Source organism: Mesoplodon mirus (assembly GCF_964341445.2).
Source record: "Mesoplodon mirus genome assembly, chromosome: 10".
Taxonomy (NCBI): domain Eukaryota; kingdom Metazoa; phylum Chordata; class Mammalia; order Artiodactyla; family Ziphiidae; genus Mesoplodon; species Mesoplodon mirus.
Window position 1 is genome coordinate 27884488 of NC_138986.1, and position 72089 is coordinate 27956576.

Genomic DNA, 72089 nt, shown 5'->3' on the forward strand with positions numbered 1-72089 from the left:
GAATTCTATACATTCCACACAACCTGATTTCTGCAGTTTTTCTCAAAAGTGCTCTGTTCATCTCCCTACCCTCCAAGTAGATGAATGGCTAAACTGGGAATTGAGAAATCTAAAGGGGATATTCCAAAGAAGGGTAAATTTTTAACAGTTTTAAAACAGGAACAGTTTTTAGTTGACAAACACTGCTGCTTCCTCTTCTCTTCTGTCTACTGTTTAAAAATCAGTGTATTCAAAGACTGGACTCCATTCCTGGCTTTAAAAGTTCTTTCTGACCAATCATATCCCTTCACATGATTCCAACAACTCCTTATGTGCTACCAGTGACCCCCAGACCCTGCCTTCACACCACACTGCCAAAACCACTACAACTTTATTTTTTTTATATCTTTACTGGAGTATAATTGCTTTACAATGTTGTGTTAGTTTCTGCTGTACAACAAAGTGAATCAGCTGTATGTATACATATATTTCCATATCCCCTCCCTCTTGAGCCTCCCTCCCACCCTCCCTATCCCAGCCCTCTTGGTCGTCACAAAGCATCAAGCTGATCTCCCTGTGCTATGCAGCAGCTTCCCACTAGCCATCCATTTGACATTTGGTAATGTATATATGTCAATGCTACTCTCTCACTTCATCCCAGCTTCCCCTTCCACCCCTGTGTCCTCAAGTCCATTCTCTACATCTGCGTCTTTACTCCTTCCCTGCCATTCGGTTTATCAGTACCGTTTTTTGAGATTCCATATATGTGCGTTAGCATATGGTATTTGTTTTTCTCTTTCTGACTTACTTCACTCTAACTCTAGGTCCATCCACCTCATTGCAAATAACTCAACTTCGGTCCTTTTTATGGCTGAGTAATATTCCATTGTATACGTATGCCACATCTTCTTTATCCATTCGTCTGTTGATGGGCATTTAAGTTGCTTCCATGCCCTGGCTATTGTAAATAGAGCTGCAATGAACATTGTGGTACATGTCTCTTTCTGAATTATGGTTTTCTCAGTATGTATGCCCAGCAATGGGATTGCTGGCTCATATGGTAGTTCTATTTTTAGTTTTTTAAGGAACCTCCATAATGCTAGGTACCACTCCAACTTTATAAGCCCCAGAGACATGCCCAGAGTTGAACTTGACATCCTCACCCATAAACTGCCACACTCCCTATTTTTCATGCTTTGGCCTATGCGTTGCTGTACAATCAGTCATGAAGCTGAAAACTTTAATAGTTCTTGAGTCTTTTCTATCCTTAAGTTATAATATCCCATCAGCCATCAAGCCCAATTCATTCCACTTCCTAGATATTCCATTTATTCATTCAGAAACATAACATTTATGGAGCCCTCGCTCTGTGTCCAAGATGCTGCCCTGGTCATCTCTATTAGCTGCCCTCTGCTGCATCCCTACTGTCCCGGCCCAGATCAAGGCCTTCACCACCACTTCCTTAAATTTAGAAAATACTGTCCTAGCTTGCGTGCAAGCTTCCAGTTTCCTGACACACCCAATGCATATTTTCTACTGTTACAAAAATTATCTTCCTAAAACACAAATCTAATAAGTTTGGGCTAGAAACCATTCCTCCCTCCCCTGGAGTCCATAAGGTTATGTCTTAGCACAGCATTCAAAGTCCATTACATTTTGGTTCCAACCTTTCTTTCCTGGCTCCTCTTCTGCTCCCACACCCGCCTATGCTCAAGCTTCTCTAGAAGGTCACTGCTTCCTGAACACAACACAAACTCGCCTGCTTGTTTCTTTGCAAATGTTGTAATCTCTGGTAGCAATTTCTTTTCATATTCCCTTTGCCTTAGACTTCAAGATTCATCTCAAATATTGCCTTCACTGTGAAACCTTCTCAGATGTTCCCAGGAGGACTGAATCACTCTTTTCATTATACTCTCAGAATGAAGAGTGTATCACTATATCATTTATTACTAAGGGACTGAATATACAAACAGATGATGGCCAGACCGTATGTGAAAACAGAACTTTGACTTGCAACCTGGCCAGAAAATCAACCCCCTTATTCTCAATAAGTAGTCCAGAAAGCCAGCTTACTATACATCAGACTTGTAGGACATCAGACAGCTACCTCTAGTAACAATCCAGGAAGCTAAACAATTACTTCTCTAGCAACCAGCCCCAGATGTCCAGGACTTGATTAATAACTGACAGTTTCCTTAATTTCTGTCCCCACTTCCAACTTAGGATAAACCAGAGTAAGTCAAACTTTCAACCCTAATTAATCACATAGAATGCTTTGCTTCTAGCTGGTCAGCCTATAGCTTCCCCATGCCAACAGCCTCCAATTAGGATATGCCTGAAGACTTCCTTTTTTTTTTTTTCCATTATAAAGCTTTCCTACTCTTCTGCTTGTCTTAGAGTGTCTGTCAAAATGCAATTGATAGTGACTAACTCTCTTGGTATAGCAGGCTCTGAATATAATAACCTTTGCTTTCCTCATTTGGTTGGTCTTTGTTTGTTTCTACCTTGCCTAGCCAGGACCTGCCACATAAAATTACTCAATAAATGCTTTGTTGTTGTTATTTTGTTTTTTCTTGGTTGGCTACTGCCACTACAGGGTGCTTTCAACAATGATCCAACTTTACTGTCATAAAATTTTTAATAATATTCCCTTATTATCCAGTTAAAGTCTGTAGGGTCTATGGTTATGTTCCTTCTTTAATTCCTGATATTGATAATTTGTGTCTTCCCTCTTTTTCCTTCATCAACTTAGTTAGACATGTTGCCAAAGACCGGGCTTTGGGTTACTTGAGTTTTCTCAATGTTTGTTATTTGTAGTTTGATTTCTGCTTTTACCTTTTTAAATTATTTCCCTTCTACTTAATTTAGGTTTAATTTTTATTCTTTTTCTAGTTTCTTATGATAGAGACTCTAATAAACTTAGACCCTAATAAATTTTATATCCTTTTTTGTTGATAGTTACTCTTTTCCAATATATGTACTTAGATCATTTTGAGGCTTGTTTTTAAGTTTTGTTTGGGCAGCTGTAAAGGAACATTTACTGCAGAAATAATTTAGCCTACTAGTAAAGTAGCCCTTCCAGAGCATTCCCCAAGGGATCAGTGAGGGCTCTCCATCCTATCTGGTAGTATTAGAAATGATACTATATAATAAATATATATTTGATACTAAACAAAAGGCATCTGTATAGATAGTTCTGGGAATAACAGCCACTTTCTCACTGGTGGAAAACTGTCTCTTTTACCCCCGGCCTCTGTTCCCTCCTTGCCCAACAGTTAGACCTCCTTCGTTCTTACCTTCCACTTCTGCTTCATCCCAGTTCCCATGATAGGTCCTAACCTTAGACTCTGGGGATTAACTACCTCCAAACCAGCAGCATAGGGCTCAACATCATTTCACCCTTCTAGCTGGTCTTAGGCTTTAGTACCGATAAACAGATTTTTCCTGTTTAGCAAAACAGGATAAGCTTAGATAGCAATAAGATGCACTGCTATCTTATTTCTGTGCATGACAGTCTTATCTTGGAGATCCGCCTCCTGCCTTATCTTTCCTAGGACCTTCCTTCGCTTGAAACCTACCTTGGTGGCTGAGACCCTGCTTCACGCTTGCAAACATCCCTAACACTAATAGCTTGCCTATGTAAATTTCTTAGCCCCCTTTCTGTGCAATTCAGTTTTTTAGAAAGGTGACCCTTTCACTTCATATTTCACTCTCAACACGTTATTACTTTCTCTGTACCCTTTACCACACTGTATTCTACTAAGCGACGTCCACAGTTTCCACATTCCAAAGCTAGGTCCACCCTCTCCACCACCTTCCCTCTACCTCCTTGCCTTATATGGTTGACCAAGTTCCAGATCCCAGCCTCACAGGCTGTACTCAAGAAGGCTCCTTATGGCCATGTGCTGAGAGAAAAAAATGGTACACCTCTGAAATTCTACACTGAAGACATAATTTCTCTGGGTATCCCATTCAGGACAACTGTCAAATATTACAAAATTACTTTTTCTAATACAAATATAAAGATGTATTCTCCCGACCAGAATGTCCTTTCTGGAATCTATAATTATTTCCGAATAGCTCTTACCTCCACCAAGGAGCCTCACTTCTGCTGCTAGGGCTGGGGAAGATGTATTTTGAGTTTCCTGAGGTCACCCTCAGAGGTACTTTGCCAGAGAAACAGTATTATAAAATATCGTTATGTGTAATTTATAGCAAAGTTCCTCCTATCCAGAATCATATAAAACATAAATCTGTAACTTGTGATAAGTCCCAAGAACCTAACCAAGATTTAAAATATTGTTTCAGTGAAATATCATTTTGATTTCCAAATAACCAACTCAAACTAACATTTTGTCTCTAACATTCATAATATAAGACACTTTCCAATTCTGTTTTATAGGTCGCCAAAATTATTTCCACAGTGATAGCTGTGGATGTGTATTACTGAAAATAATTCAAGTAAACATTATAAATGAAAGCAGGCGCCCCAGTGTAAGCACATATGAAATGGTTAATTTGTATTTGGGTTTGTCTTACTAAAGCAAACTATCTTGTAATCCATGTTAGTCTTAATTCTCCCACTGGGACAGAAAACATAATCATGAAATGAAGGCTTCTAAGTAATGAGGAAGAAAATTCTGGTTTAGTTTTCAGTCCAGAAGGTGGTCTCTTCCCACCAAAAGCCATAGATGGTACTCAGTAATTCTTGCTATCCCTATTTTACAAACGAGAAAACTGAGAATAAAATAGAACTATCTGAACCAGAAATGAAATGGACACAAATTTAGTGTTTTACACAGCATTTACATGTTAGTAGAGTGTAAAGCATTAAAAGAACCAATTCAACCAAAATTAAAATGCAAAAAATTAAGCCATAATAGTACTCAAGGAAACCACAGAATTCTTAATAACCTTAGAGTGGGAAGAATATCTAAGAATGACACAAACCCAGAAGCTGTAAGTGAAAAAAAAAAAAACCGATGAATGTGACCATATAAAAAAATATATTTTGGGGCTTCCCTGGTGGCACAGTGGTTGAGAATCTGCCTGCCAATGCAGGGGACATGGGTTCGGGCCCTGGTCTGGGAGGATCCCACATGCTGCGGAGCAACTAGGTCCGTGAGCCACAACTACTGAGCCTGCGCGTCTGGAGCCTGTGCTCTGCAACAAGAGAGGCCACAATAGTAAGGGGCCCACGCACCGCGATAAAGAGTGGCCCCGCTTGCCACAACTAGAGAAAGCCCTCACACAGAAACGACGACCCAACACAGCAGAAATAAATAAACTCCTACCCCCAACATCTTCTTAAAATATATATATATATATATATTTTAAAGTACTACATGGCCATAAACAAAGAGAGAAAACATTAAAAAGTCAAAAAACACATGATTAGTAAAAAACACATTCCAGGAAAGAGCTAATTTCTTTAATCTCTAAAGAACTTCCAATAATAAATAAAGAGAAAAAAAGACAAGCCCAATATAAAAGTGGGCAAAAATTAAGAATAAGTAGTCCATAGTAAAGTAAATGCAGATGATTTTAAGCATGTATAAAGAGGCCCAACCTCATTTACAATAAGAGAAATAGTACACCTGCAGACCATTTTGTACATACAAAATTGGCAAATATCATAGTGGATAATCTATTGTATTGCAAAGGGTTTGGAGAAACAGGTACTCATATTTTCATAGTGGGAGCAAATTGGCTTCCAGGAAAAAGAGTGAATCTTACTTTTCAACCACATACTTTTGTATCTTTCATATTTTGCACCATGTGTGTATTACCTATTCCAAAACTTGGATAAAATCTGTTCACTTGTTATTGAACAGAGATACCCGAATCATGTAAGACATACAATTTTTAACTATAATCCTGGAGCCTAGAATAAATGGACAAGTGAAGTAACATCCTTGATAAGTTTTCTTCAACAAGCCCTTTTCCTATTTGGCTGTGATGACCCATGAAGTCTAGTCTTTTCTTACAGATGAGGCTGGTGTTCGCAGAATGAGACATTATGTATAAGTTTGTCCCAGCCCCATGGCCTACACCTTGTGAAGCTGGACTATACATATTGTACTAGTTTTATTTTTTTTAGTGAAGTATAGTTGATTTACAATGTTGTGCTAATTTCTGCTACACAGCAAAGTGATTCAGTTATACACATATATATTCTTTTCCATATTCTTTTCCATTATGGTTTATCACAGGATATTGAATATAGTTCCCTGTGCTATATAGTAGTACCTTGTTGTTTATCCATTTTATATTAACCAGTACTTACTAGTTTTAAAACTTGCCCATAAAGTCTTTGATATCCTTTCAAGAGGGGGAGCTTACTTCCCCTCCCTTTGAGTGTGGATGGACTTAGTGACTTGCTGGTGACTTTCAGAATATGGTGGAAGTGATGCTGCATCACTTCCAAGGCTAGGTCATAACAAACAGTGCAGCTTCTGTCTTAGTCTCTCTCTCATGAGTCACCTGCTCTGGGGAAACCAGTTCCATGGCTTGAGGAGAGTTTCACGGGCGAGGAACTGAGGCCTCCAGCCAACAGCTGTATAAGTAAGCCATTTTAGAAGTGGAGCCATCAGTCCCAGCTTCACATGACTGTGGCCTCAGTAGACAACTTAACTGCAATTCCATAAGGGACCCTGAGTCAGAGCCAGCCAACTAAGCCATTCTTGGATTCCTGATTCTCAGGGACTGTGTGAGATAATAAATGCTTGTTGGTTGAAGCTGCTAAATGTTGGTATGATTGTCATGCTGCAACGGATAGCTAATATACATATCTCCTGCCCTCCCTTCTGCTTCCCAGAGAATAGATGTGTCTTTAAACTCACCACACTGCTTGCCCTTCTGTTTGGTCCATCTCCAGGGACAATGAACTCAGGTAGCCTCTAGAACAACAAGTGGGAGAAAAAGAAGAGGTCAGGAGAGGTGATATAATCACTATAGGTTCTGGCAGAAGAGGGAAAAAACATGAGGGAAAAAAACATGTCAGAACATTCCTTACGCGATCTTCAAATTACTACATAATAACTTGTCTTGGAACCTGCTGACTTCAACAAATCTAGGTGGTTTCTTTCAGGATACTTCCAACCATTTACTTCTCTAATTTCATTTCATCTTCCTCCTCCCAACCCAGGTGGTATGCACTCTTAGATAAGAGCTAGAAATGTGGGAAAATTCAGGGCTTATGTAATATTACTACATCAACAAAGAAAACAGATGCTCGCCTATTTAGCTATTTTTTTCTAAACTGCACTTTGTTACAAATATGTAAATTCTGTTCCACTAAATTTCCCTGTACACATTCTGGGCTTCACAGTCAATAGAGTATGCAGCAGTCAATACTTTGCCTTATAAGGCCTTCATATTCTCCCCTCCCCCTCCCCTCCTCTCCTCACCCTCCCTCTCTCCCTCTCCCCATGATCTGGTTATAGTAATTCTGAAAATTTCTTTGTCTCTCAGTGGAACTGCACTTTTAAAAGGTTATAGAAGAAGCCTTTTGGAAGTTCAAAACTGAAAGAAATGCATTTCACACTACTAAGGGCAATTCCTAAACACACAGGAAAGCATGGAACTGTACATTCATTCCCTTCGCACGCACACTTCTATTTCTTCAGTTTGCTTACCACCAGAAAAACAACACTGTCCAGGCATTATTTCTGCTGAGACTCACACATCATAGTTTGTCCTTTGGCCCAGCTGCTATTTTACCTGACAGGGGAAGGAAACCAGCACCCTTGTTCCTACCATCCAGTGAAGTTTGAAATCACACTGTTCTGCTCATAGAGCCCATATCTAGAATGCCAGAGATGAGGCTGTACCCACGTAGGTACCAAACTGCCACCGTGCTTACAGGGCTCTCACCTAGTTTCTGGGTCTAACATATACTATTGACGCATCACTACCAAGACCACCAATCTTGCTTCAAACCCTTACCTGCATGGTTGGGAACTGATTTAATAAACCAAGAAGATCATGCCTACGTCTATACATCTGGCACCCCTCTCCTGGACATTTCTCCCTCCTATCAGGCTGGTTCTAATGTCCGTGCTTATTATGCTCTTGGGACATCCTGCTTTGAGCTGCAAAGTAGCAGAGGCCCAGACTCTGAGAGTAATCCAGCTCTTGAACCCCCAAATCGGGGTTTCTCCCCACCCCCCTCCCCATCTACAACAGTCCTGTGACTGAGTTCCCAGCGTGTTTTGTACTCGACATCACTCCCATTACCTCAATCCCCGCCAAACTGAAACTGGATCTAGTGATCCCTCCACACAGAGGCTGGAAGGATCAAAACTTAGTCATTTTCCCCTATTGAGACAACAGGAAAAAATGCACCAGTGCTTCAGTTTTGTTTGGGAAAAAAAGGTATTTTTGAAAAAGAGGAAGAAGAGGGGAAGGAGAATAAAAGGGAACATGAAGAGTACACATTCTCTTTTAACAAAACGGTTGAACAGCAAAACAAGAGCACGGAATTATGTAAGCTATCACTCCCACCACCTCCCAGAAAAAAGTGTTAGGGAGAAGCCAAAGTGTGTCTACATGTTGGTTGATCATTTCAATGATTTTTTCACATTAGGCATATTTCCAAATATCATCAAGAGGAATAAAAAATAACTATGCATAGCTAGTTAATAAGCACTTCTGCGGTAGTAAGGTCCTATCAGCAGGATAGTGATCTGCATGCATCTGTTCACAAAGTTTCCAGAGCTCACCATTGCTCACGAGCCAAAAAGTCTTAGCCTCTGCGTGTCTCCTCAGGCCTCTGACAGCTTCTGACTCATCTTCTTGACATTCACGCCCTCGCATTCCCACCAGGCCCTATGCTCTTACACACAGAACGGTTTCCAATGCTCGAGGAGCGCCATGTTCTCCTGTCTCTCGGCCTTTACACGCTCTGGACTTTCTGAAATGTTCACCCCTGCCATCATCGCCACCCCTCCCATCCCCCACTTCGTTTAGCTGGGGAACTCTCGCTTATTCCTCAAGGCTCAGCTTCCAAGTCGTGTCCTCAGTTAAGGCTTTCTTGACACTTCACACTCTGGCCTGAAAGGGCCAAACATTATGGGCTTTGTGCCTGGTGCATACCTTCAAATACATACCTGCCTCCATGTTAGACACTGAGACGGCTTCCTAAGGTCAAAGCTCACATCTTACTCTTTTGTTCATAGCTCTGAAACGGAGGGTAAGTCTCAGTCAAATCCATTTCACCTGCCTTCGGTAATCAAGGAGCTCTACAAAACCTGCATGTCCTTCAAGTGGCACGAAGCCTAAACAGTAACACGTTTGCCCGAGTTGTTTTCCAGGAACTTGGGAATCAGCTGTGTCTAGTTTCAGCTGAGCTGGTTAAAACTGTCAAGGACCACCGACCCTCCTCCACCTGGGCGCACGTGAGCTTGAGCTTCGGCTCAGTGACTTCTGATGTCAGAGGGCTGAAAAGTCCACCCTCAAATGGTGCTGAGCGCCGGCACTGTCTTTGCAGAGGCCTATGGTTTTGTTACCTCTGTGCAGGACGCTTTCCCACCTTTCTCCAGTCGCCGCTCCCGCGCCCTGCACCGTGACCACGCCCCACACGCCCCCACGCCCTGCACCGTGACCACGCCCCACACGCCCACACGCCCTGCACCGTGACCACGCCCCACATGCTCCCTATGCCCCCCACACCCCTATGCTTCCCCCCGCTCAGACTGCCCTGCTTCTTTATTTTTTATCTCATATAAACCCTGAGCCCCTTGCCTGTGGGGGCAGATATGAGACTTATTCTCCCCTCTCCTCACTTGGCTGCCCTGCAAATAAACCCTCTCTTTGCTGCAAACCTCGGCATCTTAGCATTTTGGTTTGCAGGGCAAAACAAACCTGGCTCGGTAACAGCGCTTCTGACAGAAACAGTGGCTGGCACTTGAAGTGTTCAGTAGGCATTTAGTAAAAGGATGCATGGATGGATGGTGAAGAGTAAGAATCGGTTTCCCAAAGTAGCAGACACTGAGATACTGTACTAGGTTTTAGAGAAATGCTTTTTACATATATAATCTCAGCAGAAAGGAAACTGAGGCTCAGAGAGGTACAATCACATGTTATGCTCACACATTAGTAAATAGTGGAGTTGGAAAGGTAATGGTAACAATAATACTAAGTAGCAGAGTAGGTCTGTTTGACTACAAAGCCCATGGTCTTTTCACAGCACCATAATTTTTTTTCCTACCGAGTATAGCCATTAACAGGGTATTTCAAAACAGAAATATCCAGAGAAAAAGAATTTAGGGAGCTACCGTCGCTTAAAGAAAATGGTTAATACCTAGGTACCTTTGCTTTGCATCTATTCACACCAATAACTTACGAAACTATAAGGTAGCCTCCTGAAGGACTTACCTGTCAGGAGGTCATACCTGAAAATGACTGGTGTCCAGTTTTCTCTCTCACTACAGAGTAGTATGAATCTTGTCACCAAGCATACATAGGTTACTAGTTTTTAAATCAGGTTTGTTTGTCTTAACACAAACTGATGGTCTATAGGCTCATCAGTATATGAACTGTGGACAGGAAGAGGCTAGGCAACAGAGTTGCCTAGTTTGCAAGTGTGTAGGGCTAAGGACTTGATGGACAGTATACCAGCTGAAGCCTGGTCTGCAATGTAAGCCAGTGGGCACCATTCTCTTCCAGCTGCAAAGGTCTTTTAGCTATGACAAGCTGGAGGGCCCTGAAGCAGTGGTCAGCTGCACTACAATTTGTTCCTAAGATGACAAAGAGCAGAAAGTACAAACAGGGCAAGGTTGGAGATTTCGGTCAGAGGCCCTGGGTGATCCCAGTGTTGCCAAGAGCCTGAACTTGGTAGTGTGACTTCTTTGCTTGAAAGCCCTCCATCAAGCGGGACCTCTGAGGCGTACAACTGTAATTTCAAACCACAAAAGAAAACAGAACCCTTTCAAACTTTTATTTTGCTGAGGAAGCGGATGATTTAAATAAGTCTGTTTGACACATGCCTATCTGACTTCCCAGTTCCCTTAGGTTTCTTGCAAGTCAGCCATAAAGCTATTCCCCACTTGTTCTGACAGGATTTATGCAGTCTACATCTGGTATTCAGCAAGCATATTTTTCTTTCTTTTTCATTGAACTTCTGCCCATACACACATACAGGGTCTCATTTTAATAGTGGGATTATTCCCTGTGTATTTAAATACACAGGAAACAGGAAATCATCTAAAAGAACACAGTGATCTCATGGTTATATCACTTTTCCCCACAAGCCAGTTTGGAATCACAGACAAAGAGAAGATTCTGGAGCTTATAGCTTAAGAGTTTCTCAACCTGAGAGGCTGACTGACCTTAAGTTCCCTCTTCTGGTTCTTAACATAGCACAAATTAAGAAAATGAAATAGCACATTTATTCCAAGACACAGAAAAGAAAAGGATAATTATTTTCAAAATAAATCTGTGTTAAGCTCTCAGAAAAGTAAAAAGGCATTCTCACATTTGGTTGGCTCATAAAGCAGGAGTCAGAAGGTCTAGGGGTAGCCCTCTAAGAAGGACGCAGCCCTCTAAGAAGGTCCCTAAACATTCCAACATAGATCACAGTTGGACATAGGTTCTCTCAAAGTTGAACTGGGACTGTAGAAACCTGAGCACTAACATGTCTTGACCAGGTTCCACTTAATCCTTACGAAGGCCATATAAGATAGGTATTATTAGACCCATTTTACAGATGAAGAAACTGAGGTTGAACTCCTAAAGACTCAATACATTTTAAGGGAGAGTGTTTTTCCCAACTAGCAATTCTCTCCATGGGATAGGGTTGCCTAGGATGCTCTCACACCACAGCCCTGGGAAAAGGCTTCAAAGCACACCCTTCTTACAGCACCCTGGGAACGGGAACTTCCAGGCTCCATCCCTGACTCTACCAGAATAGGTACCAAAGGTGCTCAAAGCGATGGCTCTGAGAAATGACAGCTCTAGAAGTCTTTTCTCCATTAAAGAACAAAGAAATTAGGTTCTGCATACTTCAGTGTATTTTATTACTTTAAATATTTGTATCTCTTTCTGGTACCTATGTCAACTCTCTTAACTGGAATGTTTGATTAATCTGAATATTTTATTCCCCAATCATGCCAAAGAATAAAACATCTGTGAAAGCAGGATGCCTTTGTTCTGCTCCTGGAACAACCACCAGCCTGCTCCCAACTCTTTAGTAATGCCAAGGTTTTCCTCCATCTCGTTTGATTCAGACATTTTGCTGGTTCTTACCCTACTTCCTTTTCTGTGAATGTTCTTCTTTCCCATTCATCGGAAGCTGCCACCATCAAAACCTGGTTCAAATCGCCCTCAAAGTTTCTATTATTGGCCCCAAGAGGATTTTAACTTTTTAAACGTACCCTGAATAGATGTGTATTCAGTCTATATAATCTTGGAACTACATTACTTTGAATTGATTCTCAGCCCTTTTTAACCACTCTCTGATCATTTTCCCTATAATGTTCTTTGTCTCCCTAACCTTATTAAAATTCTTTTCAGAGTGGAACAGCATCATTTGCTATTTTGAATCTTGAAATAGGGTGTGCTTAAAATCGCATAGATCCAATGGTGTGCTGAAGCCAGGCTGTGTCTGCTTGGGAGAGCCCACTGTGTGCATTATGCTGCGCAGTCTCTTCCCAGCTCAGTTTTCAGTGACATCATGTTAGGAGCTTGAACTTGGCCATTGTGGGAGGATTTATATCATGGAAATTAGCAAATGCTACAAATCAAGGCTTGTTTTCCTCCTTTGAACAGCCAGTTTACCAGCACAGTATCCATGCTACTCAAAATGTAGTTCACAGGCCAGCAGCCTACATCACTTGGGATCTTGTTAGAAATACGATGTCCAGCATCTCACCTCCCACCTCCTAAATCACATTTTTGCATTTTTTAACAAGAGTCTGGAGGGATTTGTTTGCCACAAAATGTGAAACAAGGAACTCTTAAAATCTAAAATTGATTCACTATACATAGATGGTGCCCCATAAGTTTGTTACATTGATTGAAATCCACAGTATGAAACTATTGCAATTCTCAAGGCTGCTTGCCAAAGGCTGAGATGTATTTGTCCTATTCACATAGTTACTGCTGTAAAACTCTGAGTAATTTGCTTTTAAAAGTTTGAAATGGGACAATGGCCAAAAGCTGGAAGAAATCTGGATTTTTAATACTAAATTAAGGACACACTAAACTAATAAAGGAAATTAAAAGGATTTTCACACATGACACTGACAAAGATTTGGGAAGGGGCATGGAGACTCTTTTCTTGTTTTCACATACAACTTTGATGGACTTAAGGTATCTAACATGCACAACTCAAAGAAATTTTGAAAACGTGGGTTGATATTAAGAAAGCAGCTGTAGCATCTCTTATTAATGGCTTCTTCAGTGCAGTAGAAATAGAGCAAATACCCTGAATAAAATATGAAGAATAAGCCAAGAAGCACACATGAAACTTGCAACATCAAACTCCAGTCTGCCCATAGTAGAAATTTCTCAAAAGCTTCATCAGATGAATATTTGTGAAAATAAGTCTTGATTATTGGCAAAGAATGAACCTCGAGTCAAGCTGCTTGAGTTCAAATTCCAGCTCTGCCACTTATTAGCTGTGTGATCCCGGGAAAGTTACTCTGTATCTCAGTTCCTTACCTGTGATATGGAAGTGTAAGAATATTACCTACCTCATTGCATGTGATGGTTGTAATACCCAAGCCCACGCTTGTGGTCTGTGGTGTGGCCCAGGCGTCAGGAGTCCTAAAATATCCCAGGTGATTTTAATGTGCAGCCAGGATTGAGAACCACTGGTCCAAGGGCATGATTAAGCAGATGTAAGAAACAAGCATGTAATAATTTGGGGGAAGTATATTGAAAAACTGTAATGGTCTCAATGTGACTGTTCTCTATTTTTGTTTCAAGGGTTGGCCTGCTAGCACTGTAAGTCTGGAATCTTGATGAGGATATGCTTACCCGATGCTGATCAGCTTGAGGCGTGCAAAAGGAGAAGGACACTACCTCTCATGGGTCGACTAACCAAAGACTAATTTGACTTGAAAGTCAATTAATCATTTACAATGAGGACTATCTCTTTCCAGAAGGAATACCTACTTGGGAAACCAAGTTAACATCACAAAACTATTTGACAAACCTATGAAATCAGGAAAGGGTTCATAGTCTGGAGGAGGCATGAAATAAACTAGATTTTACATTCTAGATTGATGTTCTCAAACTCTGCTACGCATTAGCATCACCTGGCCTGGGCCATACTGCAGACCAATTGAATCAGAATCCCGGAGGGTTGAACTCAGGCATCAGTACTTAAAAAAAACTTTCCAAGTCTTCCCTGGTGGTGCAGTGGTTGAGAGTCCGCCTGCTGATGCAGGGGACACGGGTTCTGTGCCCCTGTCTGGGAAGATTCCCATATGCCACGGAGCAGCTAGGCCCGTGAACCATAGCCACTGAGCCTGCGTGTCTGGAGCCTGTGCTCCGCAACGGGAGAGGCCACAACAGTGAGAGGCCCGCGTACCGGGAAAAAAAAAAAACAAAAAAAACTTTCCAAATGATCCCAAAGGACATCCAAGTTTGAGAACCAAGGAGATTATTCTTCTTCCCTTGTGCTCCCAAATTCCTCTTTCCAATGCTTCAGTTCATCTGATAATGCTTAAATTTACATTAAAAGTACTTGAATGATATAGGAAATGTGTTAATATGCTCTAATCCCCCACCCCCTAAATATCTACAAGCTTCTTTTTTGATACAGATTCTTCTAGATAATGAGACTATAATTAATTATTGAATTCAAATAATCCATTAACTGTGGAAGTATTCCAAATATCAGTTATGGGAAGTATTTGTTTATGCCTGATTTTTAGAAGACAGGACTTATTCATTTGAAGTTAATTTGCATTTACAGTATATATCATAAAACTACAGAGAAAAAGTGAACTAAGTCACAAGGTTTTGTGACTCCTTTTATGACACTGTATTGTAACTACAAATGATTGTGAATTGGCAATTAGCAGGGCATCTTGTCACCTGATTATAACAGAAATGCTCTTTCCTTTGAAGAACTGGCAGAGAAAAGAGCTGCATCTCTCTCATGTTCATTACCAAGTGCAGTGAATTGCAAATAATAGGTACTCAGTAATGTTTTTAGAATTAAATTACCTTAAATCCCTTTCTTTTAAGACTAAAGCAAAATCAATAAAGCAGGTCTATTGTTGTGAAGACTCGGGCTTTGCCTCTGGAGTATACTGTGGATGTTACATGGACACATTATTTGAGTGATGTCACGAATGAGCATTTGGAATCAAGCTGAGCACTCTATACTGTCCACAGAAAAGCATTTCCTCTTCTCAACTTCAAAATTGTTAGTTAAATTCTCAGAAACACAGCCTTCCAAAGGTCACCATCTCTCCTACCTGGCTCCTCCCTTTCTTGCTCTAGTCTTCCCACTACAGATTCCTTGGTTCAAGGGATTTTAGGCAAATGCTGAAGACCACTGTAATCAGAGTTCCATCGTCATAAGGGCCTGGTCATTTTCCCTTTGCATATTCAGTCTCCTAATTAGAATTACAAAATTCAGTCAAAAAGTTTCTTAAACCTGATTGGGAATTTGAGGCAAATGACTACCTTTAGCTATTTATGATTTTTGTCAAAATACATACATGCAATGATGGAGCATATGAAGAGGATGATCAGTTCTCATTTTCCCATCCTTCTTACTCAATCATTTCTTTCTCATGAATTTTCTTGTCTGGCATTATCAAGCAACAAAATAAACGGCCTTCATGAGCACTGATCTTCAAACTCAAATAAATAGCGAATTAATACAATAAATATATTTTATTTATATTGTATATATTATAGTTTATTCTATTATATTTATCTTATGTTTTCTAAAAAGTATATATTTAAAAATTTTAATAACATTTTATTCAACTTAACATATCCAAAATACTATCACTTTAACATGTACTCAATATAAAAATTGAGATATTTTACATTTTTTTGTTACTAATTCTTTGAAATCTGGTATTTACAGCACGTATCAATTCAGACCAGCCATTTTTCACGTGCTCAGTGGCTACATGTAGCTAGTGACTACTATATGCATAGTTTAGTTTTAGGCTATTTAGTGCCCATCTTTTGGGTCTCTGCTTATTCTCTCCCTCCTCCAGGAAGTAATCTCTTCCTATCTTCACATGCTGCTGTTAAGATGCCCCTTCTCTCTCTCTCTCTCTCATCAGTGCAGATCTCTGTGTACAGAACTGAGGGGAGGGGCTGTGTCTCCTCCCACCCTTAAATCTTTACTATTGTACCTGCCAGTAGGTACCAGGTACATATTTGTTGAACAAGTGAATGGTCCTAGGTCACACAGTTAGTTGCAAAACTTGAATAATGTCATGCGTGGTCTCCCACCACAGAGCTATTTCCATGGTTGCCACCCCATTAAGATCATTGGTCACAGAAGATCTCAACTCATGGTGGATTCTGGTTAGAGAGCTGGATCCCAGGTCCATCTTGAGAGCAGCCACTCTTCACTGAGCCCTTACCATGGGTGGGCACTGTGGTAAGCGTTTTGTGTCCATACTCATCTCTACTCCCACCATGCGGGCTCTACTGCTATGAGTCCTACCTTGTAGATAAAACTGAGCTTCCACAAGGTTGTAGCTTGTCAGAGAGATTGCTGAGATTAGAACCACGTCTTTCTGACTCTAAAGTGTTGTTCTTAAATAAACAGCTCCTTTGAAAGATAACTTCTTACGTGTGTCCTTGGACAAGTTCCACCCTCTCTTCAGGTTCAGCTTCCCCAGCTGTAAAATGACAAGTTGGAGTAGATGGGCAAACCTGCAGGGGTCCATAGACTCCCCAAGGTCTTAGAGCCTTTGGTAAAGAGCTGTAAGTGATGTAACACAGGCAGTCCCTGGGCCCACATAGTGCCTGTGAAATCCCAACATCCATACTGAATATTTAGGCAGGGAAGCAAAAGTCATCATTATGTGAAAATAGTGACTATGAACTGACCACTTAAAAAACATCAGTTCCCCTTCAAACATTTCTCCTCACTAACATCAGTATCTAATCCTAACCATTGAGTCATTATACACAAAAGATATGCCTCTTGCTGATTTTTGCAGATAAGTCAAGGCAAATTCAGTCCAGTATAACTGGACTGCAGAGAGAAGTGTAATGTCTTGAGGAGGATCCAGGACGTCACGTACTCAAAGCCACTGGCAACTTAGGATCTGGCAGGCTTAAGCCAGTTAACTGTAAAAAAGAAAAACCAAGAAGGATTAAGGTACAAACATTTCTTTAAAAATGGATTAAAGCCCTCACAGTTAGCAAAAAGAATTCTTTGTGCTGTGTAATTCAACATGAGGTGAAGGATGTTGATTATGCTGTCATACCACTTTGAAAGAAATATGCTTGCTGCTTTGTTCAAATCATCAGTGTGTAAATATTAAATATGAGAAACTTTGTACATTTCAATTTCATTTTTTAAAGTACACCCTCAATCAAATTTTTTAAATCTACAGTTTACTCTGAAATTTTGTCCCATGTTTTTAAAAAGTGGATTCACTTTTAAGGGCCTTTATCCTGGTACTAATTATTCTCAGCTAACAAGGCTGACCTGGTTTGCAAGTGGCCTTCTGTTGGCCCAGAAGATGAGACTAGAGGCCAGGGCTAAGGTCAGGGCCACATCCAGGGTGGTTACCAAGCACTTTCTCCCCCTTCTCTCCACAGGCTGTGGACAACGTGAACAGGAAGGAGGTGAGCAGGTGGCTGCTCTATGCAGGGGAGGGGTGCTCTGGGGTAGGCGGAGTGGTGGAATGAGCTGCAGCTCCGGTTCGAGCAGATGAAGCAGTTACCAGGTGAGTCAGACCTCTATGTATGGAGCGTCCTGAATGTGACTCCTTCCTCTAGTCCCACTTGGGAACCTGGCTCAGGGCAGGAATAAATTAGCACTAGGCTGTTCCTCACTATCTTGTGGGTAAAAATGGAGAAAGACACAACTCAACTGCCCAGCCATAGGGGGGCTGGTTGGGAGTGCTCTTGACCTCTTTTCTCAAGACTTTTTTTTAAGAGCAGTTTTAGGTCTATAGTAAAGTTAAGAGGAAGGTACCGAGATTTCCCATCCCCCCGACACGTGCAGTCTCCCCCATTATTAACAACCCCCCACCAGAGGGGTACATTAGTTACAACTAATGAATCCACACTGACATATCATTATCACCCAAAGTCCATTCTTAGTGTTGTATGTTCTATGAGTTTGGACAAATGTACAATAAGTATCCACCATTACAGTATCATATAGTATTTTCACTGCCCTAAAAAGCCTCTGCCTATTCATACTTCCCCCACTCCCCCAACCACTGATCTTTTTACTGTCTCCACAGTATTTTTGTCTTTTCCAGAATGTGATATAGTTGGAACATTTTCGGTTCTTTTCTTTCACTTAGTAATATGCATGTAAGTTTCCTCCATTTTTTTTAGGGCTTAATAGCGCATTGCTTTTTAGCTGAATAATATTCCATTGTCTGGTTGTACCACAGTTTATCCATTCACCTACTGAAGAACATCATGGTTGCTTCCAAGTTTGGGCAATTATGATTAAAACATCTATATGCAGGTTTTTATGTGGACAATGAGTTTTCAATACCTTTGGGTAAATACCAGAGAGAGTGTTTGCTAGATGTTATTATAAGATTATGTTCATTTTGTAAGAAACCATTAAACTGTCTGCTAAAGTGGCTGTATACTAAACATATATTATATATTCTTTAAAATGTAGTGCATCAGGCTCACCCAAGGCAATTAAATTCAGAATCTTGAGGCAGGAAGGGAGGGTAGAAGAGGAAGATCCAGAAATCTTCACTTTTATAAGCTCCCCAAGATGAGTCTACTTTATCCAAAGTTGAGAAACTTTGTTGTAATTTAGTGTGCTGCTTATTTTATTGCCTAAGAGTTTGAAAAGAGTACTGTACTGGTGACCCCAACATCCTTAATTTTCCCAATAGCATGGCATATTTGTATTTACAGAGATCAGAAGGTTGCTTCTTTTCTTAATACACATTATAAAGGCCTATATTTTCCATTTGGAGTAGAATCATAAATAACAGCAACAGAAAGTTGGAAGGAAGCTTAAAATGCAGTGAGTTCATCCCCCACTATTCCATCTTAAGGAGTACAGGTGAAAAAATTTTAAGGACCTCTAGAGAAGTTTTCAAAACCTTTTCCAGTAATATATTCTGTAGTTAAAATAATTTAATTGAACGCAGTTTATTTATATTAGCCTTATTTGTTTTTTCTTTTCTTATTCAAAATTCTCTGAGTTACAAATATGAAATCTAGTATCTAGTCCTTTATTAAGACAGGGGAAAAAAGCATTGACCATATCCTTCCCTTAAATAAATCTGCTCTAAATATTATAATATAAGCTTTTCAGAAGTTATCATTTCCAAACTTTATTTCTTTGCCAGTCAATATTTAGCATATAGCGATCCAAGAAAAAATATTGCAAGCAGGGGTTCCAGACACACAGGATAATTTGTAACATGCCCCCAGATAGCCAGCAACAGGATCTAGACTTGCAAAAAGACAAGCTGGATTGGATTATGGGATGAAGAAAGCATAAAGTATACAGCTATGATGGGCCAGCTAACAATGGGTTTGGGAGTCATTGGTTTTTAATTTACATTTAATTCATATCAGATGTGCCCATGTTCAGACAGTAGTTGGCACCCATCCTTTTACATCTAAGATTAAATGATAATGGTGATTAAATGATTGTGGTAAATAATTTAGTTTAATTTAATGGTGATAATGGAGTTTCCAAAAAGAGAGGGTTAGAGGAACTTTATAATTAAACTCAATAGGAAGGGATTGAGTTTAGAATGCCAACAGGTTAACCAGCACTGCTGTTTTCCCTTCTAATCCCAATAAAATATAAATTCTCCCAGAGAACCCTGGACAAATATATCTTCTAATGTAGGGTCATGAATAGGAGGCGAGTAAGAATTTTATAAAGTAGTTTAAGACTACTTTATGACTTGGGTAAGTTAATTAACCTTTTTGAATCTCAGTTTTCCACATCTGCACATGGGAAATAACAAGTGTAGTGACATCATAGGGTTATTTAGGTATTAAATGAGACATTCATGAAGTATAAGAACATAACTTCTCAAAGGAAATTAAATAATAAATGTTAGCTACTGTTTTTATTAATGTACCAATAGGTGCACCATGTGTTTTACTCATAAAGTATGGGAGAGTAGGGGTTGGGAAATGGCCAGAGTGTTTGAATTTGGAGTTAAAGGTCATTTACATACACTTATGACTGGAAAGGTCTTAACCTCACCTGAATTTTATTTTCTTTATAGACTGTTACTATAAAAAGACATCCTTTAAATTTCTACCAAATTACACATCCAGGACTCTTTAGAACAGTGTGTTTATTTTTAATTTGAAGGTGCCCTTGGGTGTTTCCATGTTCACAGGCAAAGCCAAAGACCTCAAAAGTGTTCAAGGCTTGATTGGCCGATTCATGTTGGAATGTAATTTGCATCCCGTAACTTCCTGATTTCCCGTGAACTGGAACTCAGAAATAGTTTTCTGCGAAAGTGACTCTGAGAATCAGCTGGTTGTTAGTTCATTTACTCAGGACCAAATTCTAAGCAGACATCCATAAAAGTAGCTAAATTTCCTCACTGGTTTAAGGAAGCTTCTTTTGTTGGCACAAATGCATTCCCTTCAGATTTTATCTATTATATTAATTCTATACTGCTTGAAATAAGTTCTTTCTGTTCTCCTTCAGTAACCTAGGACTTGTATGAAATCTCTCTGGCCTTATAAATTCATGAATTCAGAATAAAATGATTAAGCAGAAAACAAAGGAAAACAAAATTCAAAAAACAATCTTGTTTTTCTGGATGCTTGGATCCATTTAAATTAAATCTAAAATACTGTAAATTTCCCTAATAATTAGTGATGTTAAACATCTTTTCATGTGTATGTTGGCCATCTGTGTGTCTTCTTCAGAAGAACATCTATTCAGATGCTCTGCACATTTTTTAATCAGGTTCTTTGTTTTTTTGCTGTTGTTGTTGCTGAGCTTTATGAGTTCTTTATATATTTTGGATACGATTGGATATATGATTTTCAAGTATCTTCTTCATTACCATAATGAGATATCACCTCATATCCATTAGAATGGCTATTATAAAAAGGGCAAGAAATAACAAATGTTGGAGAAAAGGGAACCTTCATATACTGTTGTGGGGGGGGATGTAAATTGGTGCAGCCATTATGGAGATTCCTCAAAAAATTAAGAATAGAACTACCATATGATCCAGCTATTCTACTTCTGGGTATTTATCCTATGCATATGAAAACACTAATTAGAAAAGATATATGCACCCCTATGTTCATCACAGAATTACTTACAAGAGCCAAGGTATAGAAACAACCTAAGTGCCTATAGTGGATGAATTAATAAAGAGGCTGTGATATATATATATATATGTATGTATATATATATATACACACACACAATGAAACACTACTCAGCAATAAAAAAGATAAAACCTTGCAATTTTCTGCAACCTGGGTGGACCTTGAAGGTATCAGGCTAAGTGAAATGTCAGGTGGATAAAGATAAGAACTGTATGATTTTACTCATATGTGGAATAAAAATACCCCCAAAATATAAATGACCAAACCAAACAAAAATAAATATATAGATACAGAGAACAGATTAGTGGTTACCAGAGTGGAAGTGGGGTTGGGAGAGGGTAAAATGGGTAAAGGAGCTCAGATGCATGATGACAAATGGAAACTAAACTTTTGGTGGTGAATCTTGTGTAAACAGTGGAGACAGAAGTCAAAATATGTTGCATGCATGAAACTTTAAAAAAATTTTATGTAAAATTATTTTTATTATAGTGTGTCTTTTATTTCAGTCATTCTACCACTAGAAAGTATTTATTTGAGTGCCCAGTTCTATATATATCACTATGGAGAAATTCAAGAAGTTTAAGAAATGGTCCCAAATCTCAAAGATTTTATAATCTCACTAGAAGACAAATAGTCAGAAAACAATTATAACAAAATATGATTAAATATCAAATGGATGTCAAAGGAGTACAAATAAGGAACTAATTAGGGGTTAATTTGGTCCATGGAGGGAAAAAAAGCATTGAAGAGTTTACCTTCAGCAAGTCTCAAATCCTGGAAGGTTAGAATAAATTTGCAACAGGCAGAGATAACTGGAGAGATTATTCAAAATGGAGATAACAGGGCTTCCCTGGTGGCGCAGTGGTTGGGGGTCCGCCTGCCAATGCAGGGGACGCGGGTTCGTGCCCCGGTCTGGGAGGATCCCACGTGCCGCGGAGCGGCTGGGCCTGTGAGCCATGGCCGCTGGGCCTGCGCGTCCGGAGCCTGTGCTCCGCAACGGGTGAGGCCACAGCAGTGAGAGGCCGGTGTAACGCAAAAAAAAAAAAAAAAAAAAAAAAAAAAAAAAAAATAGAGATAACAGTAGAAAAAAAGGACTACACATTTAAACAGTCAAAAAATAGCAGGCAGTTTTCCAGCTAAGATCGATTGAACACAACATTTCCAAATACATAGAAAGAGGGACAATGGGTATTTTTAGATGTTAAATATATAGCAGAACCCAAAAGCAAAATAGGAAATCTCCACATGCTAGAAACAGGGAATAGAACAATGAAACAGGAACAAGACAGATTACAGGTCACAAAGCCTGGTGATGTTTTCATGGCCATTCAAGACCAGAATCTGGCCCAGGAAAACGTGTGCATGGCTGGAATCAGAACTGGTCCTTGTGCAAAACTGGCAGAACCCCAGAAAGCAATGCACAAACCTTGAAGAACCCAGAACATCTCTGCCTGCAGACCCAAAGTAGCTACTGGAAATGAGCCAACTGCCCCACCCTGTGGGTGAAAAAGGAGTCTTCTAAGGATATTAGACCCCCAAGACTGAGATGTTCATGGGAGTGGGAACTGGATTCTTATTACGATGCACTCTGAAAACCTAACACACAAAATAATTCAGAACAAATGTCTTGAAAGTACTGATAGATATCCCAGTGGAAATCACCCCAAGGTAGTTATCTGGATCTCCAGAAAAGATAAATTCCTCTGAAAATAATTCACAAACGATAACCCTAGAACAAAACAGGACACTCAACGTGAAAGACAGTTCATAGGACGTGAGGAACTAGTAACAATCGATTAATATGAAAGGGAGTTTACAATAAGTATGTTTACAATGTTTAAGCTATAAAGGAAGAATTGTATCTATAAATTAAAAACAGGAAGTTATGAAAGAAGCTCTAAAAAGTCAAGTAAAAGTATAATCATTAAATTTGTTTTAAATTTCAGCAAATTGATTATACAGAAGACAAGTCATACTTAAAGATGAATTCAAAGATAGAACAGAACATCTCTCTAGCATGTTGGAGAAAAATAAAAAATGAAGGATATAAAAAAGAAGTCAAGAATCATTGAAAGTCTCATAATTCCCTCGCAGAAATTCCACAGGCATAAACAAAGAGTGGATAGACAATATCTAAGATGTAATGATGAAGAATTTTCCAGAAATAAGAAAATATAAATCATCAGATTGAAAATATCCAGCAAGAATCAAGTAGAATAAATAGAAATATGAGGGGGAAAGATCTAAGTAAGGCAAAAATAATTGGGTCAAAGATCAGTGAGTAATGTGGTTGGAAAAGTCACTTGGGGTCAAATAACAGAGGATTTGGAAACCAGTCTAAGGAATGTCAACGTTATCTTGTAGATAATGGGTGCTATTAAATTTGTGGCTGGGTCACTACAAAAAGAAGTAATGCTTTAGGACATTTGAAACAGGTAGGCTGCAGTGATATTTTCTATTAAAGAAGACCTTTCTATCCAAATTCTTGTTTTATAACTTTTCTATATTTTGTATTTTTATTTATATTTTAAAGGGTCAGAAAGTCTCTCCTAATATTCTGAAATGTTATTTTCAAATATTATGTTTACACGGGCTACTAAATTCTAAAAAAACAAAAAATCGAAACAATACAAACAAAACCTGAAGAAGCCATTTCGTCTGTATTTATTGACCAAACCTTTTCAAATGAGTCAAGCAGATAAAAATCTATTGCTTTTAATAATTTCCACAAAGTGAAACATTCATTCATGTACTTGTTAAAAACAAGGTTGAGGGACAAGTGCAGGGCCAAGGTCTGAGGGAACTGAGGTAATGAGCCAGCCCCTTCCCCAAGGTGACTGACTGCTCACGGTCCAGTGAGGAGACAACCAAAACATCCAGTAACACAAAGTGTGGGATATTTGCTGTCAGAGAAGTATGCATTTTGCTGCTATGGGAGCTTGGGAGGAGGACTCCTAACTAACCTAGTGGAGGTGAGGGAGACTTCTAAGAGTAGGTTATGCTGAAGCTGCATCAGAAAAGTTGAATTAGCTAAGCAGACAGCATTCTACACCTTTGGGGCATTGCAAGCGCAAATCGTTTGTTATGGTTGAGGCACAGGTAACAAAGAAAGACATGCTGAAAATGGAGCTGGAGAGAGGGAAGTAGAGGCTGGCCATGAAGTGCTTTCTAAGTGCCATTCTGTAAAGTTTCACTTTATACTAAAGGTGATAAGAAGGGAATAAATGACATGTATATAGAAAGAAGCAGATGCTAGGACTGAATTTGTATCGGAGAATGATCACAATGGAGCAGTATGGAGGGTGGATTATAAAGGGAAGATGAGATAGGGAGACCAATGGGAAGAAGAATAAAATAAGCCAAACAAGAAATGATGAAAGCCTCAACCGTCTTAACATTGTAGCTGGAGAGGCAAATGTTTTTGTTTTTGTTTGTTTTGTTTGTAGTGTGGAACTCTCTAGCAAATGATATCTTACGATATGAAACAAGTCACTGCCGAGCTGGTAGAGGCTGAGGTGGAAGTCGTGAGTTGCCCTGCTCCACCCTCCCCTGCATCCTGCAGCATCTCCTGAAGACCCTCTGAGAAAGACAGTGTGAAAATGTACATGCACAGAGACGTAGCATCAGTGTTTTGACCCATTTTATTTAATAAACTCTTCTAGTGTCTAAAAATCTGTAGTGTCAAGTTGCTCTTCACTATCTAAAGTAAATCTCTACAAGAGTTCATAAGAAGCCTCGCTTTATTTCTTTAGGTATCAAATAAATATTGCACTCAATAAATCTCTCAGTGTGTCTCTGGCCTCTGTAACCATACATCAAAACACAGTTAATGATACCCTTGTTTAAGCAGACATTCTGACCTTCTACTTCCTGAATCAATCTGAGAGTGATGACTCTGGATCCAGATTGCATAAATAATGCAACATTTTTAGATGTCATTTATTCTCATTCTATATCCTCTCCTTTAGAAGAATCATCGGGCTGCTTCTTTCCAATCTCTAGCTATAACTGCTGATTGTGTACAAATATCAAGAGCTAGCCCTGACTCTATTTTGAGCTCCAGACTTGCAGTTACTACTGGACATGTTTAATTAGGCTGCACAGACACCAGTACTGGCCAAAATGAACCTTATTACTCTCTACTCCACATCTGGGCCTCTGCCAGTTTTACTCATGAAGCTGAGTACACTGGCACCACTTATTACTTACCCAATAATCATCCTGTGCCATTCCTCTCTCCCTCCGCACCAAATTACCTTGGTTGTTGCTTCTACCACCTTAAGACCACCCACAGCTGATTGCCTTTTCTCCAATCCCATAGCAGCCTTCATCTTGTTATTGGAACTTACTGTGGCAAAGACTGTGGTGCTCGGCGAGCATTCCATCTGCTCTCCTTCATTTCCCAGCCTCCTGTGGCCAGGCAGAGCCATGTAACTGGTTGTGACTGTAGGAAAATGACATGTGTCACTTTCATCCTGAAGCATAAGAGAGCCATTGCATGATGCTTAGCTGCCCGTTTCCTCACTGCAGTGATTGAAAAAGCCATGTGTTCCAGGTGGTACAGCCAAAGCATGGTAGAGCCTGAGTCCCTGACTGACGTTGTGGAACAGAGACCCTGAGACCTGTGTAGGGCACACAGAACGAGTGGGTAATACCCTTTGGTTTCACTGAGCCACTGAGATTTAAGCATCGTTTGTTACCACATCATAACTTAGCTTATGCTAACACTTACCTATTGGTCTCTTCATCTTTGGGACAGTCCTGCTTCAATATTCTACACAACCTCAGAAATGATCTTTCTAAAATGAATATATTATGTCACAAACACTTCGCCCCCATGTCCTGCATGATGACTCATAACACCTATACCATGTATTCCAAAGCCCCTGGCATGGTTTGTGAAGGACCATGGTCTGCCACAGCTTGCCTTACAGCCTCACCTCCCAATGGCCATGGACATTCTCAGAGTCCAACTACCTGCACATCCTTAAGTGGGCTAGTTCATTCACTTCCGGGCCTTGAAGAGTGCTGCTGCCTGCATGTAACATTCTCCCCATCCTCTCCCTAGTCTGTCTGGCAAACTCCTATCCCTTATTCAGGAGTCATTTCAGATACATTTTTCCCTAGGGATGCCATTCTGACTTCAAGGGGCCGAGGTAAACCCCACAATATTCTGTTCTGAGCTCCACAACCCATCACACAGAAGCATCGTCCTTTTTTTTCTTTCTTGTTCCCTTTATTCCCTGTCCCTCTGTTTTTTGGGGCTCTTCCATTCTTAACACAAATTCCCAGTCACACAAAATTTCTCATAATGAGTGCCATGAAAACAACCTACCAAAAAATGAATTAAACACAAAAACCAATACTAAAGTTTTCACTAACTGCATTTTTCAAAAATGTAACAGGTAGCTTTCTTTTCTTTTCAACTCAATTTATTGAGAATAGGGAATATAGATACCACAGGATAATTTCATATACATTTAGATATTTGGTTCATTTCTTTTTAATGATAAGCAGAATTATATAGAAGGGAACTTGAAGAAAAAGGAATTAAGTTGTTGTCTAGTTTTATCTATCTGACTACAATTTGCTACTGATGTGCAAGCAAAGCTCAAGCAATTACCATTACCAACATCTAAAATTTAACTCTCACAACAATGCTTTTGGCTTGGTAATGAGGAGAATTTGCTTTTTAAAAACTTGAATGTTTTCTATTCTCTTAGTCATTAAGAAATTTAAAAATAACTTAGTTTTAAAAAAACATAAATTTCATCAAACTTTGATCCATCACAAAAATAGTTTATGCTTTGTAATAAACATGCATAGAAAATATGTCTTGGGGAAATTATAAGAAATTGATTAACTTTTGCCTTATTTCTGACTAACCAATTAGTGGAACTATAACCATTAAATTGATTCTTCTTCTGCTTTAATTTTCTGAGCAGGCACTGCTAAGGATTTCTTATCTAGGGATCCTGAAAGTCACTTGCTTTCAGCAGCAAAATGGGAAAACCTCTGAAACTAAAGGCTTTATGGCTTTACAAAAGTCTAAAGACTCAAAGGTCTATGAGTTTAAAAATTCTTTATGTTGTTTGACTCTAAAGCAAATGAATACAAAACAAGCCTTCAAAAAACTGCAGAGAGAGGGAAAAAAAAACAATTTAGAAATTAAAATCAGTTGATGTCTAATAATTGGTCAGGAAATCACCTGACATAGTGGTAAGACTAGTTAAAATTAAATCACATCAGAATGTGTGGAAAATTCTAAATTTAATAGAATTTCCCCTTTGTGGGGATGAGGCAGGGCCAGAAGCAGACTCAAATGGTAAAACTGTCCTTCGTACTTCTGAAATTTGATATTTGTCTATTTATTTTTGTAGATACACATTCTTTCTTTCATTAAGTGACTACTGACCAACTGTATTGGACAAAACATTGTAATAGATCCCTTAGCTTAAATAACACCTGACCTGGTTCTAGCTTGAAATTTATAGGAATTTTTAATACATTAACACAGAAAGACTGAAATTCTCAAATACTTCAACTAAGATCATGCAAAAGAAATGCCAGTGACCCCCAGTGATTCCCTCGTTCTCCACATCTCATCCATTTACCTGTAATTTACAAACCTTCTCATTAGCTTGGACCATTTTGGCAAAGATTTGATTTGGCAGCTTAACGTATAGGCTTTTTCTGCCCTTGAAAATGTAATGTAGTACTCTGTAGCCATAATACATAACCAACTTTCATGATCCCTATGAAATACGTAAGTACAAATGTAAACACGTTGGAAGAAGATGGAAGGGCAGGGGAGTGGAACTGGAGAGACAGAGAGAGCATTTCCACAGCTCTCCTCTCTCATTCTGAAGCCCGGGCACATGAAAGAGCCTTGGGCAGGGTGGGTGCCAGCTGGCCAGGAGCACGTCTGCCTGCGGAGGCAGAGGCCACTCCACAGATCTGCATCCTCTCTAATCCCACGGCTCATTACACAGTCCCCTCACTTGGCCTTCCTTAGGCTCTGTTTTCCTCACTTCAGTACAGAGGAAACCAATGTTAAAAATGTTTTCTGCATATCACATTAACTTTATTTTATCCTGATTTACACTTCTCTCTCTCTCTGAGGAAAACGGAATGTGGTCTGGAGCTCTGATTTGCATCCATTAAACTCTGTGTTCTCTGTCAGGTCACTTAACCCCAGGAAGGTTCAGGATAGGTGTATGCGCACTGCTTCATGTTATTCTGAACCTTCTCACCTTCATTTCCTTTTTGAATCATGTTTTGTTGGTTCTACTTCAAATTATGAAATGGATTGCTCCCCAGAGTATATGACATCATGCATTTTTAATGGATGTGACATGGAAATTAAATGCTTTTAAACCCTTCTGAAACAGTAGTAAGATGGATCCATTACCACAATGATTCCATTTCTTGTAGAACATTTAATTTAAAAATTTGTAGCAACATGTCAGTAAGTGGCAGGCTTCCAGCTAGTGCTTGTGGAAACCACCGTCTGGAAAGAAATGCGTGGACAGTAATGACTGTCACTGTCACAGTCATTACAACGCTCTTGTCAACCTGATCATCCTCTTGTATATGACATACGATGGCTCCCGGAGGACAGGAAACTACCTTTTTCCTTTTCCACAGCCCTAACATCTGGCTCAGGTCTAGAGCACAGTGGGTGCCTGATAAATGTTGACTGAAAGAATGAATAAGTAAATGATGGAACATATAAAACTTGAATAGGCATTTATGGATGGCAAAAATGACGAGAGACTTTTTTTTCATCTTCTCAAGGCAAACACCTTAATATGATAAAAGGTTGTGTTTTTTTTTTTCTTTCAGAAAATAAGAATACGTAATTGAATAGTTTCCATCTCTCTGATCTTTCTGGATAAAGTGTCCTTTGGCTACTTCTCTGACCTAATTCCCTACTGTTCCCACCCCTACTCAAAATTAGTTCCAGGCCCCTAGCCTCTTTGCTGTTCCCTGCAAACATGCCAAGAACACTGACACTCCAGAGCCTTTGTTTTTCCCATTCTCTTGTCTGAGGCACTGCTCCTTCCAGTATCTCCCTGGCATGCTTCCTGGCTTCATTCAGGTCTCTGCTTGAGTGAACATCAGAGATGTTGTGGCTAATAACCCTAATTAAAAAGCACACTTTTCCCATCACTTTCTCTATAGTACTTGTTGTCAAGTAACATCATATATATTTATTTGTTTATTTTGTTTCCCCCACTAGGACATTAACTCCATGAAAGCAGAAACTTAACTATCTTACTCACAGTACATCCTCTGTGTCCAAAACAGTGCCTGTCAATAAATACTTGGTGAAAGAATAAATAAATTTAGGTCTTGTTCAGTTAGCAAGATGTTTAATAAAGAGGTAGCACCTATGGTGGAAAGAAAACTAGTTTGTGGTGAGAAAGATTCAATTCTACCATTTACTGACCGAGACCTTGGACAAGTTATTTAACCTCACTGAGTCTCAACTTTCCTCTCAATAAAAAAGGTATAATAGTTCCTGCATTGAGAGAACATAAGAGAACAGTGGTTTCAGGAAGGATCGAGATAGAAACAGACATGTTTTCCAGAGCATGAAGCCATGACTATCTGGAGGTGAGGAATGCTAGGTTAGGAGTAGAGTGAGATTTCTAAACCTCTGTATTTTATCTATCGTTCTGAATCTTATTTCTCAGTTTTCTTCAAAGCGATTGTATACCAAATTAACGCTATTTAATAATTACAGTTTAAAAATTGCAAAGGCATTTAGAAAACCTCAGAATGTCCTTGATTTCATTTAAAAGCAAGAAGTGCAGGACAAAGTTTTTCCTTGTTGTCTCCCCTGTATGTCTCTAACAACTCCTCTATCGCATTCCATGAGATTCTTCAGGTGCTTCCGGTCAGGGACCCCACTTTTTCCACTAAGGTATGGGCATGTGACCTGGGCTGGAAAGTTAGCATCCTTTCATCTGAGACTGACATTAGCATTGACAAAAAGCAAATCTCTCTCCTTCTCTTTCCTTCTGGAAAGACTGCATTCTGGTTGCCATATTTTTCACCACATGGGAAGGACCAGTTTAAGTAGGGATGATGTCAACACAGAGAAGGTAGAGTTGAGAAAAGAGAAAGAAAGTCTTGAAACATGTCTAAGGCCAATTCCACCTTTTATACCCAGATCTTATGTGAGCCAAAAAGATTATCTTTTCTTTAAGCCAATTTGAGTTATTAGAAGCTTAAGAAATACAGGAGCATAGGGAGAAAACAGTGAGATTGAGTTTGCTCTGCAGAAAACACGAAAATAAGACGTGATCCAAAGCCCAAAAGCAATAAGGTGGAAAAAGGTTTAACTAATTCCTGCACTTCATAAAAGAAAAGTCACTTTACCTCCCACAAACTCTAAGTCCCTTTTGGCATCATGTTCTTGCTTCTAGCTGCTTGGAGCTGAAGAAATTCCAAATTTCACTGGCCGTTGAGGAGTGATGGAGAGATAGAGGTTCCAACACCACTGCTAGTCAGCAAGAAGGGAGTCACATTCCTGTCTGCCAGGCTTGGACTCTGAATACATTTTTACATACAATCATGAACACAACAAATAGATTGATTCTGAAATATTATTAGTGCAAGTCAATGGGTCTAGCAAGTAATCAGGTAGTTTACAAACAAATGTTTGAAACATACTACCTTCTAAATTGGGGACCATCAGTAATTTTTACCACTGTAAATGTGTGTGTGTGTTTGTGTATGTCTATGTGATATATGAGGTTAATTGTTCATTCTCAGTTACAAAAAAGTAGCAATTTTCAAAGTGCCTCTGAGACCCCTTCAGAGAGTACATAAAGTAAAACATACTTCCATAATAATTCCAAAACATTATTTACCTTTTTCACTCTCATTCTTTTACAAGTGTACAGTGGAGTTTTCCAGAGGCCTAATGATGTGTGATATCATAATAGATTAAATGGCAAAATAGATGAAAATCTACTGTTTCCCACTGAACTGAACTAGCCTATTGAACTAAGGAGATTTGCAAAATAATGTCAAACAATGACCCTCTTTGAAAATTATAGTTATTTTAAACAAAATGTCTGTTATTTATATTAACATGAAACGGTTTATTGTCATTTTTAAATGAGTAATAAATACATATTTTTTAGTTTCTCAGTTTTTAGTTCTAATCTGATAAATATTGATGGGTATAGCCCACATTAATAAAAGAGCTTTGAGGTCCTCAATGATTTTTAAGATTGCAAAGGGCTCCTGAGATCAAAAAGTCTGGGACATTGAAAATAGATTCAGGTAAAATTTGTAATAACCGAATATTGCACAATTTAGCTACCAAATATAAACTCTCTATATTTTTAAAAGTCTGAAAGTTACTTGTGGTGATTCTCAGAACGAAATTCTTATTGTAATTTATTAAAATGGGTATTTTATATGTCTATATTGACTTTAAAGTGTCTCTATGAGAAAACATTGATTTGCTATGGCATGCTGTTATCTTTAACACACCTGTACTCATCCAAAAAAGATATTACTGTTATTATCATCTTGCAGATTCAGAGGCTAGGCCTTTTTAACAGTGTCATCTAAAGTAGGTGCTGGCAAATTTTCTGTATACAGGGCCAGGTTATAAATATTTTCATCTTTACAGGACATGTGATTTCTTCCTCAACTGCTCAACTCTGCCACTGTAGCATGAAAGAAACCATAGGCAATACGTCTAAATGAGGGTGGCCATATTCCAGCAAAACTTTACTTATGAACACTGAAATTTGAATTTCACATAATTTTTTATGAAATATTATTCTCCTTTGTTTTTTATTCTTTTTTGTTTTTATTCATGTCATGAAGTGTTATTCTTCTTTGGTTTGTAATCACTTAAATATCGAAAAACTTTCCTTAACTCATGAGCAGTACAAAAACAAGTAGTGGATTGAATTTGGTCTGCAGGCTGTAGTTTGCCAACCACTGGTCTGAAGTATGTTCTACAGAACTTTAATCCTTTGAGATCCTCTGTGACAAAGGGTTCCATGACTAAATGAGTTTGGGAAATGTTGCAGTGGAGATTCAAACAATATGCTGTATTTTAAAGCCTCTGAAATACCCTTCATAAAATTTTTTTGTTTCACTCAAACCTAGTGGATCACAGAAAGATTTTTTCAAATAATACTTGTTTAGTGCTCTCAAAATACTGTTCCATAGAATTTACATTGGGAATTACCGCTCTAAAGGATCCCAAACTCAGATGCCTATAGATATGTTGTGTGATACCTATGTATGATACAGGTTGTGTGTAAGAAGATAGGTATTAATCTTTTCACACCTGCTCATTAACATTGCCTTTTAATCATGTGCAAGACAAACAAAATGACCAACAAAACATATCTTCATTCTTTACACAGCCCTGAGGCACCAGTTTGGAACCATTGGTATATTGGTAGTGGAAATGACTTCAATATTTCAAGATTCAGTACACAAGGGAAGGTAGTTCAGGCAAGCTACTTATCTTGTAGCTTGAATGATACTACACGCAGCTGCATCCTTATGGAATAATCAGAGAAGGACACAGTAAAGATATAATGAAAGAGGGTATAATAATTATGCTTTTGCTTTTGCCTGATTCTGTGTGATTTTAAGGACAATATTTCCCAAACTTCAATGTACAAACAAATTACATGGGCTCTTGTTAAAATGCATATTCTGATTTAGTAAATCTGGGTGGTACCCATGTATGTACATTTCTAACAAACTCCAGGAAACATTGGAGATCCTTGGGGTCAGAGTTCAGGAAGGGATTAATTGCATTGCACAAATTCAGTGAAACTCAATGACCTACTGATTGGAAGAATTTGCATGTTCACAAGATCCCCGGGCAATTTATACGAATATTCAAGTCAGAGAAGCACTGCTCTAGAGCCAATTTCCATGAACACATTCTTAGTGCATTGGAAAGTCGGTCCAGCTGTACTAAATAATCTCCACCAGTAGTGAAATATAGTTTGAGTGTCTTTGAATAAGTAAGGAAAAAAGAAAAGAAGAATATTCTTCCCTTCTAAGACTCTGTTAAGGGGGCATTGCTTCACCTTGAAAAGTCCAGAAATGATTTATGAGGTAACCCTGGCCTAACATCTAATGAATCCACATTTATATCCAGGAGACAAAAGGGAATACAGACCAAGAACTCAGAGGTCAGTTATAAAAACTTCTGATATCAGGGATTGGCAAAAAGAACTACATAGTAGAGCCACAAGAAAATCATTTCAAGAACGTTAAGTTTTGAGAGAAATATTCCCATTAATGAAAATTGGCAGGATCACAAGTAGTGAGTAATCAGTAAAACTACGCCCTACACCTGCAGCACATCCTTTAGGGAGTTGGCATGAGGTGGTAATCAAAATCTAGGTGCTCTTTTCCCAACTAAAGGTCACCGAATAAGGACACACACCCTGAAAGGCTTAAAGATGTTATACAAAGCGCTTGTACAAAAAACAGAAACCATATGAGGATACTTGATAAATATTTGTTGAATGAGCTCAAGAATAGCAGACTTGTGTTCTGAATAAAAGAGTTGTAATTCGTGCGATTGTTGTTCTACTTTTTGGGGTGACAACTGTAACATTCCTTGGACTCGAGAATGCTATATCTTAGCATTTTGATTGGGTGGGTGCTGAAAGGGGGGCTTAGGAAGGGTATTATGTTTGTAAACGAAGTATTAAAAATCAGCAAAAAATGTCTGGGACATCATGCTAAGATGCTGGGGGTAAAAAGCCACGTTCTTATTGATAAGAAGACTGAAATGTCAAGAATGGAACCAAGAATATTGATCTCTTGAGAAGCGGTCACTTATGGATAATAAACAAAGGCACCCACTCAAATGAAAGAGAGCAGCACAATTATAATTTAGCTCAGCATCTAGCCTGGCAGGTGGTGCCTTTAGAGGCCACTTAAACCCTGGAAAGCTTTTCCTGGGCCATGCATGAAGGAAGAGCATTGGTACATTCCCTTTGTTCACAGACTTAGCTTCCTAAATCACCCAACTCTTTTATTACCTTTCCCCTCATTTATTTTTTTCATCCCTTGGCTTCAGGCCTGACTTTTCCCCCCATCACAATTAAGTTTTTATCCTTACCCTTAGAGCATATTCTACCTCTTCTGCTCATGACCCCCGTCACCCATGACAATAGTTTTACTTCTTCATTTTTCCAGTGAATTAATGAACTTCTTTGGCAATGCCTCTCTTTATTTCACCAGCTGCAGCATCCTTTAATACTTGGCATCTGGTCCACCTTCATAAGCAGGGTCAAGGTCTGATCAGAACAGACCACATTTAATAGTCTATTATCCGTGGTTCACCCTGAGCTCTCATTCTGCACCTTTTCCTATATGTTTTCAGTTGTGTTTCTCTTGACTCCACCACTAGATCATTTCTTACATGGGGGAAGGTCTTCTTTTACTTTGTTAACTCTCTCAGAAAGTAGAAATCTTATTTACCAAATACTTCCCAAATTTCTATGATTGAGTGACTCTTAGGAAACAAGAAATATATATTGAATGCCAACCATAAGCCCAGATTGAAACTAGTTGCATAGACTTTGGCTAACATGTTCTCTAAACTAGCAGAGAGAAATCATTCATTATGAAACAACATACCCCTTCATCAATGGCCAACACATTTGTACATTTCTTACCTGGGTAAAATCAGACAAGCAGCTAACTTTAGGTCAATAGATGTATCTTCCTTTTACATTTCAGATGACATGCTTTATACCTATATTTATTATATAGAACAAAGCCACTGTAACTTAGTTGAATAAAACTATTGAACCTTGCTCATAAAATAAAATAATTTCTGCAGTTTTAAAGAGATACATTTTCTCGGTAGAGCTAATCATTTTTACACACATATTAAACATTTTAAAACTTGAGGGTCAAAAAATTATATTTTTACCCTTAAAATACAAAATGCTATACACAAGGTTTCTCCCTATAAGTCAAAACATAATGAGTCATACAATCTCATTTAACTTCAGCTTATTTTTAAACTAAAGCTAATACTAAACTTACTTTGTACAAGAGCCAAGCTTTATACAGCTATAATGGCTCTCAATATGTGAATGAATGAAGACAGATTGATAAGGCCTACTGCTCACTCATCAAAACTGAGTAAGTTTACCTACTGTGTAATTTTATCCATAATTATAAAATAATTAAAAGGCATATTTAGGATGAAAAGAACCCACTCTAAGATTGTCTTTGAAGTCACTTGGTTTTTTTTGTTTTTAATGGCCGTGCAGCTTGGCACTCGGGATCTTAGTTCCCTGACAAGGGATTGAACCCAGGCCCTCAGCAGCGAAAGCACAGAGTCGTAACCACTGGACCGCCAGGGAATTCTTTTTTGTTAATATTTAGTTTTAGTTTGTTATTATAGTTAGATTGGAAGCTTTTGGACACTTGAAAATATTCTTATGGCTTTTGAAGTATTTGCCCTGAAACATCTGCCTACCATAATGTAAACACATTTTCATGGTGGAAGTTACCACTCTTCCCTTCTTCTACTTGGTCTTGATCTGCCAGCATCTTCCATTCTTCATCCTAGAGAAAACCATAGATATTGAAGAAATCAAAATAACAAGAATTCCCAATCTTTTAAGCATTTACTATATACAGACTTGCAATATCTTAGTGAAAACACCACACAGCAGCTCTATACCCGGTTTTCACTGTTGTATAAATAAACTGCAACTCAGAGAAGTTAGCCACTTTTTCCAAAATCTCACAGTAAGTGATGCGGCAAGTCAGGCTCATATCTGACTCCAAACTGTAAGTATCAATAATGATAACAACAACAAAACCAACTAATAAATTACTGAGTAACTATCTGCCAGCTACTTTACTAAAAAGCATGCCCCAAGATTATATCAAATCCTCACAACAGCAGTATTAGATAGATTCATTTTAGATCCCAATTTTGTGGATGAGGGGATTTGGTATAGAGAAGTTAAATAGCTTGTCTAAGTCTACAGTGCTGATGAGGGGCAGCACAGAGACTTGAATCGAGCTGGTCTGAATCCAGGGCCTACTACTTACTTAATACTCAGTTAGGGACAACCTATTTTAAGAATGTATCTTAAACTATGCAGTCACTGATATTACTCTTATTGATACAATTCATGATGTGTAATACATTGCCAAGAAATTAATGTATTTGTGTCTGTGTTTATTTGCACTTTTATCCCCTACCGTGCATCAGGAATGCTAGGTTTTGTGGATACAGAAGCAAAAGATACCCTCTCTGATCAAGAAGCTCTCAATGGAGCTGGAAAAGATACAGACTAATAAATGCTGTTGGAGTAGGTGAGAGAATGGCTCTTTTCCTGCAGCAGCACAGAAATGCTTCACAGAAGAGATGACGTTTAAGTACTGTAATAGGTAGAGAATGAGGTAAAATGGCCCAGCCACCCACATTTGGTGTGGAGGATGCTAAGCAGTAGAAACACATGTGAGAAGATAACCTGGCCTGTAAGAGAAATAGTAGTTGTCTCGTTACTCAAGTGGAAAGTATGTATGACACTGACCCAAGAAATGGGCATATAAGCAGCGTCTGACCTCAAAAGTTCTTCATCATTTTAAATTAATTAATTATTTATTTCATATAGTTAACAAATATTTATTCAATGTCTTCTATATATCAGGAATGATACCCATTACTTAGGAGGCAAGAAAGACATAGTTCTGACTCCCTAACCAGGTACTGTACTATTTGTTACTCTGAGGAGTTTGAATTGGGGAGGCAGTGAAAGAATTTAAGCAAGATGATATGATGGATTTCACACGTGGCAATAATTATTCCTGAGCAGTGGTCTGTGTTGGAAAATCTGACAAATATTTTAAAAATTAATTATATATGTCATGATTTCTATCATTTTTATTCTTTCCTTTCCCCTACTTAATTTCAGTATAATTTATCGCTAACTTTTTAAGATGGAAGTATAGAGCACTGATTTTAAACCTTTCTCCTTTGCTAACATAAGCATGTAAAGCTATAAATTTCCATCTAAGTGCTGCTTTAGCTACATCTCACAAATTTATAACGTTTTTTCATTATCATTCAGGACAAAATTACCATCATAATTTCTTTTATGACCCATGGGTTATTTAGAAGTGTGTTGTCTAATTTCCAAATATTGGATATTTTCTAGTTATATTTCTATTATTGATTTTTACTTTAATATAGGTGTGGTCAGAAAAAACACTCTGTATGACTTCAATCTTTGATATTGAGGTTTATATTATGACCCAGCATATGTTTATCTTGATGAATGTTCCATATGTACTTGAAAGAATTTTCTGCTTTTGTTGATTAGATCAAGTTGGCTGACAGTGTTTTTCAAATCTTCTATATTCTTACAGATTATTTTGTCTACCACTACTACTGAGAAACTGTATCACTCAGGTTCTCCAGAGAAACAGAGCCACTAGGAGATATATATAAATAAGTCGTATATATATATATATATATATATGAGTTATTTTAAGGATTTTGCTTATGCAATTGTAGGGGCTGGCAAGTGTGAATTGTAGGGCAAGCCAGCAGGTTGGAAACTCAGAAAGGAGTTAATGCTGCAGTCTTGAGGCAGAGTTTATTATTCTCTGGAAAACTCAAGTTTTTAAAAAGCCTTCAGCCATTGGATGAGGGCCCACCCACATTATCAAGAGTAATCTCCTTTATTTAAAGACAATGAATTGTAGATGTTAACTACACCTACCAAATACTTTCACAGCAACACCTAAATTAGTGTTTGATTAGATAACTGAACACTGCAGCTTGGCTGAGTTGACACAAAACTCAACATTATAGCAACTGTGAATGATAATTTGTTTTTTTCTCTCTTCATCCTATCAATTTTTGCTTCATTCACTTTGAAGCTGTGTTATTAGGTAAACGCATGCTTACGATTGATGACTGCTATGTCTTCTTGATGAACTAATCCATATATCATTATGAAATACCTTTCTTTGTCCCTGGTAATACTCCTTGTCTTGAAGTCTCCTTTGTCTTATTTTTGTATAACCACATCAGCTTTGAAAAGCTTAGGTTTTTTTCATGGTATACTTTTTTCCACCTGTTGCTTTCAATGTCTGTGTCTTTTTATTTAAAAGTGTTTTTCCTAAAAGAATACATAGATGGAAATTTTTATACAGCCTGAACATCTCTACCTTTTAGTTGGAGTGTTTAGCAGGAGTCTGTTTATATTTAATGTAATTACTAATGTGATTGCATTTTAATCTCCCATCTTGTTGTCTTATACCATTTGACCTTTATTCCATTTCTCTTCTTGCCTTATTTTTGAATAAAGTAGTTTTTAGTATTTACTCTATTCCTATCTGTTGATTCTATTGATATGCTTTTTTGTTTTTTACAGATTGCTCAGTCTAGAAATAATAACATATGTCTTCCAAGTTTCCCCTCAAATAATACTATGGTACTTGGCAAACAATATGAGAACCTTATAACTGCAAGTTTATAATTGTAAAAATGTTCCCCTTTTCTGACCTTTGTGCTCTATTTTATTCTACACATGTAATAGACCCAACAGATTGTTATTATTTTTTTTCATATAGTCAATATATTTTTGAAGAAATTAAAATACTGTTTTAGTATTTTAATTTTTTATTAAAAGATTGTTTTAGTATTCTTATTTTTAATACATACATTAACCAAATATTTACCCTTTCTGGTTCTCTTCATTACTTTCTGTAAGTCTAGAGTTCGATCTGGTATTATTTTTCTTCAGTCTGGAAACCTTCTCTCAGAATTTTGTGTAGTGCAGGTTTACTGAAGAGATGCTCTCACCTTTTGTCTATTGGAAATGCTTTTGGCTTTTTTTTTTTCAATTTTTAGGATATTTTTGTTGAACATAGAATCCTAGATTGATTTTTTTTTCTTTCAGTACTTTAAAGATAGTATTTTATAATTTTCTGGCCTGTAAAGTTGGCCGTCATTCATTGTTTCCATATGTAATGTGTCTTTTTCTTCTGCTTACTTTAAAAATTTGTTCTTTATTCTTGGTTTTCTGCCATTTAAGTGTGATATACCAATAAGTGGTTTCCTTTATATTTGTCCTACCTGGGGTATGTATGAGTAATAGGAAGAATTTTTCTAGGAAATGTATTGTACAAATCCAAATACATTAAATAGAACACAGTGATGAAGATTTTCTGTCCCAGACATTCTACAAATCCAGGTTTATTTTACTAGAGGGTAAGACTCCTATGCTCAATAGGTCTCTGAGAGTCCCAGGTTATAACACTCTTAAATCATGCTGGCCAGTAACTTCTGGAAAACAAAACGCCATTTTGGAAAAGATAAGACAAACTTTTAAAATATGTTAATCTCTTATATTACCATTAGGAAAATGTGAGGTCAGACAAGTAATTCAAATCAATAATTTGCATATCTGACATTCTTTGGGGGATTTTGCTTTGGTTGTCACATGTTCATTCCTTGGAGCTGGTGAGAACAAAGCATTACAGTTTCTATAACCATAGTAGGTTGTTTTAGTCAAAATATTCTTCAACTGATGCAGTCATGTCCAGGCAACCAGCAGGGAGTTAGTTAGCCATCAGCAGTGGACAGCCACAGTAGTGCATCAGCCTGGTGTGGTGTGTTGAAAGAGAAGACTAAATAGGGATAAAAACTTTGAAGACCTTAAAAGCACATTCTTTCCTACTTCTGATTTTGGATTCCTCTCTGATAAATACCTACCCTGCTTTTCAAAAATATGGTGGGGGAAAAAACCCTCACAATTCACATCAGGAGATTAATTTTTAATCTTTATACTTAAGCAATAATTGATCACATCTTGACAACTATGCTTTTGCGATAACTAGTCAACCTAAGTGACTTCAAGCTGAAATAACAATATTCGTTAATTTTTCCAGAACTGCTAATTAATTTTTTCTTAAGTCTTGACATAAATCCAGTCTGCAAGAACTAAAGCCAAAATGAACATCTTTTGAACTCTGGATAAACAGTTCATTTACATCTGGATGTTCTGATTGAATTTGAATAGTGTGTTCTTGTATCCCAGGAGAAAAGAGCTAAGTTCATGTCTATGCTGGTTTGTATCCAAACAGAAAAGAAAATAAATTTATTAAATTTATTAAAATTATATATTTGGGTATTTTTCTTTATAGGAAATACTGATTTCAAAATGTTTTCTAGATAGTAGTAAGAGAAATAAAACTATAAAAATGATCTTTCTATTTTCCTTGAACTTTTCAAAATTATGCCCTGCAATAATTAATGGGTATACTGAAATACTGAACAGCTGCAATGCTAATCTCAAATCAATATTTATATTTCCTCTTACAAATAAATGAAATGGTTTTCAGGCTAATAAATTCAAGCCACAGATAATTATTTTTATAACTTAAAATTTCATGTTGTTTTTTAATTTGCTGCATATCGAAATGCATTTTATCACGTAAAACTTGTAACACACATGAGATTGTAAGGTAGACATCACTTTTTAAAAAGTTTCAAATGTTAAGCAATTTGCTTACTATAAAAAGTCTAATTAATTTACAAAACCAAAATAAAAATTCAGGTTTCTTTTATGTAATGGTTATGGTAGTTCTATCCTAAAGATGTAGCAAAGTAGTGAACTTAAATATTCATTCATTTACTCATTTATCCCACCAATTGCTTTTAGCGTGTTTTAATGTTGGAGATAAGGTGGTAAACACAACCAATACATTCTCTGCCTTCCAGGAGAATTCAGAGTTGCCTCGGGGATAGAGAATAACCAACAAATTGTGCAATTAACTGTGTAATTAGAATTGCTGTAAGTGAAATCAGGCAGAAGTACACAGTCCTAAGGAACTTCCAGCTTCTCTGGGGAAATGACATTACAACTCAGATCTGAAGGATGAGTAAGAGTGAGATGAAAGCAGTGGGAGGTATTTAGGCAGAGGGTAGATGGCATGAGCTCGGCACAGTGACTAACTAGAAGGAGCCTCTTCTAACAGGGAATTTTTAGGTCTACACGAGTAGAATGCAACAAGGAGAAGGGATAGATCAGAAGTGATGTCTGTGAGGTTAGCAGGCGCCAGATCCTACACGTCACTCTAAGTCTTATTGGGGTTTTGGTTTTTATCTTAAGAGTGATGCACTGGTGGTTATTAAAGAATCTCAAGCAAGGAGAGACATGATAAGATTTTGCATTTTAAAAATCACCCAATTGGGGCCTCCCTGGTGGCGCAGTGGTTGAGAGTCCGCCTGCCGATGCAGGGGATACGGGTTCGTGCCCCGGTCTGGGAGGATCCCATATGCCGCGGAGCGGCTGGGCCCATGAGCCATGGCCGCTGAGCCTGTGCGTCCGGAGCCTGTGCTCCGCAACGGGAGAGGCCACAACAGTGAGAGGCCCGCGTACAGCAAAAAAAAAAAAAAAAAAAAAAAAAAAATCACCCAATTGGCAACATAGTGGAGAATATACTGGTTAATAGTAGATGAGGAAGTACAGGTTAATAGTAGATGAGGAAGACCACTGACACGTGTTCTGGAAATTCAGCCCAGAAACAGAGGGGGAGTCTGACAAGGGGTGACAGGGATAGAGATTAAGAACATTGTCCAATTTAGTGATATTTAGGAAGTAGAATCAACAAGAATTGGAGATTGGCTAAATATGGAGGTCAAGGAGATTGAGAAAAGAATGATGCTCAGGTTGCTGATGTATGCAATTAATGGAGAGTGGTGTATTTCCCACAACAGTAGGAGCAGCTCACAGTTTGCTTTTTTGAGTGGTGGGGGAAAGAGAAGAGACATAGTTGGGAATTTGGGTTTTGGCATATTGAGTCTGATGTACCTATGAAATGTTCAAGTGGATACAGTGAGTAAGCAAGTTTATACACCCAGAACTAAGAAGAGGCATGAGAAGTGAAGCCTGTGAGCAGGTGAGATTGTCTCAGCAGGGTTTCTCAATAGATCTGCAGAATCCTAGGGTCTGTGAGATCTCCTATGTGAAAGAATGACTGAAAAAATACTAAATCAGTTTTTGAGCTTCATGTGTTGCACGATGTGACAGGCTGTGACTGAGCATTCCTATTAGCAATTTTGTTAGCAAATTTTTGGCCCCATACAGCAGTCGGCAGTGGGACAGTGTTCATCGGGATGAGTCCATGCTCAGATTTTGATGCCAAGTTGGGGAGGCTTTTGAAGTCTGATAGGTGCCATTGTTACACAAAGTAGAGGAAGGTAGGAGAATGATGTCAACCTCTCCTTCTCAAATTATCTTCTGCAACTCCCTTTATGCACAGCCATCGAACTTAAAGCAAATAAGCTTTACTGATGTAACAGAAAATCAGAGGGAAATTCTCATTCTAAAGAACACATGAGCAGTAATATGCCGCCTCCTGCTTGCTCTCATAGTAAAGGCTGCAAAATGTGGATTACGTTGGTTAAAAGTAAATTGTATTGTGAGGTTTTTGCATTTCTCGAGATTTTCTCACTTAGTAGTTATTGTGCCTTTCTGTTTTATATTTTATTTGCATTTGTGTTTCACAAATATTCCTGATGGTCAGGAAGGGTGATTTCTGAAGATGAGGTATGAGACGGAAAAAGAGGCTTCTAGGCTTAGGCCTATGGACAGTTTTGATAAAGTTAATGATGAGGAGTTACAATCTTCTGAGTCAATTCACTGCACGAGTGCAGCAAGGGACCCAAAGGAAGTTCACCTTCACAACAAAAGCTACTTAATGAGTTTTTTTGTCTTTTTTTTTTTTTTGCGGTATGCGGGCCTCTCACTTCTGTGGCCTCCCCCGTTGCGGAGCACAGGCTCCGGACGCGCAGGCTCAGCGGCCATGGCTCACGGGCCCAGCCGCTCCGCGGCATGTGGGATCTTCCCGGACCAGGGCACGAACCTGCGTCCCCCGCATCGGCAGGCGGACCCCCAACCACTGCACCACCAAGGAGGCCCCTTAATGAGTTTTATACATCCCAGCTGTCCTATCCATTGTATACAATCTGTGGCAAACAACTAAAAAGGCAGCAATAACTCTAGCAAAATTGAAAAGACATGAACAAATCACAGCCATTTGACAAGGAAAGATGCAGTTTGAATCTGAAACAGGATAAAGATTTTCGTTGAAAAAAAGTCACATCCAGTGAAAAGGCTCTGAAAGCAAATTATTTAGGAGTTTTGAGGAGCATAATTTGTAACCTAAAAAAGGAAAAGTTGCATAGTTTGTGGGAACTTAATATTAATAGCAGGTAAAAGTATAGTTAGTAACATACGAGGATGAGATTCCATACAAGAAATTGAAAAAGTTCCACTCTCAGCTAGTATGATATGTTGACACACTGATGATATGCTACTTGATGCTAAAGAGGTTTTGTATAACTGGAAAGCTGGAAAACAACAGCTTCTCTATCCATCTATTATCTTGATGAATAAACAAATTTCACCAGTAAATGTCACGTCATAGAATTTGTAAGATTTGTAAATGATAGTGAAATTCCAGAAATTTTTTTCTCCTACAAAATGCTGCCCAAAACAAGGACAAGATATAGTTGATCTTTATGTTCATAACTGAAAACAGAAGTTCTATTTCACAAGAATTGCATTGGCATCTGCATTGGTGGTGCTCCCCAGAAAATTCACATTCACACTGACATCACAATACCCTGATTTCTTTCCAGAGAGCTACTAATGTCAAAAACTCTTGAATAAAATGAAAAAAATGTCTGGGTGATACTACAAAAATGGTTATTCAACAAAGACAGGTTCACTTTAGTTAGTTTTAAGACAATCTGAAAACCTGGAAAGGGAGAATCAACACCTTCTACATACAGAAATCCAGGCGGTTAACAGAGAAACAGTTCTCAACAGGGTGTCTTAGCTGAAAGGGAATTATTGGAGCACTTTCCAGATATTGATACAAGGCCAGATTTTGCTGACTGTTTTGAAGACAAAGAATAGCTGTAGAAACTAGCCTACTTAGCAGACATTTTTCATCACGTTATCCATTTGAACAAATCTTTGTAAGACCCAGGAATTTTTTTTATTGCAAGTGACAAGATTCCTGAATTTAAAGGAAACAAAGTCTCTAGAAAAAATATATATTGCAAAAGGAAATTTTGAAATAATTTAACTGCTACTTGGGTTTGAGGCAGAGGGTGATACGAACAAGTCTCAAGACATATTGAAAACCATCTAGAGAACTTCGGAATATCGCTGCAAGTGTTTTCCCTTTTAATCCAAGCAGATGGCTGTATTAGGGACCCTTTCTTTAGATTTCCTTCTCAGTAAGAGAATTTTGAGTTTGAGAAAGAGGAATAACTTGAGCTGAAATTTGCTTATATACTCAGGGTGATATTAATGCTCTGCCTCTAGATGAGTCCTGGATTTCCATGGACGCGGAGTATCCTGCCACTTGGAAGCAATGAATATTTTGCCGTGGTTTCAACTTCTTTCATTTATGAGTGCTTCTTATTTAACCAGCATCAAAAACAAAGACAGAAGTTGTCTAATTACAGTTAATAATGAAATACATGTATGCTTGTCTCAAAAATTTGACCCAGAATTGGGTATTTTTGAGGCAGAAAACAAGCACAATTTCACATTACATATGTAAATTTCATTCTTTCTTTTCTGTTTAAATAATTTTTTAATCCAAATACAGGCCTTTAAAGAGATCAAGAAACCAACACATCGCATAATAATGTTGTAACTGCTAGGCTTATATTTGAACCTAATCATGTCACTCAGAAAGAAAATACTTTGTCAATGTCTTATATAAAATATTTTGGATTTCATATATATATCCTAAGCTACATTTTATTTATATTGCTTTGGCTTATGATTTTAGGAAGTTTACTATTCAGCATTGACAATAAATCTTTGGGTTGTAAATAACAATTAAAATCAATTTACAAACTTCATTTGAATTAAATTGATCAAGTCTACCTTTAAAAAAGTAAGTTTTGTTTTGACTTAAATCAGTTATTTCATTGAAATTTATTCTGTTTCCCTTATGAGTTTTAAAAATTTATGAAAGTAAAATAAAGCAATTAATTTTGTAAAGGTAAACTAAGCTTAATTACCCTTTCTTTTTTCAATAAAGGTAAACTAAAAAATCATTTCTGGCCATAAATAGGGAAAAAATACTCTTGCCATATACTATATATCATATAGCACATCTAATTCAAATCTTGTATATTAGAAATTTGTGAAAAATCTTTTAGGTCTTCTTGGATGAGGTTTAAAAAAATCAAGTAGGAAACAAAAAAAAAAAGAAAAGAAAAATAAAAAACTAAAGTTTCCTCTATGACCTTTCAAGTTGATATCCTCAATGAGAAGGGCAACTACACAAAATGAATAGGCTGATGATAAGTTGGCCAAAATAAACATATCTATAGAAAACTATCATTCTCTCCTCAAAGAGAATTAACATTATTATTGGTTTATTATATCTACAACTTACTGATCATGCTAATTTACCAGGAGATGTGGGAATAATAATTTTTATGTTGGGATTCCCTCAGACCAGAAAACTATTGAATAAGGTTGGTATTGGGAAAAGAGAAGAGGTCTAGAATTGAAGCTTGAAGTTCAGTGTTTACAGATCAGATGGATGAGGATTCACTGTTAAAGGAGAATGAGGAGCAAGTAGAGAGTTAGCTGAAAATCTGAGGCTCTAGTGTCATGGGAACCAAGGCAGTAGAGGTTTCCACCAGGATGGAATGATTATTATACTTTGGTAGGAGGTCAAGTGATATGAAATGTTAATAATGTGTGCTGGACTTAGCATTGATCAGAGAAGTGATTAACAACTTTACCCTTTCAAACCCTCTTGCACTGTTGATGGGAATGTAAACTGATACAGCCACTATGGAGAACAGTATGGAGGTTCCTTAAAAAACTAAAAATAGAACTACCATATGACCCAGCAATCCCACTACTGGGCATATACCTTGAGAAAACCATAATTCAAAAAGAGTCATGTACCACAATGTTCATTGCAGCACTATTTACAATAGCCAGGACATGGAAGCAACCTGAGTGTCCATCATCGGATGAATGGATAAAGAAGCTGTGGCACATATATACAATGGAATATTACTCAGCCATAAAAGGAAACGAAATTGAGTTATTTGTAGTGAGGTGGATGGACCTAGAGTCTGTCATACAGAGTGAAGTAAGTCAGAAGGAGAAAAACAAATACCATATGCTAACACATATATATGGAATCTAAAAAAAAAATGGTTCTGAAGAACCTAGGGGCAGGACAGCAATAAAGATGCAGATGTAGAGAATGGACTTGAGGACATGGGGAGGGGGAAGGGTAAGCTGGGACGAAGTGAGAGAGTAGCATTGATATATATACTACCAAATGTAAAATAGCTAGCTAGTGGGAAGCAGCCGCACAGCACAGGGAGATCAGCTCGGTGCTTTGTGACCACCTAGAGGGGTGGGATGGGAGGGTGGGAGGAAGACGTAAGAGGGAGGGGATATGGGGATATATGTATACGTATAACTGATTCACTTTGTTATACAGCAGAAACTAATACAACATTGTAAAGCAATTATACTCCAATAAAGATGTTCCGAAAAAAAAAACCTTTATCCTTTCAGAGGAAGGTTAATTAACAAATATGAGCTAAGGAAATGGAACCATTGAGTAAAGACAACTGTTTTCTTTCTATGCTATTTGTTGTGTGCAGCTAAAGGTAAAGAAAGCTGGGGTTGTAACTGGAGGAATGAAGAGACTTTTTAAAACCAAAAGACTTGTACATGTTTAAATGCTGACAGGAAGGATCCATTAGGAAAAGAGAAAGTGAAGAGACAGAAGAGATAAAGGACTATAGAGAATAAGAGGAGGATGGAATTCTGAGCACAGTGGGAAGACTGGCCCTGTGGCATGGAGGGTCACCTCCTCCACTGCAGTGGGAGAAGGAGGGAACAGTGGATACAGAGGAAGATAGGCTTGTAATGGGGAAGGAGGGTTAGGGTTAGCAGACTGGAACCCCATCTTTTTAACTTTTAATTTGTGCTCTCTCCATTACATAACAACACCTAAGTGTAAACTAAAAATAAAACTTTCAGGTTTGAAATAACTGCATTTTACAACATTCATATCCCTCGCCTTCCTTTCCCTCCTTACCACCTCCCACTATCCTTCTCCGTTCCCCCTGTCCCCAAGGCACCAAGCACTCTGAAGTCTCTTAAGGTGGTTAAATAAGGTTAACAAGTCAAAGCCCTTTGTGGATTTCTGTAGTGATGGACATATTTGCCAGGAATCATAACCACAATCAGGCTTTGAATAAGAACAGAATCTATATGCCACTGCTCTTATCAGCCCTTCAATTAAAAAGAGGGGGGGAAAAAAGCTCTGAATTGAAGCACGTACATGTTGCTCCCCATTCTAGCACCATTCTAATTTCCTGAACCATGTCAGTGTGTATTATGAAAGCTCTGGCATTTAGAAGGTATCTGGTAAGGGAAATTATTTGTCCTTTTGAAAGAGGGTAGGTAGGGATACGGAAAGTTAAAGATTAATTACTTCTTCCAAGCAGGACAAACCCTGGGCTACTATTCAACTCCTCACTTGAATTCTGATTCTAAATTAGCTTTTAAGATTTCACAAAGGTGGACAAATAAGTGATTCTTTATGGTACAGCACAGGGATTAAGAAATCATTTGTTACTCTTGGATGCTTAACATAGAAAACAAGTTCCTCTAAATGAGACTGGGTATCAGAGAAACTGTCATTTCACAGAAATACTTTTGACCTATAGAATTTTACATTTCCATGGCCACAAAATTTCTAATCAGGTGTAAATAAAAATTTTAAAGGCATTCATTTGTTTATACATCTAAAACTTTATATTCTATTGAAAGCTCTTTAAAGCAGAACTTGTTTTTTAATAAATTGAACCATATTAAATTTTTTAATTTTTAGGCAATAAAAGCTGAAGTATCAACAGTTGCATAGGATTCAACCTAATATCACAAGCACTTGGCACATGATAGTCACATGATAAATTCTTAAATGAATGGATGAGTCTGAGAATTCAGGCACGTATTCTACTCCATGTGGAAAATGCTTTACAGAAAAGAACATCATCAGCAAGTCAACATCAAATATTCAACAAAACAGTGTATTATTGCAAATTAACTACTATGCAAACACAAAAACTTATAATAATCCAAAGAGTTCTTGACAGTTTCTGATAGTGTCAATGAAAATCAGCTGGGGAGAGTCCAGAGTAATCACTTGGTTGACACTCTAGAAATGCCATTATTGTAGAGGTCAATGAAACATTAGCCAAAGGGAGAAAAATCCATGCTTAAGGATTTACCTTCAATTACTGAAAGTAACTTTGTTTTTTCCCCCAATTTCATTTTCAAATGAAAGGAAAATAAAACAGCAGGAGAAGTCTATGAACCCTAAAATAAACAAAATTTAACTTTCCAGAAGGAAATGTTTAATTTAAATTTGAAATATTATTATACATCTAATGACGGCTTTTAATTTAAACATACTTAATAGGAATTGCAGTTTTCAAGCAATTTGAGAACTTAAGCTTTAGGACTAGCTCCCAATCTACATTGCAGAGAACCACCCCTCCAACACACACACACAGCCCACTCACTCTCACATCACCCTACATTATTTTTTTATAGATGTATCACTAAAAGAATATTTGTTGACTAAATGGGTGGATTTATTCATTTTAAAAGTTATTTATTGAGCCCCTCTCATGTGAAAATAATCATCTCTGTTTCTTGGTCATAAAACGTTTTTAGCAGATGAAAGCTCTAATTCAGAATGCAGAAAATCTTTTTGTCCTTTTGATATCCTTGTGTTGAAAACATAAACTGCATTATGTAATAAAAGCTGATTATATTAATGCTATATTTTGATGAAGCCATCATAAATTACTAATTTTAATAAAAATTTCTAAAAGCCATGTGTGTCCATTTTTGTAAGCAAGACTGTGCTGCCATGTCTCAGTAACTCCTCTAGTTGGTCACTTTTGAATCTGGGCCTCCACAAAATATTACGGGCTCTGTGCTAAACATTGTACGTACCTCATCTCATGTAATCCTCACAAGAATCCTTGTAATAGGGACTATTATTTACCCTCATTTAGCTCATGAGGAAATTGAAGCTCAGAACGATTAAATAACTTTCCTAAGGTGACATGACTAATAGGTGACAGAACTGTAACTCATATCCATGCTGCATCCCAATTCCTGCCTTTAATCTTTATAGTATATGACCTCTTACTAGGATAAAAGAGAAAGATGTTTAAATAATTGAAATAATTATAATTATTGTTTAAATAATTGAAATATATATTTTTTTCCTATAGGCTCACTCTACTTATTGCTGTATGGTGTTTTATACCATGTTTAAGAACCTCAAAGGTTTACCCAAGTTCCTGAGCCCTATTCACAAATCATTCTCTCTGCCTCAGAGCTATGGTCAACAGCAGTTCCCTTTAACTAGAATGACCGCACACGTCTCTCCACCTAAAACATAATGTCATTCTGTTTCTCCTCAACTCTTCTCAAGACTCTCCTCAGTGAAGAGATTCCTGAATAGCCTTACCTGAGTCCAGGGCAAAATAATGTCTGCTTATCACTACTGAGCCCACCACACTCTAAGGCAGCAAAGGCTGGGTTTATTTCTGTTTGTCTCCCCTGACTGAGTCTGTAGTTGTCCTCTCTACCTTAATAAACTGTATCCTTGAAAGTAAATATGCTGCAGTGTGTTCCCAGTAGTTCCTAATTGAGTTCAGACTGAAATTTGACAAGTGATTGTGTCATTCTGCTGAAAAGCAAAACTCTGTTGACAAGGTTACCAAATCCCTTCCCACTTTGGCTGTTTGCTTTTACTGGCTGCTCCACAGCCCTGTGCCACCTCCAAAACCAGGAAGCACATGGTTTTTCCTGTCCCTCCTGCTACCTTGCAGGAAATTCCTGGCTTTGGGTCATCTGGCATACATTGGCTGGACATGCTAGCAGAAGAGACAGAGGAGAAGCTGACAGCAAACCTAGACAGTGGAGGGACTTTTGCCTGGCCAGGTGTTTGACTTTCTCTACTTCCCTTCGGCTGGCCCTCCTGAAAGTCATGTCTACAGCTAAATAGTGATCTTGTACACACCAGTGTAGATTTTACTAGTCCAGTTAGATGTGAGGTCTAAGATTAAGTGATATGAAATACTTCCACTTAAAATGTTCATTTCTTCTTAAAATTCTTCAATTCTAAATTATCTTCCTCCTAAAATAACGAATTGTTTTATAACCAACAGGAAGATCACTTCCACTTTTCCATTAGAAAATAACATAAAATTCCAACTCACTTTAACTCTATATCCATCAACAGAAGGAAACTGTTCACAGAAAGAAAGCAAATTGATTTGGAGTCATAGAGGGAAGAGTAAAATAGCTAAAATTTAAATAAAATAGCTAATATTCCTTGTGTGTTTATTCCTGTGTCAGTTCAGACCATCTAAGAAGCAGATGCCAAGACAGGATAAAATGGGAAAGGGATGTGCTTAGGGAAACACTTGTGAAAGAAAGAAGCAGAGGAACTGGTAAGAACCTAGAGGTTCTAGGTTGTGTTGCAGCTTCTTATACTTTTCTTATTTAGACCTGAATGGAATTGTCTGAGTTTTGACAACTTTTAACTTATTTCTGGTTATTTTATTTTATTTCTGATTAATCAAAAAATTGCTAGTTAGCATGCTTTAAAAATTAGTCATGGCTGACACTAGCATGTGAATTTTTTATTGTAATTTCAAAACTAACATCAGTACTCAGAAAATCATAGGATGGAAGTAAGTTTGAGTGCCTGGGACCCTCAAGGTCATCAGATCCAGCTTTCCACCCAGACAGACATGGTTGTTCAAGTTTTCCCTAAACACTACCCTTGTGAGGGAGATAGCTTCATCACAAAGCAATCCAATTTATTACTAGAGAACTTTAATCATTAGAAAGTTCTTTTATTTATTTTTATTTATTTATTTTTATGTAGCCTTTAGGAAAATCTTATAACCTTCCTGCTAGAGCTTCAAGAAGAGATATTAGAAGAAAGTTACTGGGAGCCTCCTTCTTCTCTGGCCTGGGATAATCAGCCCTAGCTCATCTTACAATTTTTTTCCATAATACAGTTTCCAGAATCATAACCACTTCAGTCACCCTCCTCCAGATGTGCTATTAATTTCCCCATATCCTTCCAAATATATGGCAGCCAGAACTTGATTGTCCAGCCAAATGAAGTGACTAGTGTTGAATACTGTGGGATGATCTAGTCTCTGTATTTCTCCTAATGAATTAGATTTTGGGCATCATATGTCACAGCATTGCTGCATGTTGAATTTGTACTTAGTGAAAGCCTCTAAACTATAAAACTATAAAATTAAATCCAGACAGAATCCCAAAGATGGTCTTATCCCACATCCTCTTTCTCAGATAGGGAAATTAAGAATCTAAAAGATTTTGTGCCAAGAGTCACACAGTTAATTTGTGGCAGAATCAAGATTAGATCTAAAAAGTCCTAACATAATGCTTCATTTCACTTTTTAAGGTTGTACTTTCATGCAAAGTGCTAAAGTCCAAAATTTTACATTTATCCTGTTGCATGTGATATTTATGGCTTTGTGGACTCCATGAAATCTCCAGTCACAGGCACCTTTTTAAAGATTAAGTGAAGAAAACTGGAGAAAAGCTAGTGAAAAGTCCTGAATCTTTGTATTAAAATGGTTTTCTGGTTTTTCTGGTGGGAAATGCTGTTTTGTCCCAATCACCTCTTGAGGGCAGCCCTGTGTACTACTCTGCCTGGGCCAGTCCCTTGGTCTTGCCTAATTTCCTGATCTGACAGCAAAACACCCAATATTAGATAACACTTCTCGCTCACTTGTTAAACACTGACTATCCTTGTCTTCATCCAAGGCACGTATACCACCTTAGAAAGGACTCTGTTTCTGTTCATCTTTGAGTCCTTAAGTAATAACCTCACCTACTCACTTCATTCAGTTGGGATCTCAGCAATGACCGAGCATGACATTTTATTAGTTCACTCCACCTTCCCAGATTGCTGAGCCTCAATCTTCCCCAGTAGAATCTCAGAGTTTGGCACCTGAGTTCATCTGTTCATCTCCACCTATTCATGTCTATCTGCATTTTCTCAATTACTTGTAGCATGTCTACTATGTAAAGCACATATTAGCTGTCATCTTATTGATTTAGTACCTGTTTTGGCTATTTAAAACTATTGTCAAAGCTACCAATTTCTTCCAAGTAATATAGAAGTATATATTAAATCAAATAAAACCAATGTACTATGTATACATCTTAAAGGTATAAATAATCAATCTTTTGCATTGAACTGTAAGTATTGATCTGTAAAGTATTTCATAGTACTCTGGCCAGAGTTCCTTGCTCTAAGATACTGACTGGAACCACCCTATAGTAATATGGCCTGCAGAGCCCATGAATTAAGCTGTCAGTACCTAGTTCTCAGTTGTTAACTCAGTGATTTCATTTTACCTACTGTGTGATTGTTATTGTTAATCTAGTTTCTATTCCTCCTTATATCTATTCCTAGCCCCTTACCAAGAATAATAAGGAGAGTATTTTTTTCCATATTTTGTGACAACTATGGTTGAGAAGAAGAAAGAAAACTACCTGGATAGCACTACCTCTCTCTACAGTCCCTCTTCCCTGCCTGTCTATCAAGGATTAGGAGAGGACAAAACTATGAAAAAAAGAAAATCATTTAAAGATTGCCTGGCAGCCACAATGAACCAGGGCATGTACTTCAGTTGTCTTTCTTTCATTTTTCCATTCATCCATTTATCCATCCAAAAGCTAACATGCAAAAACATTTTGGGAGCCCCTTCTGTGGTCTCATCTCTTTGACCTAGTTAATTTAAGGGAATATCAGGGTGATATAGCCTTTAAAGGCTCTGAAATTTAGCAAAAATTCACATGAGAATTATGAGAGTTTTGCCCTTGGTTTTAGAAAATGTGGTTCCTATGAAACCTTTGAATTATTGGAGTCTGATGTAGTTAGTAATCTCAGCTCAATGCACTCTGCATTTGGTTGACATTTCCTGGTACACCCTGATATGCCCTGATATGCTAGTGTGGATTCCTCATTTTGACTTGACTGATCCTCTAGATAGAAGCTTTTCTACCCCACACTAGTGGTCCCTAGGAATCATGAAAAAGTGTTCAACTGGTTTGGGGGAAGTCAATCAAACATATTAAACACAAGAATTACAGAGGCACTTGCCACTAGATGAATTCTGAAATCATGAATCTAGTTAATTATGACTGGTTAATTACACACTTACTTTTGCAACAACTCAAGGCAGTCTAGCACAGGGCAAAGAGCTACACTGCCTGCATTCAAATCCTAGCTCTGCCACTTACATGCTGTAGGACCATGTACAAGGTTCTTAACGTTCCTCTCTCTCAGTTTCTCTATGACAAGGATGGTAATAATAATAATTATTATTATTATCAAGAGGATTATTATGATAATAATTATCAAGAGGATTAATAAGTTGATACCTGCAGAAAACTTAAATAGCATTTGGTAAATATTATGTGTTGATTATTATCATTTAATCTAAATCTGCTAATCATAAAAATAAAAATATAAACATACTCCATTACGTTTCAACACTGTAGCTAGTGAAGCCTGAATAATAATACTGATATACTATCCGTATGTCTCTGGTTTATAATTCCTTGATCTATCTGACCGCAGGCCATACTCAATGTGACAAACCAAAGGATTTTCTCCTGTTGGTGAAACTCTGCCATCAGGCCAGTGAAGGCACTAAATAACTGAAGCTGCTGTTACCTGAACACAGTGTTTATTATCGTGTATAAACTTGTAGGCATATAAATGTCTCTTCTTTCAGGGTTGAAGTCTCCAACTTCAGTGGTAAGTGGGGAACTGAGGCAATCATATAAGTTTCACAGAATAGTGAAGGGTAGATGAGAGAGGTGAGTTTTAATTAGCCTATTAATACTTTCAACATTTTCCCTCACTTGAACATGGAGACCATTCTGGGCAAGCTTCGACAAACATTCACATACTCATAACAGCAATTAAGAGAAACCATTTTAAACATGTTGGATTAAACTAAAAACCTAAAATAAACAAAATCCCAACCACTACCTTGAACCTACAAGCAATAGTTCATTATCCTTCAGAATCCCAAGTGATGTATAAACTTAAAGCAGAGAGCTCACAAGAACCACAATAGAAAGGAAACAGCTGGTTAGCAGCTGCACAATAATACCAAAGGTCAGTTTTCATAAAAAAGAAAAATAACACTTTCAGTTAGAGCCTATAAGTTCAACTTCTTATCCCTGGTTATTTTGTGGCTAAACAGGAAAGTTCTCCCTTGTTTTATTCCCTTCACATTTGGATCCAATCCTACTGCCCTAGATTAAAGGCAAAGAAAAGACATGAGTTTCAGTCACGTTATCTACTTTCTAAATCTAAATTCAAAACTCATATTCATTCAGAGTAAATATGCACAGCACATCATGAGAGAAAGTGTTTTGTTCAGGGAAACCCAAAGAAAGCATGTTAATTATAACTTGTATTTACACAGCACCTAACTTAGGAGGAGTTCAAAGCAAAGGGACGCCTGGAAAAGGTTAAACCCACCGGCCAAACAGGAAAGCTGTGGACCTTCTTTTCCATCCCAAGTCATCCATATAAGGTGGGGTTTCCTTTTATGTTTAAGTTTAGGCATCATCAGAAAGTCAAACCACAGGAGAATGATGAAAGTTGTGCTAAAATGTGGTTGAAGTTTATGTCTTCTATGCCCAACACAATCCTTTGGTGGAAAGTCTGAATCAGCTTCTCTGAGAACTTTTTTAATTACATGGCATTATTAGAAGCTTTCATTGTTTAAAAAATTAGCACACTTGAAAAAGCTCAGCTTGATACCTAAGGAGCCAAATAAATCACTAGTATGATATAAAAGGCTGTTAATGACAGTTCTTTAACTCCTGAAAATGCCAAGTAGAATAATGAATTAGAACCCATTCTTGTTCCTTTCTGATAAGAAGGGAAAGTAATAATTTAACAGCATGAATTTAGGGGAACATACTGATTGATCCCAGATTTTTGCTAGGCACTTTGAGGAATATAAAGCTAAATCTCACAATTCAAGAAATCCTTAAGATACAGTAGAGAGATATAGTCTGTATAATCAAAAAACAAAGACATAGCATTACGTGAGTTTACCACACACAAAAAACCAACTTTGGTTCTGTGGTGGGAGAAGTTGATTATATCCACAGCCTTGAAGGGCAATCATTTTGCAACAGAGACGGGAAAGAGTATTGGAAAAAACTTTCAAGGAGAATGGTATGACAATAAGACAAGACCATGAAGTGGAAAAAGTATGACATATAAAGGGAGCAGTGAGCTACACAATGTTACATGCTAATTATGTCTCAACAAATCTGGGAAAAACAGGGTCAGTGAGTGGCACAGTATAGTTAAAGATGGGGTAGGGTCAGAATGATGACAAGGAGTATATCATTGGACTTGAAAGGGAGGATGTGAATTCCACCTCTATCACTTAGTAATCTTGTGACATTGAATAAGTTATACAAACTCTCAAGCCTCAGTTTCCCTTTGGTAAAGTGGAGTTATTAATAGTACATACTGCATATGATTTTTGTGGAAATTAAATGAAAGAATCACTGTGATGCTCATAAATGCATACAGTATGTTATATTCATCTTTATGTGAAGCACAGTGCTTCAAATGTAGTAAGTGCTCAACAAATGTTAGCTGCCATGATTGTTATGAATTTTTAGGTAAAACTAGAAGGGTAGTTATATCCAAACCACCAAGGCCTTGACTGTCAGACAAAGGGGTTTGAGTGTACATAGAAAAATGGAGAGCCATTGGTAGGTTTTGCTGTCAGAGCATCGTATAAGTTAATCTAGAAAATAAATTGTAAGGAGTCTAGAGTTAGGACTATAACTGAGGAAACAGAAGACAGCCTAAACTAGATTGGTGCCTATAAGCATGGAAAAGAGGAGAAAGATGGCAGAAATATCGTGGAGGACTCAGGAGTAAACCAAAAGAAAGTCACAGAATATTCTCTGTATCTTTATACAAACAAACAGAAGGGATGAATTCAGAAATGACTTAAGCTCAACATTAGACTGACCACTAGGTAATAAAACATTCTCTAGGACTTGAATGTCCTTAAGATATGAATTTCAGATAAATGAGACATTTACTGGCAGGAGGCTTCCATCCTAACCAAAAAAAAAAAAAAAAAAACCAGGAAAACATTATTTCTATGACTTAGATCTAAGTCTAAATCCTAAGGGAGACATTTATTTAATAAAGTAGTTAAGAGTGCTGACCGCCATACTGCCAGCATTCAATCCCAGGCCCATCGCTTTCTGGCTATATAGCAAGTTACTTAACCACTCTATGCTTCAATTTGCTTTATCTGTGAAATACTCGGACCTACTGGTATCTAATTAATGCCAATACCTATTTCAAAGGTTTTTGTTAGGATTAATGATTTCTATATCTTAAACACGTAGGACTGTGCCTGGTATATAATTAGTTATGGATAAATGTTATCCATCTTAATTCTTAGGTTATTTCTATTTGATCTGGGCTGAGATTTACTGGTGACATACATAATGGATCAAATGCTACACAACTTCCCTGTATCTTGCAATAGTTGATTCACATACCATGATGTACCTCTACTCTAGTAAGACTAATTAATTTTCCACTTTGCCTCACCTGCCACTTCCCAAAGATACAAGATTTAACAATTTTGCATGCAATTTGAAATATTATTCTTCCTTGTGTTAATCATGCATATTCACATTATATAGTGAAAGGGCTCTAGGGACCAAGTATTATGGCTTCAGATGACTGATAACAAATTTATTAAAACAAATTCCTTTTTGGGTTTAAAAACTCAAAGACCTTCAATGCTAGTGTGATTTTAAAGTGACATTTTCAAATATGTGTTACAGAACCAAAACCCATGTTGAAAGTTCCTCCTGTACAGGTATTTAAAAGAAAATGAACAAACTTTGTGTTATCTTCTTGGATAATGCATTTTAAAATAATGCAAAATGTTCTGCTGTTTATCATCACATGGTAGACAGTTATTGTATACCTACCATATAAATATAAAATGTAGGTAATGAGTTCATATGTAATAAAACATTACACTATTTATCACTACATAATTACTATATAAAATAGAAAATATATACTAATTCAAGTATTTTATATTATCATTCTAATACACAAATATTCCATTGCTTGTCATGGGCCTTTTCAAGTCTTTGGTAATTAACAAATTACTATTTAATGATGGACCAGTCATTCCAAACAACTCGCTAAACTGAGACTATTTTTTGGATCAATACAGCATCTGTGGAAATTTTAACTACCCTGAATTATTAATTTAGCATCAACATAGACATGCTAAATGAATTAATTCCTTCACCCACTATTGGGAATAGCTAAGTGCACGGGAAATCCCTATTTCTTGATATCAGAAAAAAAAAATAAGGAAGAATGAGCTACAGATTTTAAAAACAACATTCAGAAGGCTGAAGAGTGAATTATTGTAAGAAACCACAATTCTACTTTCTAGGCAACTACTTTATTGCCTTAAACAGTCTCCTTTAAAGCAAAATATAGTTAAATGGATCTCAACCTGTTAAATGGATCTCAACCTGATCCTCACACTAATGAGAAAGTAACAGTCATGAATGCCTAAAGAGATCCATTGGAAGTCCAAGTGACCTTTCCAGAAAGTATACTTAAGTTTTTTGTAAAATGATTCTGTAAATCAAACAAAAAGACCATTCATGATTATTTTATAAAACCACATCTGTCTAGATAAAGCCAACCATGTTTTTAATTTCACTTCATAATATTAAGGAACATGATTAAGTGTTCACATCTGTTATCCTCTTCTTCTTCTCTTTTATCAGAAAATAAAAAGAAAACATGAAAGAAGTGAATTAATCTTTAACCAAAGAAAAACAGATAATGCTCCACATTTTGCTTATCAATATTGGTAAACATATTGCCAAGCTCTAGACTCAAGAGACCTTACCATTACCTGCAGACTAAGGGACAGTAACAACATTCAAATTCCTCCCAACAGAGCTACCCAGATGCAATTTATCTCATTACCTCCTGGAAACTGGGTGCATATGTTTGGTTTGCAGTGTCAGTTCCATCCCTCTTGTTCTTCAATGCAGGGAATTAGCGGGAATCAGTAAGAATTCTAAGAACTCAAGCTCACAATTAGAATGCCCTTATATTCAAATCCCAGGAGCCCTACTTACTAAAAGTTTGATACTGAGCAAGTCACTTTTCTAAACCTCAGCTTTCCTCTGGAAAGTAGGTGCATGTAAAGGGTTTAGCGCACACCCTGGTATAACAGAAACCTTCAGTAAATAGTAAACAGTAAAATTACTATTACAACCTATTTTCCCCCAAGTAAAAGAAGTATAGCCTTATCAGTTGCACATAGTCAAGAGTGGTACATTTATTCAGCATCAAAGGCATAGTGAGTATATTTGTGTGAGTGGATAAGAGCCTTTGGTTAGTTACTTTCAGTTAGTTGGAAGGGACAGCAGTAGACACGTAAGCAAGGCTAGGATTCAATTTTTAGGAGGATTGAGTAAGACCTATAGTTACTGAGCAGCCATTAATTATTTTTTTTTTATTTTTGGCTGTATTGGGTCTTTGTTGCTGTGCACGGGCTTTCTCCAGTTGTGGCGAGCGGGGCTGCTCTTCGTTGCGGTGTGCGGGCCTCTCATTGCAGTGGCTTCTCTTGTTGCAGAGCACGGGCTCTAGGTGCACGGGCTTCAGTAGTTATGGCATGTGGGCTCAGTAGCTGTGGCTCATGGGCTCTAGAGCGTAGGCTTAGTAGTTGTGGCGCATGGGCTTAGTTGCTTCGGGGCATGTGGGATCTTCTGGACCAGGGCTCGAACCCATGTCCCCTGCATTGGCAGGTGGATTCTTAACCACTGTGTCACCAGGGGAGCCTCCCATTAATTTTTTTTAATCAAGCAAGTAAGTGATCAAAATCATTCTAGCAGTGAGTGTAGAGGATGACACAGATGAAGAAGGGATTGAAGCCTAGTGCTCAGTTAGAAATCAACCGTAATAATTCAAGCTAGAGAAGCTTAGGACTCGAATTAAGGCAATGTAAGGAACTTAGTAAAATGCAAAAATCTTAATGCAATTTCAATACACTAGTTGTTGTTAGATTCCGGCCTGTGAGGAAGGTCTATATTATGTGGAGAAAGGAAAAAAGCATTGCTCATAGTGAAGTTTAAAGAATATGAAAAAGAATATACATATGTGTATAACTGAATCACTTTGCTATACACCAGAAACTAACACAGCATTGTAAATCACCTATACTTCAATAAAGTAAATTTTAAAAAAAAGACCAGTACTCAATTGTTGGTTTTTTTAAAATAATATTAATAAACAGAATAGGAAAATAAAATAGTGCCTTAGTTATATATTCCATAAAATGAGAATAATAATGGTACCTACTTTATATGTTATTGTAAGGATTATATAAATTAATATATATAGAATGTCAATGCCTGATACATAATAAGTAATTTTAGTTACTATTAAAATAGTAGTAGTAATAGCATTATTGTATAGAATGTTATGAACCAGATAAGCCCATATCTAAAAGAAGTAAGAAAAAAATACAGCAAGTTACCATAGATCTCATCTTAGTGCTCCATTCAGATCTTTATTGTTTTTAACATATAATTCTTAGAAAGCTTTTAAAAAATCTATTATCTGAGTAAAACTGACAGACAAAAAGAATGCTAAACGTGAAAACTAATGGACACTAAGGAAGAAGATAGAAAAGCTAGAAAGTAAAATGCCATAGGAAAAGCAAGCTAATGCTTATTAGGGCAGTTGCTTAATATATATGAATTCATTTAATCCTCAACTTTTTTATTCCCATATTTATCATAAAGGAGGCATTGAAAAGCAAATTAGATACAGCAAAAAAAAAAAACAAAAACAAAAAGACAAAACCTGAATTTGGGAAGTAAAAGACAAACTAGAAAAATTCTTCTAGAACTCAGACCACAAGGGTAAAGAGATTGAAAAAATGTGTGTGTGTGCATATATATATCTCCAAATAAATGTATAGATCCAAAAAACCAATCAGTGTATAATGGGAATTCTAGAATGAGAGCAGGACAAGCATCAATATTCAAAGAAATATTAGGAAAAATATTTTCTGATATAACAAAAAAAGGCTTTAGTCTAAAAACTGAGAGTATGCATTGTATTTTAGATGGATTTAGTGAAAACAGAACCACACCTACATGAATCTAGAACTAACCAGTATTTTTTAAGTGCTGAAGTTCTACTAGTAAGCATGGGCCTGGACTACTAACAGGTGGGCAAGAGACCACCGAGACAGTGGTCATCTGTGCTAGAGTCTCACACATTCAAACCACCTCAAGTTCTTCCTAGAATGAGTTCGAGTAGTAAAATATATGTGTGTATATACATGTACATGTGTGTGTGCACACGCCCGTTTATGCACACTTCTGTGTACCCACAGGGAATAAAGATGGAGAAATAAAGAATGAGTGTACCTCATTTTCAAACTTGTTTTTAAGCAACAAAACCATTTCTTTAAAAAAACACTCTTGGGAATTCCCTGGCGGTCCAGTGGTGGTTAGGACTCCGCAGAGCAGCCAAAAAAAAGACAAAAGAAAAAAACACTCTTATCTGTAAGCTCAGTACAGAAATAAGATTGATGTGGAACATTTTTGGTTGAACTTGGTGGACTGAACAGAACTCTACTCCATTAATTGTGATTAAGGATCAGCAGCTGAAATAACAATAGGTTAAGCTAGAAGAATTTTATTTCTCTGTGTTGTAAGCAGTCCCAGTATCTTATGATCAGGGACTCAAGTTCTTTGCCTTATTGATCTGCCATCCCTAAGGCTCTGCCCACACCCACATGGTATAAGATGGCTTACCACCTTATCCACGGTCTAGGCAGCAGAATGGACAAACATACCCTTCCCTTTGGGGAATTCACAATTCACAACTTGTTGTACAGAGCGTGGTCATAGGGCCATATGTCACTGCAGAGAAAAATGAGAAATGTAATATTTAACCAGGCAGCCACAAGCCAAAATAAAGATTCTATAGAAACAGGGAGAAACATTCTGGGGGGACAACTACCATCCTCTAACACAGTGGCTTATCAACCTTTCACCTAAAGAACCCTTAGGCACTTCTGCAGTTTCTCCAGGGCACAGCACAAAAACCTAAGTGACACTAAGAGAACATTCATCGAACAATGGCAGTCAACACATGTGTAGAGAACGTTCCATGACCATTTGAAAGACTGTGTTTTCTACCATTGTTGGGCCATATGAATAAAAGTTGGGTCATTAAGTATAATTTTAAAGAATTGAATGAAATAGAAAAAGATTTATGTTCTCTGACCAAACTGGAATTAAGTTACATATCAAAAGAGGGAAATCTGTGGAAAACCCCCAGGTACTTAGAAATTAAACAACAAGGTTTTGAATTACCCATGGTCAAGGAGCAATCACAAAGAAAATTAGAAAATATTTTTAACTAAGTGATAATGAAAGTACAGCATGTCAATATTTATCTGATTCAGCTAAAACAAGATGTATAGCTTCAAGTGTTTACATAAGAAAAGATAAAAAGTTCTAAAATTCACAGTCTAAGCTTCCCCCATATCAAGTTTAAGCCAGTTAAGACTAAAATAAGTAGAAAAAAGAAAAGAATAAATACATAAGCAAAACAATCAATGAAATAGGAAACAGATAAACAACAGAACAGTCAATGACATAAAAAGCTAGTTTCTTTAAAAAAATCAATATAGTTAATAAGCATATAGCTAGACTTATCAAGAAAAAAAGAAAAGAAAAATATATTATCAATACCATGAATAAAAGAGGAGCATCACTATATGTTTAACAGCTATTAAAAGGATAATAATAGAATATTATGCATTTGCTTATTTAGATGAAATAGAAAAATTTCTAAAATACAAGTTATGAAAATTGACAAAACAAGGACTTCCCTGGTGGCACAGTGGTTGAGAACCCACCTGCCAATGCAGGGGATATGGGTTCGATCCCTGGTCTGGGAAGATCCCACATGCTGCAGAGCAACTAAGCCCGTGCGCCACAACTACTGAGCCTGCACTCTAGAGCCCATGTGCTGCAACTACTGAAGCCCACATACTCTAGGTCCAGGGTGCTGCAACTACTGAGCCCATGCTCCTAGAGCTCGTACTCCACAACAAGAGAAGCCACCGCAATGAGAAGCCCACACACTGCAGCGAAGAGTAGCTCCCGCTCGCTGCAACTAGAGAAAGTCCACGTGCAGCAACGAAGACCCAACGCAGCCAAATTAATTAATTAATTAATTAAAAAAATTGACAAAACAAGAACTACATAATTTGAATAGTCCTTAGTCTATTAAATTTACTGAAATTGTGATTATGTTATGCTCACAAAGTAAACTTTAGGTGCAGGTGGCTTCACTGATGAATTATATCAAATGTTTAAGAAATAAACTATACCAATACTATACAAATTTCCTCAGAAAATTTCTCAGCGCATTTTAGAAGGTTAGCATTTTTCTGACACCAAAACCAGACAAAGGCATTACTAAAGGCATTTTTTAAAAAAACTACAGACCAATATTCTCATAAATGTAGTTTCAAATATTCATAACAGAATATTACCAAATTGAATGCAGCATTATATAGAAAGGATAACACATCATGAATAAATAGTTTATTTCAGGATTTCAAAATTGGATAACATTTGAAAAATCAATAAATGTAATTCAACACATAAAAAGAATAAATGAGAAAATTCATAAGGTCGTCTCAATTGATACAAAAACCAACACTCCTTCACGATAAAAATTCTCAGTGAACTAGGAATAGAAAGGAACATACTCAACTTGATAAAGGGTATTTGTGAAAGTCTTACAGCTAACATCATACTTAATGTTAAAATATTAAATACTCCCCCCACCCTTACCCATAATGAGAACAAGAAATAATGTCTGCTTTCACCATTTCTATTCAGTGTTGTACTGGAGGTCCAAACTAGACCAATAAGGGGAGAAAAAGAAATGAAGAGCATGTATATTGGAAAGAAAGAAGTAAATTTAAATGTCTTTGTTTGCAGGTGACATGGTCATAAAAACAGAAAGACCTAAGGAATCTACAAAAAGCTTACTAGAATTAATAAGTGCATTTATAAAGGCAGCAGGATATAAAATTGATATATAAGAATTACTCGTTTCTACTTACTAGCAAGAAACAAGTGTAAAATAAAAATTTTCAAATGCCATTTCTAGTAGCATCAATAACCATTAAATTCTTAAGAGATAAATTTAATAAAATATGTGTCAGACCTGTATAAGCAAAACTATAAAACATTGCTGCAGGGCCTCCCTGGTGGCGCAGTGGTTGAGAGTCCGCCTGCCGATGCAGGGGATACGGGTTCGTGCCCCGGTCTGGGAGGATCCCATATGCCGCGGAGCGGCTGGGCCCGTGGGCCATGGCCGCTGGGCCTGCGCGTCCGGAGCCTGTGCTCCGCAACGGGGGAGGCCACAACAGTGAGAGGCCCGCATACCGCAAAAAGAAAAAAAAAAAAAACATTGCTGCAATAAATTAATGAAAAATTAACTAAATGGAGACATATACTATGTTCATAGATTAGATGACTAAATGTTAAGAGGTCAATTCTTTTCCAAGAGGTATATATTTTCAATAGTTTCAGTGAAATTCCAATAAATTTTCAGACAGCTTTATGATAAAAATAGGCAAGCTAGTTTTGAGATTTAAATAGTAATGCTGAAGGCTTAAAATAGCCCAGACTAAATTTTTTTTAAAAGAACAAATTTTAAGCACTTACCCTCTGATTTCAAGACTCGCTATAAAGCCACAGTCCTCAAGACAATACAGTAGTGACTTTAGGACAGACACATAGAACAACAGAATGCAATATGTTCCATAAATGGACCCATACATATATGGTCAGTTGATTTTTAGCAAAAGTTCCAAAGTACTTCAGTGAAGAAAGAATAGTCATTTCAGCAAGTAGTTCTAGAAAACTGGATATTCACATAGGAAAATGAGTCTCAACTCATTATACACCACAAATAAAAATGAATTTGAAACTGATCACAGACCTAACTGTAACTGATGAGACTATCAAATTTAAAGAAGAAAGTAAAGAAGAGCTTCACAATCTTTTGTTACACAAAGAATTACTAGATAGAACACAAAAAGGAAAAAAATGACAAATTATATTTCTTCAACTATAGTCTGCTGATCCAAAATCACTGTTAAAAAAGTGAAAAGGCAAGCCACACACTGAGAGAAAATATTTGCGTTACATATGTCCAACAAAGAACTTGTATCCAGAAATATATAAAGAACCCTTAGAGTAAGAAGGCTTAATAATAAGAGTACAAACCTTCTGATCAGATACTTTGCTAAAGACATGTGAATGGTCAAAAAGCCAATGAAATAGGTTCAAGATTATTAGTTATTAGGGAAACTTAAATTGAAATTACAATGATACATCACTACATGTACACAAGGGAATGACTAAAATTAAAAAGACAGGCAGTACCAAGTGTTGGTGAAGACGTAAAACAACTGGAACATACATTTTGGTTGGGGGGAGCAAATGGCGCTATCACTTTAGATATCCATTTGGCAGTGTCTTGAGAGTGAGCTCAGAAATTCATAAACAACTCTACGGAATCCCTTTCCCAAACTCTTCCTTCTGTGCTGTCTCCCCTCTACTGTATGATTGATTCCCTGAAGCTCCCCTTTCGAGTCCTCCAGTCAAAAAGCTGGCACTTCATTTATCCCCCTCTGCCACTCAGTACTGTGACTGCATCCACATCTGGACTAAGTGTTGGGATGACAGATACAGAAAAACAGCAATATGGGTTTGCCCCACCCTCTTGGGACCATACATCTTCCAATCTGAGAAGAAAGTTCCCTTCTCTCAGAGTCCGAGGCACCTATGAACCATTGTCACTATCAGGAAACCACTTTTCTGATTCTATAGTTTGAACTAGGAAACTTTTGGAGCTCTCCCTGTCCACCCCCATGTGCCCTTACAGATTTTGGTTACCTTGAGTCTAAGCTAGAGGATACCAGAGGAAAAAATGATGAACTCACCAATTTAAAGGTACTTCAAACTGTGGTCTTCTTCCCCACCACATCTGGTACCATTTACTTTTTAGAATCCTCAACTATTTGCTCTATGCATTCAGTCCAGGATTTATAGCTGCATTCAGTGGGAGAGCCAGGGTAGAACGTAATCTAAATGACTCTCACCATATTTATTCCATCTCTGCAGTACAGACTATGGCAACAAAGAACTGTGCTTCTATTAAGTATTTTAGTGTTGTTAAATGATGTTAAATTTTCAGCTTAGAGAATAAAAACAATCTGAATATTCACCAAGTACAACCATATACAACAGCAATAAAACTGTCCCCAAACAACACTCCCTAACCAATAAATATTTGATAAAGAGTTAAAAGTAGACTTTTGTGGGGGGGGGGACTCATTCATCAGGAGTACACATAAATGTTTTTAATTGCCAAAATTTGGTTTAATGTTCAAAATATAGTAAGTCACTTTGTTATATAATCAGTAACAATTATTTTCACAGTGGGACTTGCTAATATAGTAAATGCTTTTAAGCTGGTAACACTGATATATAAAATATGTAGTGTTTAATATCACTGCTTTGTCAATAAATGCCTCTAGGTGCCTCCTTCAGACATCACAAGTAAATGTTATTTTGAATTCTACAGCAGAATCCTAAGAGGTGGAAGAGATTTGAGGAAGAACTTGTTCACATATATCTTCCAGTTGTTCGAGCACATCTTCCAGTTTTTGTGCGAGGCAAGACTAAAATTCTCCCAATGGAGAGGCAGTTCTTTTGACTTACACCTCAACTGTTCTTGGTGGACAATGCCAAGTCCATGGGGCCAAGTTACTGAGCACCAGTGGTCCAGCCCCCCACTTTGGGATGAGGGCCTCATCCCACCCAGTGGCTGAGTTAATCCACTGCCTTGCCCAAGGCTCTACCCCTCTGGGGCAGCCCACTCTGTTCTAAGGATGGTCAGTGTGAGAAGGGGGTGCCCAGGTGGTGGAAATGGGATACAAAGACTTGACTCAATTCGAGAAAATTCTGAAGAGCCATTTTGAACTCCTTGGGATGGCTGAAGTCTGTTAGCACATTGCATTTCTTCTTCTTCTGCTCAAATCTGCTTCCAGTGTTGTTGCTGAGAGCATCCTCCAATAAACCTCCTTCAAATAAACCTCCACCTCCATAAATTTTTTCTCTTCTTAAATTGGCCTAAGACTACTGAGCAAGAGAGAGGATAGGGAAAACACATATAAACTAACACTACCATTTGTAAATTAGTTTTTCAGATCACTTTCTTGCTTTACAGAAGGAGATTAAAGTAACCCAAAAGTACTAAATCACCTATGAGAAGGCAGAGTGTGGGAGAAAATGCAAATCTTTTGATGCAGTAATTTAACTCCAAATGAAATATCTAAAGCAGTTACCAGAAAACCACATGAATATTTACATCAAGGATGTTTGTTGCACCATTATACATAACAGTGAAAAGTGTGAAAACAATCTAAATGTCCAAGATGAGGGGGGTTAAATAAATTATAGAAATTTCATATGATGGCTGTCCTATTAAAGATCACATTATATAATGTTAAGAGAAAATAGTTAAACATATATGATCTCAATGGCATTAAAATGTTTATAGAAATGCATCTTTAAGATGATAATTTGCTATCTGGTGAAAATATTGATAATTTTTCTTTTCTATTTTTCTGATCTTATAAATCTTTACAATGAAACTACATTGTTTATAACCAGAAAAACAATCATGATTTTATGAAAAATAGTTTCAACAAATATCTACAGCAAATTTCTTAACTAATAAAAATTACTAAAATGAAAGGTAAAAAAATACACTTTCTAAAGGTTTATTATGCTTTTAGCTGTATTTTAGATGTCAAGTAAAGACATAGAAATAATTATTTAGGCAAAATAGTGAACTTGTAGAATATTTCAATGATTGAAATTTATATTTGCAGTTATTAAAAGAAGGCTCCTCATTTTGTGGGACTTGGTGGGAACTAGCTCTATTTTAAAATTGAATCCTCATAAAATGTCTATCTGTGTGTAGTTTTGAGTTTAAAAGAATTTCTTTGTGGGTAAAGCAGCTTGACACTCATAATTTTAAAATACAGAAGAATAAATATACCAAATAATCCTCCATAAGAATATATTATGAATATATAAAGACAATGGGCAGGGACTAATTACCTTTTAGATTATCCTTCATATGATTGAATAAGCAAATATAAATAAATATACATTTCAGAATTGTACACAGGAAGTGTAAATGAAGTATAAATAAACAAAAATGCTACAGAGATGGATGTGTAGTCTTTGAACTAAAGACAAGACACTACAGATGACAAAATATAAATAAATGATAAAAAGCAAACATCATACAGGATTTATGATGATGACCATTACTTAACAGATTTGAACTTACAAGGTCAGTGTGTGTCTCTGTGTGTGTGTGTGTGTGTGTGTATATATATTTATATATATATTTATATATATTTATAGGATGTTCTTCAACACACCAAAGTGAGTTTTGCTTGAAGTTTAGTCAAAGGATGAGAAACTGAATGAAACAACAAAAGCAATAGTGGACTGTTTTAATCAAATAATATCTTGTATCCTCACATACAACTGTTTTTGTTATTTTTACTAAAGAAATGAATTGCCACACCAAAATGGAAAAATGAAATCACAGTGAAGAATGTAAATGGCAACATGGCAGCCAGATTCAGGCAGGGATAGGAAACAGTCATTGAGAGAAGGGGTTGGTCCTCATTTCACTTAGACCCAGGGAAGGTGTAAAGCAGTCAATAAACAACATTACTAATTCTACTAACCCTGACCTAACTGGTATGTTATCTCAAGGTCATTCTCTTTAGTAGAAGAGGCAGTATAATGGAAGTAGCTATGGGTCGCACAGAGTAGACCCTTCAGAAAAATGTATTAATTGTGTCTGGGCAGTGACTAAGGAGACAATGAGACCCTCCCCCTATAATTATAAATTCCACCTTGGAAAATGTGATTTTGCTATATCTTAGGACAATAACAATGGATTTGTAATTCTAATATATTTTTAATTGACTTAGCTAGAAAAATTTGATTCATGGTTGAAAAATAATATCTAAGGTAGAAAAAGGATCATGTCTCATACAGTCTTATATAAAAACAATTTTCAAATCAACTATACTTTAATATAAATAAATAAAGTCAGAGGCTCACCAAGCCCTTCTTTACATGGAAGTCTAATCAACTTTTCTGTCACACCACACTAGGGAGATTCTCTAAAAAGTACACACTGCACTGTGACTTTAAAATAGCAGCCAGAAGCATCTGACCAGATTAATTCACTGGTAACTGGCTCAGCACCCACCTGGGGTTCCGAATTTACAAAGTGAGTATAAACATGAAATTGTTCATGAAACTATTGCAGCCTAGAAAACATTTTAAAGGAATTAAAAAAACATTTCTAAGGTTGTTTGAGAGAACAGAGCTTGAGTAATAACATTTAACTGAGGTTTTTAGTCTATTAGTAATATCAACATTTTCAAAAAAGTAAAAATTAAGAGAATGATTTTTTCCAGCTTTATTGAGGTATGATTGACAAAAATTGTTCATATTTAGGTTGTGCAATGTGATTTTTTAAGGTGTACAACATGATGACTTAATATACATTTTGAAATGATTACAACAATCATGTTAATTAACATATCCATACCTCATATAGTTACTTTGTATATGTGCATGTGTGTGTCTGTTGTGTGTGGTAAAAACACTTTTAAGATCTACTCTCTTAGCAAATTTCAAGTATACAATAGAGTATTATTAACTGTAATCACCATGCTGTACATTAGATCCCAAGAACTTACTCATTTTATAGCTGAAAGTTTGTGCTCTCACCTGGGAGCCCAGCAGTCTTCCTGGGCTCAAGCAACTCTAGATTCCTTATAATGCAGACTCTTGGATGTCATGAAAGTGAGATTCCTGTCTTGTCTATCCACAGAACAATTAACAAAATGGCAATTAGTACATATCTATCAATAATTACTCTAAATGTAAAGGGACTAAATGTTTCAATCAAAAGACATAGGGTGTGAGACTTCCCTGATAGCCCAGTGATTAAGAATCCACCTGCCAATGCAGGGGACACGGGTTCAAGCACTGGTCCAGGAAGATCCCACATGCCACAGGGCAACTAAGCCCATGTGCCACAACTACTGAGCCTGCATTCTGGAGCCCGCAAACCACAACTACTGAGCCCATGTGCCACAACTACTGAAGCCCACACACCTAGAGGCCATGCTCCACAACAAGAGAAGCCACTGCAATGAGAAGCCCGTGCAGCAACAAACACCCAACACAGCCAAAACTAATTAAATAAATAAATACATTTTATTAAAAAATAAATCAAAAATATAGGGTGGCTGAATGGATACAAAAAGAAGACCCACATACATGCAGCTTACAAGAGACTCATTTCAGATGTAAAAATGCACACAAAGTGAGGAAATGGAAGAAAGCATTCCATGCAAATGCATATGTAAAGAAAGCCAAGGCAGCAATAATTATATCAGACAAAATAGACTTTTATAAAGGAAAAAAAAATATTACTAAACCCGATGTCAAAGAGTGCCCTGCCTATATTTTCTCCTAGAAGTATTATGATTTTCAGTCTTACATTTAAGTCTTTAATCCATTAAAAAACAAAGCAAAATGAAAACAGACATAAATACAGAGAATAAATGGGTAATTGCCAGAGCGGAGGAGAGTGAGGGGTGAACGGGATTAAGAGGTAAAAACTTCCAATTATAAAATAAATAATCCATGGGGATGTAATGTACAGCATAAGAAATATGGTCAATTATATTGTAATAACTTTTGGGGGGACAGATGGTTACTAGACTTGTGATCATTTCATAATGTATGCAAATATCAAATCACTCTGTGTTACACCTGAAGATAACATAATACTGTGCATCAACTATATTTGAATAAATAACTAAATTGGTGAAAGTGTAAATTGGTACAATAATGTCATTTATAGAAGTCTCATCTATGGAAACTGTTAGAGATGTATGTGAAGATATATGCACTAAGATGATTGTTTCAGTATAATTTTAAACAATAAGAAAGATACAGAAACATCTCAAGTGTCAAATATCTAATGACATAGAAATGGTTAAATAAAATCTAGTAGATACATATGGTGGAATATAATACAGCCATTATCATTTACTATTTAATACTATTTAAATACTATTTACAATAGTATTCTATTTTATATTTCTTGGAACACAATAAGATATTCACAGAACAAATTTTGGACCAGGGCTCTTTCCTTTTTTTTTTTTTAAACATATTTATTGGAGTATAATTGCTTTACAATGGTGGGTTAGTTTCTGCTATATAACAAAGTGAATCCATTATACATATACATATGTCCCCATATATCTTCCTTCTTGGATCTCCCTCCCTCCCACCCTCCCTATCCCACCCCTCTAGGTGGTCTCAAAGCACCGAGGTAATCTCCCTGTGCTATGTGGCTGCTTCCCACTAGCTATCTATTTTACATTTGGTAGTGTATATATGTCCATGCCACTCCCTCACTTTGTCCCAGTTTACCATTCATCCTCCCTGTATCCTGAAGTCCATTCCCTAGTAAGTCTGTGTCTTTATTCACGTTTTGCCCCTAGGTTCTTCATGACCATTTTTTTTTGTTTTTTTGTTTTTTAGATTCCATATATATGTGTTAGCATGTGGTATTTGTTTTCTCTTTCTGACTTACTTCACTCTGTATGACAGACTCTAGGTCCACCCACTTCACTACAAATAACTCGATTTCGTTTCTTTTTATGGCTGAGTAATATTCCATTGTATATATGTGTCACATCTTCTTTATCCATTCATCTGTTGATGGACACTTAGGTTGCTTCCATGGCCTAGCTATTGTAAATAGAGCTGCAATGAACATTTTTTTTTTTTGCTGTACGCGGGCCTCACTGTTGTGGCCTCTCCCATTGCAGAGCACAGGCTCTGGATGCGCAGGCTCAGCGGCCATGGCTCATGGGCCCAGCCGCTCCGCGGCATGTGGGATCCTCCCAGACCGAGGCACGAACCCATGTCCTCTGCATCGGCAGGTGGACTCTCAACCACTGCGCCACCAGGGAGGCCCTAAATGCATCTTTTTGAATTAAGGATTTCTCAGGGTATATGTCCAGTAGTGGGATTGCTGGGTCGTATGGTAGTTCTATTTTTAATTTTATAAGGAACCTCCATACTGTTCTCCATAGTGGCTTTATCAGTTTACATTCCCACCAACAGTGCAAGAGGGTCCCC